The following is a 72,089-nucleotide window of genomic DNA, read 5'->3' as shown; positions in this document are numbered from 1 at the left end:
CTTCAGACAGAGATCCCCATGCAGCTGAGGCCTGATCGCTCTGACATGTTCAGTCCACTAAGCAGGCAAATGAAATCAGTGACTCTAGTCGTTGCTAATGGTAGCTCAGCATATTCCCYGCTGACCTGGCTGAAAGAGTGCTTTTATGAAATACAACTGATTAAAGAAACAAATGATGTAAAATGAAATGTCATCTTGGATACAGGGTTTAGGACTATACAAACAACTGTGGATTGAAATCATTAGACCCTCTCTGCTCTGGAATAGTTCAATATTTTTAGAGGATTAAAATACCTTTTCTACCCTTTGGTCTCCTGTACTTATTTGTATGTCAACATAAGTATTTGTCAGTGTTTTTCATACTTTCCTAAGTCAGAAAATCTGTAAATTCATCATATAAAGGGACTGAACCTTAATTCCTGGGCCTGCTAGTCCTGGATCAAAGGTTTTGATGTATTATTCCTAACTTCTTTTATTTGGAAAAATGTAGCCAATACCTCTAGCAGACAGCATGGACCTGATCCAAAATCCACTGAAGTTATTTAAAATACTCTGATCAAGTTCCATGAGTTTTGGTTCAGATCCTGTGGCTCCAATCCAACACAGCACTTGAGCTCRTATGTAATTGCTCAGGAGCTTAACTTTACATACACGTATTAATGCTTTACCAGATTGACACATTCATATCAGCTGGTACAAGCAGACTGGCTCTGCATAACTGCTCAAATGGTATTCACTGGATAATACAGTCATTCACAAAGTCTGAAATAGGATTTTTCACCGGTGGACTTAGTAAGTAGCCTGCCAGCTAATAAATCCTAGCTGTCATCGACCAGTCAGTTCTACAACAAGTGATGTGACATTGTCACAGCAATATATGACATACTTATAAAGAATGTTTTCCAGTGTGGGCTTACATACTAGAAAAAATTGTGAAATTAAATAGAAAGTAATATAAGAAGGCAAAAAAGTGTTTGTATTAAACTGTTAAAAAGTACTATAACTTCTAGAAGTGAACATAGTACTTATGAACTTCTGTGTGGACAGCAGTAAGATTATATTGTTGTCAACTGGTAACCCTGGCTGAGTTTCTTCTCTCTTACTTTCCCCAGGATACCTTGATCTTGGCTACGAATGGACTGTATTTAAGACCAGAAGGCCCCCTTGGGACTTCCAATAAAAACAGCAATAGCTGCTCTTTCAGTGTAGTGCTCCACTGCAGTATTCTGTTCAGTAAGAAGAAAGGAGATTACAAACTCATGTTGAACATAGCTTATCATCAAAGAGCTATCAGAGATAATTACAATCTACCAGGTGAATAATCCACAGTCACTAATAAACCTGTTACTTCATTACATTTTTCTGTAAGAGATTGTCATCAGACCTGAGAAGGTCATATTTACCTTCATATTTACCTAGGAAGTTCTCCTRCAGTGTAATGCCTGGACTGAGCGCTAGGGATGAATTTGAAACTACAGAATTGCGGTTAATTAGYCTCTCTGGGAGAGCTTTTCAAAACACAAATTACTGGGGAACGTTAGGCATCAGTTTCTCTTTAAAGCTACCTGGGAGAGTCATTTGTGTTTACTGACCAGATTAGTTTATCCTAAAGAGCTTGATGAGGTCCTAACCRAAGTTGTTGACATCGGCACATCTAGATCAGGTGCTAATCTCCAGAACACAATTGCAGCTATGAATCTTTCCGTAAGAGGCATCACTAGCTATTTGCTAGATGCCGGTAAACAAGACTATTTTATTATGAAGAGATTTGCAAAATGACAAGAATTTTAATGAGAATTTCAAGTCGAGGTGTTCTAGAAATTCAAGCTAATATTGAYGGGAAGTGAAGAACATATTCCTCTGTTTCTTCTACTTCTCAGCATAATGATATAAAGGACCAACCTCAATCTTTAGGCAATTTCACTGATTTTAATAAGGTTACTCAAGAGGTGCAGTTGCTGTTGGCAATTTTTAGTTTTAAGCAAACTATTTATGCAGAGATAGAACGTGTAAAAAAAAGGAATAGCAACACTTAATAGTACAATTATTTAATATTATTTTGCATTCTCTGACTTTGCTTAAATGAAACACATCGCATGCTGAAGTAATCTTGTAGAGAGGATTATTCAAACAAGATAAAGTCTATGCCRAATGTAATGTCAGTTCTTTTTATGCATGCTGAGTACCTGCTGTGCTTTGGCAGCTTTAAGGCTGAGCCATATCGTGCTCATACTGGAAGCATGCAAATATCTGAGCTAGCAATATGAAATGTGGCCCAGTAGTTATTACTTCAGGAATGTTAATTATTACTTTTATGTGGATCAGCCCTCTGGAGCTGCATCCACTTAAAATTTAACCACAGACACTACAACACGAGTTTGGTTCAGTCTCAGTCTGATAATTTTTCTTTGTTTATATATTGGTAATGGTACCATGCTGGTGTCAACAGACTAAGACCTTATAAAATGAATGTCGAGATAAATATTATTGTTAAAGAAAGGATGAATCATTTGCAGTCAGGTAAAACTGAAGATTTGTCTAGTTGTAGAAAACTCTGACTTGAGGTGCAGAAGCAAATAGAAATAACATCAAAACATTGAATAAAAGGGAATTAACATTAATGCAAGTGTACAAGTACCGTTGTTAATGAAAGGAAAGACATCACAGAGCCAGAGTACAAAGTTCAAGAAGCAAAAGAACATGTGCCAGATCCCAAACCTGCATGTTTACTTGAAGATGAGTTGCAGTTTCAGTTCCCCAAGGCTTGATCTTGACAGGTGGTTAGCATTTCTGCAGCTCTTGTGGAGTCCAAGAGAAGATTTTCATAACAGAAAGCACTAGTGTTAATGAATCATTATACCCCATATTTTCAAACACTGATATAATCTACGTGATTTAATGAYTCAAGAGAGGCAGATGAAAAATGAAGTCACTTTTTAATAGTTGGATCCAAATCTGCTATCTCATTTTAATATATTATATACTGTGTCTGGATGTGCTTTCAGCATTAGACGTTACTGCTTGTAGTTTACACAAAGCTCTTTCACCAGTTATGATAAAGTTTTGGAAGGCATTAGTGATGACTTACAGTAAGCAAGCAAACTGAGGAGAAAAGAGGAAAAGGAAGCTGAGAAGAAAGAAGACGGTTTAACATACATTGGTGTGGGTCCATGGAAGAGTTTAAGATTGTCTTCTCAGTTTTTGATTTCCACACAAATCTCCAGGTCAGCTGTATGTGTATCCTTCAGAGGAACTGCTTCCCACTTTGCACTGCCATTTATCTAGAAATAAAACCAGAACATTGAAGGAAAGAGTGAGAAGCACAAATTAGTTCTAGTGCAACTGCATTAGGAAGGACCATTCTGAACTCAAACAATAAGTTTGAGTTATTGAGAAATGAGAATGCTACAGAAGCAGAATGTTTTTATTAAATGGTACCTAAAATAATTATAATATTACCAATAGTTGTCCAATGCATTTACTGTATGAAATTAATTCAGAATGGTTCCCGCAAACCAAGTGACTGATTAACTTTTAAGGTTATCTGTGATCTATAATAGAAGTCCAAGTTTTTYAACAAGCTTTTTAATAGCAAACCTATTTCACAGGTAGGTGAGCTGTGAGTGTCTGACACATTCTGCAAAAATGTTGAAGGTGAAATGATAATTCTGTGATACTCCTTGAGACACRGGATTATTTGCAAGATGCAGTAACACTGCACACCTGTGCCCAATTTCACTCCTAATCTAATTTGCACTTTCTATATTAGACTCCAGTGAAGGGAAGCATCTCCTTAGGATAACCCTTATACATGTTTGAAGCTCTGTGAAAATTTAAAACATATGTGATTGTTGTCCACAAAAGATCTGGTATAATAGCCTGAGCTCAGGCCTTTTTTCCACATTGATGGTGTTTGGAACACTTAAGGCAATTCTGTTATACCCATGAGTATTTTTTGCAAATGGTGATTGAGAGATCATGACCCTGTTGGAGCATGGAAGACTGAGTGCACAGGTAGGTCACTGAAAATACATGTAGAGTAAGACCTTACTTAATGTGCTAAAATCAGACCTTTAGCATGAATTTGTGATAGCCCCATACTAAAGAAGGATAAAGACTTTGAATTTTTTACATATACATATGCATATATATATATATATATACACACACATAGATACATACATAAATACATGTGTATTTATATACATATAGATATGTACACAAATACAATATAGGATAATAAAGGAACTTTGTGGGTTTCTTTATTCTCAGAGTGATAATCAAATATTAATCCATTGCTACTTTGCAATATATTTAGAACAATAGATATTAGTACTCTTTTAAGTTTTATCCTTAAAATAAGAACCAGCCCCTGACTGAATGAAAAATGTCTGGTATGAAAATGGGCTCTCTGGACTCCTCATGCTTTACTTTTTCTCAGAGATGCTGGAGTACCCTGCTGAATCCTCTGGGAGWTGGATTCCTCTTGGTTGGGCTTCAATACTTTCCTAGATTTCTTGAGCTTGTTTCCAGCATTTGTTGCAGCAATAAGCTTAGCAGTCACTGTAGGACAGTTGTATTACTCTTCTTTCTTCAATATTTCAATAAATAAATGAAGTATGTTAAACAAATGAAGCATGTAACCACATYAACTTTCAGAAGAGCATTAGCTTCAGTCAACAGAGTAGTTTAAGTATCTTTGGGTTATTGTTTTCAGTTGTCTGCAGATTCAGAGAAATGTCTGTATTTTGCATTTCACGGTCCCAAAGCAGTGCCTGCAAAAATCTATGACAATTAGTGTAGTTTCTCATTTTGTTTCGTTTTTTAATGGAAGCTGAGTTTCAGGAAAACAGGTGGAATTTGGGAGTAATACGATATGTCTCGTAGTCTAATGTAATCCTGTTTTGAGTCCTGAACTGTGCAGATCTGGTCCTGAACCAGTGGATATGCTGAAGGCCATCTAGCAAATCAGTGTCACAGCCTGCACCGGAGCTTAGCAGTTCCTCGCGCAGCTCTCCTTRCAGAGTTCAAACCACCCCAACACCTCTTCAGTGCCTGAGATTAGGATCTGTTCCAGAGACAAAAACATCCTCAAGCTGTTCAGACTGTGACTCAGCTCTCGTATATTATCCTCAGGATGACAGTCCATTTTTGGCTTATTGATGCGATGTATCTCTTTAAGAGTTTTCACTTAAGGATCCCTGAGTCCAAGGGTCTAGCTGGATCAGGGCTGAAATGTAAGTGAACAAACTAGGATAGCCCTTTGCTGGTATTATTGACTCTTGTCTGTCAAATACAGTTAGGCTACACATAGTACATCAATGCATGAACCATCACTGCAATGTCTACATATCTCTGCTGATTTCTATTAAATTTTCTTARAAGAAAAGTAGATATATGATGCAGATATAAAAAGGAGAAGAAAGGGGAGTGTTATCTTCTCATTTGTAGCAACCTGTTTTTATAGTAACCTAATTTAACTATTACAGGGCAAAAGAGATTTGTAAAACAAGCCTTTCATTTGCTCTTTTGCATTATTATGATAAAACATAAATTCCAGGAGAAGGAGGAARGCGTTGTTTTAGCACGGTTTAAAAGAACAGTGGGGATTCTCAGACAGGCATATATGCACATTCACAGGTCAGGAATGCTCTTCTGGAGAGCAACAAGCTGTGAATGTGCAGCTGCAGGCTTCAGTGTCCTGAATAATCTACATTCAGAGACTGCAAAGTCATCAATATTTATGGACTGGCGGGATCATCCCTGGCATGCAGCTACATCTACCAGCTCTCTGCTTACTCCACATCCTCTTCTCTGCAAGTTTCAGGTTCTTATTTCCTGTGACTAGTAGGTTTGCACTTTGAAGCAGAGCTCCTCCAGTGAAACAGAGACCGTGCTTCCTGAATCATACTGAGCAAGCATGTTAGCCATCCGCGYCGCAAAATACCCGCTGGAGCAGATGTTGTGTGAGAAACGGGAGCTGCCACTTGCTACACAGTTTCCCAGACTTAGCCCTGCTCTGGCGGGTGCCGTGTGCTCCTGTTTTGACTTTCTCCAGATTGCTTTAAAGCAAAATAATCCCCCAGCCCSTTTCAGCAGGAACTGCCATTTTGTGTTCCGACAGAGCCTGCCACAGAGGAGAAATGTCCACGTGGAAGTGCTTTCTCTCAAATGTCGTCTACTACACAGGCGGCGTTTGAGTAGATCCTACAGCACCAGCGCAGCTCTTGAAGATGGTCATGGTGACCAAGAGGCCAGTACAGTCTTTTTATGTTGAGTCAGTCTAACTGAAATACGTCTTGATTTTCCAAATAGAGAAAAGGGGGAGGGGGAAATCATTTTCATGTGGCAGACATCAACAAAGTGTGGCTTAATTAGCTGGTTAATGATAACATCAGCTCTTGATATTTTATTTTAAAATAAAGATCTTCAAGAATGACAATGCATTACTGATCTTTATAAATGTAAAAATGCAGCATTTGTGTTCTTGCTTCCCTAAATTTGTATTTTAAAGCAACACAAATGTAAAGTGAATCAGTATCCAAATACTATCCAAATACCACTGAATTAGTATTGGACAACTTTTGCTGCACCAGTCGCCCTAGATGTATAATGAATCTTGCATATTAATCACTCATAAAAGTGCATTTTCAATTAGTTACTGTAAATGTTACTGTAAAAGATCTTATCTACTAAGATTGTTCAGGAAATAAAAGTTGTACCATTTGTCCAAACACAATTCACTAGCTCTGTATACTGTGCTACTGATTTTCTCTGTATGAGAAATGTCACTGAGTGTAATGAACAAAAAAGAAGTCAAATTTTTAACAGAAATTATTCTGTGCAAGTAACTGAAATGGTTTCTAAAAGTCATTTAAATTTCGTTATTCAGGAATTATTAATGAAATTTAAGAACAATGAGGCAGCAGAAGATAAATAATACACCTAAATTTCCACACAGAAATGTGTGTTGTTTTTGATGTGATATTTTTGTTTTGTTTTTATTTTCTTCATTATGCTAAGGAGGAACTTAGTTTATCATTCAGAGGCAGAAAGAATGAAGGAAAGGAGATATCACTGTCTTCCCATTGTCTGAATCTGGAGCAATTGAGAGGGACCCTTGGGAGATGGCAGAAGATCATGGCAGAGAGTAGTTAGGCCCCCCAATTTTTTTTTTTTTTTTTTTTTTTTTTTTTTTGGTCATGCCAAATAGTTTTGGGGGTATTTCCAGGTGCCTAAGCTTTGTTTAGCTTTCCACTTGTTCAAATATCTCCAGTTGTCTGTGAGACCCAGTCCTGTGAAGCAGTCATCACTCCCCCCTCCCCTGGCTGTTATCATCAAGCTACATTGCATACCAGCTCGTGACCTCTTTACTTGTCTTCCTCCTCATCCTCAGCCAAACCCTCTAGAAACGTTATAGTTAACTGTGCATTGCCCCAGGCTTTCATCGACTTTCTTGTGGGAGCAGGAAGAGGGAGAATGCTAGCGTGACAGGTAGCTTCTGCATTTCATGGACAAGACTGTTGAGCAACTCTGTGCTACAGCAGCTACCCTGAAGATATGGCTTATGCATCAGAGTCTCGGCAGGTTCCTCCCTGGAGGCAGGAGGCAGGAGGAAGGGCCTTGGAAGTGCGACCCAGAGTAGGAGGCCTTCGGCAGACAGCTCAACAGGAGAGCAGGATATAGGTGACTGCTGTAGTGCTGGTGAGCTCTACAGATAAAAAAGACGTTTTCCGTTGATGCTCTGAAACAGAATCTCTCGTTAATATTTTAGTTTAAGGATAAACTGAGATGGTTCGTTTTCTCCCCTGCCATACCAAAGGTTTACCTTCAGCGCAGCCAGATCTCCCTCCTCGCTGGTGCATACCCCAGCAATGAGGGTACAGAGGAGCACTGTCACATAACGTAGCTCAGGGAACGTTTACATGTTTTAGACACAGCTGAAAAATATCAAGACGAGCCAGTGAAACCACCTCTCAGAAGAAGCTTTGGCCTGGTGGCTAGGGCTCCTTTTGGTCAATGTGCATGCTATAGGGTCAGACTTTTCTGGTAGAAAATGGAATGGGATTTTTCACAGTTTGAGGATGTGTTCTAGCCTTACCTAAAACTTCACTGAATCTGGCTACAGTTCCTGACTAGCTTTTGAATTTACCAAAGCTGCAATTTTTAAAAAGAAATTTTTAAAGTATTTGCCAAAAGTATAAATAAACCACTGGGCACTATGTCAGATGGGTAAAGCTGGGGTGGGGTGGGACTGAATGCCTGCACAGGAGAGGAATTCTTATTTTAACTGAATCATTCTTTATTAGCTGGGTATTTGTGGTATAAAGAGTGTGGTTTGTTGTCAAACTTATTTTCCCCTTCTACAATCTTCTCAGTATGCCAAGTTTTACCAATTACTGTTTTAAATTTTCTTTCTCTCTTTAAGTAATGACTTATAACTGACACAAGTGTTCAGGCAGAATTCTGTTGAAAATCTCACTGCAATATCCTTGTGTTGTTCATCTTGTCTACTGTGTGGACTCATAGAGGCCTAGAAGATAGTGTTGGTAACTTGCAGGGCAGCAGTACCTGAGAAAGCTAGAAGCATTCACAGCAGCTGCAACAGAGAAGTTTTCCTTGCTCTGTCTATTGGTTTTATTGTTTTTTTAAAAAAAGAAAATTATTGTAATTCAGTATTCTGTAGTTGGAATTCATTTACTTTTTTACAGCAGCATTGAAAGGCTTATTCAACCACACTTTGCATGTAGCTATTGGAGAGCAAGAAAATTTTTTTTGTAGTTACATCAATGATGTAAGAGTTGAGATTCCTGGGTCCCTGATTCCATGTAGTGAAGTTGTGAGGTGAAATTTGTAAGGAAAGAAATGTATTTCTGACAATATAGGAACTCCCTGGGCCTGTCCCCAAAGTGAGTGGGACTACAATTAAATTTCCTCCTTATGTAGAAGAAGCTATGATAGTACAGGCTTTACTCAGAAGTTTGTTCTAATACAAAAGAATAACTTCTAATATTCCTTTCTGGGGTCAGTAGAGATTCAGCAAAGGAAGCTGAAGGCGCATGTGTCAAATCAAAGCCTAACTGCTACGCTTCTGCCCAGTTGCTGGCTAATTTTACAGAATTTCTGGGCTGTCCAGGCATTGTTAGGGCTCAGAAACAGCAAGAGACACAGCGATGTGCCATAGCTTTTGGCTACACTCAGATCAATGTTGGAAAGGTTTGTTTGTTATCATTTCTTTGAGAACATTTCATTTACTCATGAGAGGGATATTTTTTTCATTATTCTACCTACTCATTCTGTCTTGTGGTTTGGTGCCACAGTCAATGGTTTCTCCATTAAATTCTAAATGTATTACAGTGTTTCTGGCTATAAAACCCAACTCTAGAGCCATGAGCTTCTTACTCTTTCTTCGTGAGTCTGCAACCTTTGCTTTTCATCACTTTCCTGCTTTACTTCTATTTCATCCCCTTTTTACTCAAATCTCACAGCAAGCACTGATTTTCATCAGCCCCTCTCTTTACTTGAACACTTTTCATCAGTTTTGCTCTTTGGGTTTGTTCCAGTAATCGTGTCTCTTTGTTTTCATGGTGTCAACTGTCATGCTTTGATCTGCAGCTTTTGTTGTTAGTAAAGTGTGTGCTCTAAAGAGGTTGTAACTGGAAAAGGGAAGATATGTGGAGAACCATATATCACAAGCAGTCCTCATGCACGTTTTTGACATGTTGGAAAGAAAGGGGGAATAGTTATTCCTAGAATTATTTTTTTGTTCTTCACACTCATCTTGTTCAAGATTTGAGGTAAGAATTAGATTGTTTTTCCATGTATATGTACTTAATTGAGACATAGAGATCGTCCACTTGGCTTAAGATGTGCACCTTAAGGCAGTGAGGCAAAACCCCCTGTTGCCTGCCACTGCAGGATATGATTCAATTGTCAACTGTTTTGTATAGATTTTATACAACCAAGGTAGTTAGTTAAATGAGTTTTGTGACTGTTGCATACTTAAAAAAAAAAAAAAAAACAGCAAAAAGCAGCTATACCTAATAATTTTTAGGAAAAGCCTTAAGAAGTCAATGGCAATGCTTTTTCAATGGCTGGGGAGTGAATTGGATGGTTTCCAAAGTAGACCATGGAAAAATGCAGATCATATCAAGCAAGCATTAGCTGTGAGAGTATCCAAGGTTAGAGGGAGACTCATACTTCATTTATCAGCCAGGATTAAAGGCAGTGGAGAATGTTCATTGCAACTGTGCAAACATAAAACATATTAAAGAGCCAAGACTTAGAGAATGTCAACCGCTGCTGTTCTGAGCCTATCCATCACAGTGAGCCGGGAGTCACCGCTGAATCCTGCAGTGAGTCATGAGTGAAGCAAGTGTTACATAAGCTTTTTCTACTCCTGGGGATTTCAATTAACTTTGAATTAGAGATGTATTGTGTTGAATGTCATGGTGATACTGAAGAGATCCACAATGCTGTCACGCCCGTAGACATTTTAAGATTATTTAATCACCCTTATCTGGAAAGAGTTAAGTCAAGGGGATTCTTAAATATGGACAATGTTGCCAAAGATTATGGGCAACCCACTACAAATAGCCTGATGTTCACCGATTATAATCCAGTACAGCATGGTGTGGAGGATGAACTCACACAGAGTTTTGTGGTGATGATAACTTTATCCCTTCTGCAATCAATGTCTTAGCCAGCAGAGTGGTCCTTGCTGGGGGGCCCCAGCTTATGTCATTGGCAACCTGAAATCTCACTCTGTAGTTTTCCCCAAAAGGCTGTATCACTGCACACCAAGGGGTTGTATAGGTTAGAAGGTATTATTCACTCCTCTCTTACATTCCCCTAAGCTGTCTGGGGAGGAGTCGCTTGAGGAGGGCTTAGGAAGGAAATTCTGAGCTGAAGATGATGTAGTGGGCATGAGACACCTTATTTAAAGCAAACATTGAAAGCAACATTGAGAGGGCTGAGATAACTGTTTGGCAGGATACTCATCTACATTGTAATAGAAAACCTCCAATGAGAAGCTTAAGCTTTGACAAGAGTGCCACTTGACAGACAGATGGAGTTTCCCTGATTGATACATTACTTTTATATGAAGCAACCAAGGTGGGTTAGATGTCTTCACCTTGAAGTGAAGTTCAAGCAATCAGGAAGTTCAAGCTCTGCTGCACAGAAGAAAAATTCCTTACACAGCTTTTGGGATAGTGTTGTTCTTATTGTATCAAACCTTAAAAGAGGTCTCTTAACAGCACTCTTGGCCAACAATAATGATGTGGCAGTGTGTTTTCCTTTGTAGTGGAGAAAATAAGGGTTTTGCTCTGCATTGTGAGAAAGATCCCCTCTGCATACCTACTGAAGGCATACAGAAGTCAGGAAAAAGAGGCATTTTTAACCCTTACTGTCAGGCTGGAGTGACATTAGCAGTCACTTTTATTACTGGTATCCTGAATTTTGTCCTTGTATGCTTTCCATATGCTTCTTATCTCTTTTTGTTCTGCTACTGTCCTTCTCATTCCTTCAGTTTGTCCTTCAGTCAGCTATCTTCTTCCTTTTCCTTCTCCACCAGAGGCTGGGGCATGGAGAGAAAGAAGCAAGATTCAGCTGCCAGTGCTGTAAACCAGTAGCTTTCTTGAATGTAAGAGATGACCATAGCAGCACCTTGAGTAGTAGTGAAGAGAAGAAAAAATGGAGATTTTTTTTTTCAGTCTAACAGGCACACAAAGGTGAGAAAGGTCTGTGTTAAAATGGTTGTGAGTGGAGCTCTTTGCAGTGCATAATCTGATCCCTTCTAAAGGTTCATAAGGTACAGGTTTGTAGAGGTCCCCACCGTGTTCAGCAGGAGGCCCACATTTTCCCTAGTCTTCCTTTTGCCACTGACCTATTTGAAGAATCCCTTCTTGTTGTCCTTGACCTCCCTTACCAGATTTAATTCCAGATGGGCCTTAGCCTTTCTCGTCGCATCTCTGCATACTCTGACAACATTCTTATATTTCCCCAAAGTAGTCTGTCCGCTCTTTCGCAGTCTGTATATTTTCTTCTTCTATCTGAGTCTTGCCAGGAGCTCCTTGCTCATCCATGCAGGTCTCCTGCCCCCTTTGCTGGACTTATTTCTCCTTGGATGCCCCACTCTTGAGCTTGGAGGAAGCGATGCTTGAATACTAGCCAGCTCTCCCGGACCCCCCCTTCCTTCTAAGGCCTTAACCAATGGGATTCCTCCAAGAAGGTCCCTGAAGAGGCCCAAGTTTTCTCTCCTGAAGTCCTCCTTTGCAATCCTACTTATTGCCTTGCTGCCTCCACTCAGGATCCTGAACTCTATCGTCTCATGGTCACTGCAGTCCAGGCGACCCCCAACCTTCACATCTCCAACCAGTCCTTCTTTGTTGATTAGTACAATGTTCAGCAGGACACCCTTCCTTGTATACTCATACTCCTTATAAACACCAATGTAGCTGAAAGAATCCCAACCTCTTGATTTTTAAAATAGATTTTTTGACTCCTCGTCTTGCAGGCAAGTTCTCTTTGTCTTATTCTCACAAATAGACAGCTGATGTTTTGCACAAAATGATTTTGTGGGTAAAAAGGTAATTTAAGATGCTAAGATGTATAGTAATCTCTTGTTGAGCATTTTCTGTGTCCTATGGTGCAAGTTCCTCTGACCTTCAGGAGCATATGGATAGATAGAAAACACTCACTCCCTATTACAGGGAAAAAAACTTATTTTTTACGTGTTCAACATCTTTTATAATGAAATGCCTGTAAGCAGAATGTTGAAATTGAGCATGGAACTGCAATGGCTTGCAGGCACATTCTAGCACTATGTGGCAATTGATTTTGGTTTGACAGTGCCATTAAACAGTGAAGATTCTTCTTTATATTTTTGCAAGGCAGAAGAAATAAACACTGCAGGATTCTTTATTAGTTGAGAAGTAACAGTGGGAAAATTTGGGGTATTTTTTCCATGTTAGGATCTCCCGAATGCTAGTATAAAACAGTACCGAATATGCTTGTAATAGGGATTTTGTAAGATAAAAACCAAAATTCACTTTAAAATTTTCTCAAATTTCCTCATCTTCTTCAATTCCAGTTTGAATTTTGTACAAATTTTTTTAAAAAAATCCCTCCAGTACAGTGAGGAAATCTTGTAGGTTTGAACTCACTGTCCTAGCTCCCTGAGAAAACTGCCTACTGCAGAAAAAGTGGCAAGAGATTTATCTTTTGGCTTCCTAGAGAACATGTTAAACTGTCTGGACTGCTGAAGTCTATACAATTGCAATGAGACTCAGAATCGGGCTTAATTCTTGTCTATAGCAATATATTGGAAAATACCTTCCACCTGCAAGTTTCAATAACAGGAAAAAAAATCTTTAAAACCATTTATAGAGAAACAAATTATCCTTTAGGGCTCTATCTACAATACAAGTCCATACAGCTTATTTAATCTCTGTGCTACTTTTGTTCATTTCTGTTGTAGCCACTGGTGTCAGTGGTTAGACTAATGGAAAACTGGATTTTGCAGTATTCAAAAAAGGAGGGGAATGATTATCCTCAAGAGCAGGGAAATTATACCACGCACTTAAATTTGAAGGCAAAATAGAGGGTTAGACTCTTCCAATTCATCATTGGARTGTAAGAATATAAAATTTATGACTCCCTCTATAGCAGCTCCCTCTATATTCCAGAACAAATAATGAAACCAGTCAAGGGTGTGTAAACTAGAGCTATTACAATATAAGCATTTTCATTTTTTCCAGAAGACCATCTCATCCTTGTGTGATAGGTGACTGTCAGACAGAGACAGGCAACATGTGTGTCTCCCACTGTGACAGGCAGAACTCTTTGTTTTACAGGATAAAAAGAGATTTAAAAGATGTTATCCCTTTTGAGACTATGTTATTGAATTGTCACTTTAAAGAATTGGGTTGCATTGCTTAAAGAAAACAAAACAGAAAAACCCTTTTAAAGATTTGTATTTTCCCTGAACAAAATGTGGTTGGCTGAGAGTTCTGTCTTCTCAGGACCTCTGTTTAGTAGCCGCAAGAAAACTCTTTGTGGGCAGAGACTTAGAAAACAAATACTGTGTATCCAGTATCTGATCTGTCTAGGTTTCCACAGCACACCTAGCACTGTGTTATCTCAGCACTTGTATGTTATTAAAAAAAAAAAAAAAAAAAATCTTTGTTTATATGAACCTGAGGGATTTTATAAGATAATTCGTTAGAAATACATTATTTTCCTTTTTGGTTCAAGTGTTTCAAAGAAGAAAGCTTTTTTCCCCTCCTGCTGAACAGAAGCCTGCACAAAGCACAGCCTGTTAATGATAGAGAAAGCCAAAATTCAGCTCAGGTGAGCTCCTCCCATCTGCACACTGGGTGACTTGTTTTGCTCTCCAGTGAGGGAAAGCTTTCCTGCAGGGCAGTGAGAACTGCCTGGTTGCTTGTCTTTAAAACCAGCTGCGAGCTCAGTAGATTGCTGCTCTTACATTGCCGTGACAGCGCTGCTCCTTGACATAAAGGAAAGCTTAAGTAATAAACACGTTTGCCCTCCATTCGTAGAGGTAACTGCCTCTGCAGTCCACGTCCTCCTCTTTGCAGGATGCCCGAAGGGCGTTCTCAGGGCACGAACGGGCTGCGGAGGGGCTTGTTGGGGCTGCTCGCGAGGCAGCTTCGTCCATGGGGACAGGCAGGACAGGAAACGCATCTTCACAGCTACTTCCAAGATGGTTTTTGAGAATAGCGTGGATGTAGCTGTTGAGTCCTTTAACAAAAACAAACAAACCCCCCAAAAAGGAACATCCCCAAGTCTTTTAAAAAATCTGAAGATACCTTTGTCATGAGAGGAACTCTTTCTGATCTATTTAATTACCCAGAAGGATAGGATCTGCAGTCCTAGACAAGGGAAAAGGCTATATTGTCTGGTATGTCTACCACGTGAATCCAAACAGACTTGCAGGTCTATGCTTTTGAAGATTTTGACTAGTGGTTTACAAAGAGCAGACAGCCTAGTACACTCAAATAGCTGTTCCTTTTATCAATATGAACAAAGTATTTGGGAAAAAAATATTTTTAGAGTCTGTACAGAAGTGCATTGACTTCCTAAAGTTGTGTTATCTTCTCCCAATGATTTGTGCAGCCTGACTTTTCTTGACACCCCCAAGAGGCCTCTCTTGAACTGTTCTTCTCTTCCCTTATAGGAGAAGATTCTCTTAGCCAAAATGATATATTCAGACAGCAAACATCCCAATAACAAATAAAATCAAGAAATCATTATGGACCTAAGACTGTTTCATTGCAAGTGTTACGACAATGAAGTCTGACATCTTGCAACTCTGTGGAACTTTGTCAGGTGTCCAGCAAAGCACATAAAACTCTAATCTAACTGTAGAAAAGACTGTAATAGCTAACATTTACCTTCTGACCTTTTTATGTACATTAAAATCTGTTCTAGATCATTGTTAAAAGTTTTTATGTTTTCTTTGGATCTCATACAGTTAGTTAGATTCTTGATATTTAAGGCTTTACAGAAAGAAATATAAACAAATAAAAATCAATTTTCTCTTTTCCTTAGAGTATTACAAATAATTTTTCCACTGCTTATGTGAAAAATATTCCACTGCACTTACTGCTGTGCTGTAAAGAAGTCACCTCATCCATTTGGAAGGGCCATCACATCATTTTTTGCTCATTCATAGTAGTGGCCAATTTTAGGATAAGTTTTAGTTTATCAGACTAGTTTATCCCATCACACCATCTTAGAATTCTCTCTTATGTCTGCACATTTTGTATATGTGCAGATAGGTGAACACATACATGCATGTATATATACTTGCATACATGTATGTATACATGTACGTGTCTGTATGTGTTTGTCTGTGTATTTTAAATAGAAATACATGGAAGCTGTGTGGATTAAAAAATGACCATCCTGTCCATCTTCAGTTGATCACACTAAATTTATAGTGCCTGTGGGAAAAGGGCTGCCAGGTACAGTGCTGGCAAAATCTTTTTTGTGTGTGTGTGTGTGTGATTTCTTTCCCCTGGCTACCAAACTTGTCATGTTCAAGCTTTGCTGAGTAAGGTATGTGAGAATTCAAGAGAACATAGGCCTTTAAGTGTAGCAAATTGCTGTGTCAGGGCTGTGCTGACAGCCTGTGAGACAAGCCCAGTGAAATCTTCAGCTAGACAGCACATTTTGTAAGCATCCACTAAGTTCAAAAACCAGGAACCACCCAAAGGTTACCACTGACATCTACACTTGCTCTCTGAAAACCCAAGTGCGCTAACACAAAATAATATGAGTTATAGGCTCTAAAGGATAAAATTGTTTGTTTTATTGGCAATGCTACACCTTGGGATAGAAATGAGCATGGGTGTTAGTGAGACAGAAAATCGATGTCAAGAAAAGATGCTTCACTTTTGTGCTGCATGCGTATAAGTACCTGAAGGGAGGGTGTCAAGGGGATGGGGACAAACTCTTTTCAGTTGTCCCGTGTGACAGGACAAGAGGCAATGGGCAGAAATTGAAGCACAGGAAGTTCTGCCTGAGCGTGAGGGGGAATTTCTTCCCTGTGAGAGTGACGGAGCAGTGGCACAGGTTGCCCAGAGAGGTTGTGGAGTCTCCTTCTCTGGAGATATTCAAGGCCCGCCTGGATGCAACCCTGTCTAACATGCTCTGGGTGACCCTGCTGAGCGGGGAGGTTGGACTAGATGATCTCCAGAGGTCCCTTCCAACCTTACCGATTCCATGATTCTGTGATAATATGCCACAAGACCAACCCGTACCAAGAGGTGCACAAAGAGCTACTAGTCGCAACTTGCCAGTATGAGAACGTGCGCTGGTCAGTACAAGTGTATTTTGCAGAAGACCCTTCCAGCCCAGCAGCCGGGGACCGCAGCCTCGCGGTGTCGCCTGCGGGAAGCGCAGCCGAGCTGCCTGCTGTGGCCCCTCCAGCAGCAGCCAGCCTGCTGCATCAGCCCTCGGGAGGCAGCTGTCCTGCTGGGTTACATGACTATCCCGACATCAAACTGCAAAATTTGCTGTCCACAAGGTAAAAGCAGGAAAACAGCCAAACTAAGGGGCACTGGGATCACATGAGTTGCATGGAAATCTGCACCAGTGAGTTACAGCAATTCACACCCATGATTTTAAAACTTAGTGGCAAAGGGGGACTTGGTCCTAACTCTTTGGAAAGTTTGTTAATTTAAAATTGTTTGGTAGGCTGGTGAGAAAATGTAGCGGGTGACTGCAGTAGACTCCACTTCATGCACCTCCTGATAACTCAGGTCAGCAAGAATGCTTTTATTTGTCAAAGAACTTATTCAGCACACTTAAGCCATGGGTAAACAGCACACCTACTGTATTTGTGAAGAGAGTGTTTAAATGGGACCCCCAGCGTGTCAGCAGGCTTATTCACAGAACTTAATGAGTGTAAATTGGTGTTTGCTAGTGTAAAAAATACTTTACCTTATACGCAGAGAAAGAACTGATCTCTTAATTGATCTTTGAGCTACGTGATAATTGACAGTCTTGAGATGCCAGTGTGCGAAGTTAATTAACTTGTCAAATATATTTTAAGAAGCTGTTTTTGCTTGAAGATTCTTGTCATTTACAAGTTTGAGAGAGGCACTGCAAAGTCATGGATGATGCTAGTGTAAACATGGGATGAAAAAGAAGCTTAACAAAAGTTACCTCTGTCAGAATTTTCTCTCTTGCAGGTGAAGAGCATCTTATTCTTTCACAAAATCTCTGTGCAACGCCAGAACCAAAGCCTATTTGAAGTCTATAAAGTCTAAAAAATAATAAAACTGCGAGACAGTGTTGGTGAGTGAGAAAATGAATGGAAAAATTTTTGTACAATAGTGCAATTTCTCACATATGTTTAGCAAATAAAAATGGAAACCAAGGAAATTAAAAACAAAAAAGAACACAACTTACATTTATACACTACCTAGTTTTTTGGAACTAGGTCCCTAAACATGCACTTTTTGAGCATTTTCAGCCTCTGCTTCCCTCTGCTATGCTTAAATGTTGAAGAGAATGAAATTTGGTTGACTTTATTCAATGACAACAATTATTTGAAGAACACCTTCCAAAATAGTCCTAGTATTATATCAATTTTAATTCTGTGTATCTGTGAGACAGTGGAATATACGGGTGTGCCATGTGTGAACAGCATCTTTCACTTCGTGTAAGAATTGCTGTTTGTTTATGGTTGGATACAGTTTTCTTCAAGGAAGAGTCTCTCTCTTTGATGGGTACAATAAGTATTCTCAGTGGTTCTTTTGTCCTCTCTATAAAAAGATCATTTGGGCTGAATGAATGAGAAAAATACTTCTCCTTGGAAAAACACAATAGCAGGAACAATGTGTCGGCCCTGCAAATCCTTCCTCATGTACAAACTCCTTCCAGCTAACCAGAGTCTAATGAAGAATACTTAAAAGATTCCTAAAAAGACAGTACAAGTGAATCAGCAACAAGGGAAGTAATGTAATTTATTTGCAAATCTTTTTGTAGAGAAAGTTAAATGCTGGCAAAATGTATGGAATATTATAGAAAGTCAGAAAGTACTGTAAAATGACAGTATAAAAAGGGAAAATCAATGTTCTACATAGTTGCTTTCCGGTGGTGCTAATAATGAATGACAACTTCATTCCCAAAATTTCTCAGCAAATGTTACATCTTTGTGATGGGAATATGTTTGGTTTTTTTTTTCATAGACATAACGGTGCTGGAAAGATGTCAGTTCTGGTCCCAGAGTTCTGAATGGCTGATTGTAGAAAAGCATTGAGGTAATTCCCAACAGAATAAGTCAAAAAATTGGGAGAATATTTTTTTTCCTGCTTAATAAAGAGCCACCCCATCATGACAACGAAAGAGAGAAAGCTGTGACATTTTATTTCCTGCATATTAGCAGGTCTATACAGTTACATGTCTCAGTGAATACAAATTATGAAGGATAATTGAAACATAATCTTTGCACAACTTCCCTTGGATATGATTTTAACACATTCACAGATAACACAAGTCCCTTGAGCTCCAGGAGCTCAATAAATTCTTGTAGGTGGAGGCTGCTGGTGATGCACAGCAGGAGCTGTTTCCCAGCTGTATCACTGATTAGCAGGAATCTCACCTTGCCAAGACTTTAAAGCCCTGCAGAAAATGCACCAATTAAGTGCTCAAATCCTTCAGCCTTAAGCCATATGTTGGGGAAAATAATTCACTGGCACCGGGCTTTGGGTCAAGCTTCTTAGCCCAGCAGTTGATGTGATAATGCTCTAGCATTGTACTGCTTGCCCACCCAGGAGGAAGGAGAAAGAGACCTGGCTATAGTTTCTCTCTAAAGCAGAGCTCTGAGGAATAAGAATGTGTGATTTATTAATAATTTCAACTTTGAGAAAGGCGGGATGATGGAGAAAGAGGATTTAAAGTATTCTTGGCTCAGTAAGTACTCCCTGAAAAAGTGCTGCTTTGCTATGCTTCACAACTGTGCCTGCAGTTCAGAGTTCTTGTTTGCTATCTCCCTCTCCTTGTACCAAATAAGCAGTTTTATGAGTAGACTTTGGGGAATGAGCAAGGAAATCAGATTTATTTATGGAAGGGAAAGGTTGATTGCTTAAGGATTGGCAGAGAGCATATAAGAGTCTACTGGCAATAGCCACATATTTAGCCCAAGGCTGACTTACGACACAGTGATTAGAAGTCCATGAAAAGCTCCTCAGATGCTGAATTGCAGGGTAAGACCAGCAGCCTCTGCCCGAATTGCACTGTCTTTAGAACAAGGTCATCAACCTTCAAGGATGTTAAGAAAAGCCTGAAATCATGCCTGAAAACTCCCACTGACTAAAAAGGATTTCCTGCTGTATCTCAAATGTGTGAGAGGGGCCCCACTCTTCTGAACTGTAAAACTTGTTGCCCTTCCTGGCAGAGAAGGGGCTAGGACCTAGTTGCACACAGTCATGTGGAGCGTTGCCACCCAGAGCGTCCCGAGTGAGCCCCAGGATCTGGGTTGTCCCAAGACCCATCCTGGCAGTGAGGATGCCACAGCCTCAACTCCCAGGAGCAAGAAGAACCTCGAAGACTTCATTAAAAAGGGAACACCGGAAATATTGCACACAACTTCCCACAGTAAAACAGTTGCTTCTGCACTGAGGTGAATACTGGATGAATGAGGTGAATACAGATGTTCAAATAGACCATCTCTTCCCCTCCTGGACCCGTACTTGTTGCAAGATAACTTGCTGGCAGAGTTTAAGTAAGGTGAGATTCATAATTTGTGGCTACTTAGCTGAAGTTTTAATACTTGATTCTCCTGGTTCTGGATTCGTGTACCCCCACTGAGGTCTCACGTGTCACCAGTGATGTGGTTCAGCTTAGCAAGGAGGCTGTAGTAGGATGGAGAATGAAAGGTGGGAGATCCTGGGGCTTAGGCCTACAACCTAATTGATAAACGAACCTCTCCCAGACCTCAGATTTGTCCCAGGAACAAATTTTTGTAGCAGTCCTGGGTCCAAGAAGAGCTAGTTCTGAAATCTGTGTGTGGGGAAGGGAAAAAAAGAAAAGAAAATGTAAAGTAGCTACAGAGACAGAATACAGAGATTAGATAGCGTGAACAAACAGTGGACATGAGTTTGTTTTAAAGTGAGTTTCCCCACCTGCCTATAGTTGTCTCAAATAAGACCATAATACTGGGCACAGTTTTGCTTTTACAAGGTTTCTGCATAAATGTTTATGTGCTGTGAATTAAATCATGCACTTAAACAGGGAAGAGGATGAAATGGAAAACTTACTAACCATAATGATGGATGAATTGCTCATTAGTCATACTAACGGATGGCAAGCCCAGGCAGGAAGTTTCCATCCCGTAAATGTATCTCTGAAAATTTGCCAGGTGGAGGTAAAGAAAAACATTACTTTTGCCATTTTGAATTACTTCTTGAAGGGTTCTGGACTCTTTCTGCAGAGGGAATAAATAAGAACCTATGAGACTAATAAGTATTGAATAACCTACACAATTTGAGATCAATAAACTTAGTTTTGCTGTTTGCATTTCCCTCTAGCCTGTTTTGCCTCGTGTTCTGTCTGTGAGAAGTATTGTGTAATGTGCATGCCTCTCTTCCTTCCTTAAATCAAACATTATCGATTAGCAGCTAAGGCAAAAGCTTTCTAAACCTCTCAGCTGAAAATGGGAGTAAGGCAAGATGGCCAGTTTTGCAGTCTGTCAAATATTCAAATTGTTTCAATATTTTGGAAGATGAATGAGAGCTGTATCTTCAGCCAGCCCCCTTGTTAAGCTACCGTCAGCACTGCTAGACGGCTGCATTAAAATAACGATTTAGATCTTGGAAGTTAAACCAGTATTTTATCTGTTGAAGTGAATCTTCCGAAACACATCATTTGGATATTTTTAAAAACAGTGTGAAATGACCCACAAACCATAAATATCTTTTGACTTAATTGTTTTTAAAGAAACCTACAGCAGTTTTCATTTATGTTTGCATGAATATTTACACAGCATCTACAGATCAAGTACTCGCAGGTACAAATAAATGTACCCTGCTCTTTCTTGCATTAGACATCTTTTTGTTATATACTTGTACAGGGGGAGCCTGTTCTGTGAGTYGCTTTTTAGGAGAGAAGGGCTTGGTGGGATGGGTCCAGGTTTCACACCTCATTAAATTCTTTTAATAAATTGATAAAGCTCCACCCTACAAGAAGCTGACCCAGACTACTTCTACTGGAAGATTATGGCAGAACTAGAGTTCCCATATGTCTGTTTTTCCACAGACATTTCCTGTTTTTCTACCTGATTTTTTTTTTTTTCTGGGACAAATTTGCAGATTTCTTTTTGATGTTTGTTCAGGATTTGGGGATCTGGCAGCAGACTGGCTCTGGCAGTCTGAACAGAGCACTGCTCATTTTTACACATTTTCGGGTATTTCTGCAAAACCTGCGTCAGTCAGCTACATAGCCTTGGTACCGTAAGTAATTTAACAATGATAAAAATAACCATCAGCCTGATGGTTATTTTAACTCCTTTTAACTACAGACCTCRAATGCTCGATTAATACAGGGCCTTGAACCACAGTGCCTCGGAAGGGTTGTCARGGAAAGGGTTATATGGCAATCGTATCAACTGCTAAGGCACAGGGAGCCTTAGGAGATGTCCCATGCAAGTCCTGTGAAATTTGAATGGAGAGGGAWGCATACTGCCATATTTCTCCGGCTTTACTCTTTCTTTGAAGACTTAAGCTGAGAGGATATGTTGCTTAAATCTCTGCAAATGTCTGTTTTCTGAAACTCTCAGGCCTCTCTCCCGAGTGYTTAGGGTTAGTACGGGAGACTTTCACAACCTAGTCTCTGGGGTTCCCCCCTGCTGCGCAGCCCGCCTCGGCAARGGGCTCGGGTAACGCCAGCTCCTCGGCTCAGGGCGCGAGCGTGCGCAGCGCGGAGCGGGGGCCGGCTCCGTGAAGCTGTCCGGAGGGCATCGGTTTGGCTCTGAAATGCTGGCAAGGTGTCTGCGCAGGTTTGCAGATGCTCCCACTCAGCTTATGTCTTATCTGGACATTTTACCTTTTCGTCTGCCTCTGACAAAACGCAGAATGTTTATAAACGTACTCCGGAGTCCCTCTTGTTTGCGTTTGATCAGCTACGTTGCTAATGAGATGGCATATTTGGTTTGACTGTGACTTGATTGCAAAGAGTTTTAGGCATGTATTAAGATGCCTTACATTACATGCTGACCTTTCAGTTGATCTTTTCTTAATCGTACATAAATTTTGTTTCCCAGTTGACAAGGTCCAATATATACAAAAACACACATCTATCTGTGTTTGTATAAACCCAAAAGACAGTTGGGGAAGCCTCTGTTACATGATTTATAGGGCAAATTGCTCAGGCTGTGGCATCAGCAAAATAATAGCTAAGAAGTTTTTTTAAACATGATGAAAAAATGTATTGTGGTAAGGTAGGTTTTAGTTCTACGGTCATTAACGCTGAATCTGTGTACTGTGTTCTAGCAGTGATCTAGCAGTGAAATTTGGATCTAAATCATGCATGGGCGCAGGGTTACTTTTTTGTCAAATTTACTAGAGCACCTGAGGTTTTCCTGACAGTTTTGTGCTGGAAGTGGGGCCAAAACTGATACTTGATTAAGCCTGAAGCCTGTTTTTGCAAAGTTAACCCATCAGGAACTGCATCCATGAAGTGAGTTCTCACCAGACCACTGTTAGAAGTCCAAGGCTGGACTCCTGTATCATTGAACCATGGCCTGAGGCTGCTGAGTTCTTGCCTTTGCCATCTTATCTGCATGTGAATCAACAACACTAGTGAAATAGCTATTGCCTCTGTGGAGTACCTAGCACTTTTTCCTTTTTTGGGTCACAGCTCAACCTATGCTTGGAGCCTTTCTGAGAAGGCAGATGAAAGAGTTTGAAACTTGAAGCAACGAGTGCTTCTGACAGAAAAAGTATTTTCCAGGAGCAGGTCTCCTTTTGTTTTCTGAAGATGGTCAGATGCTGCATTCACCTGATGTTTGCTGAAAGATTTGTCCAGTTCTGGATTGCCTCAAACAAAAATGCTTTGCCCTAGGTTTCATAGGCTTTGCTCGGGACCTTGCTGCTTTGCGGCGGTGGCAGGGCTTCATTTAGCAGAGGCCTTAAACTGGCATCAGGAGTTACCTGAAGCTGAAAGAAGGACTTGAGCACTGGTCTGAGGTGATTGCAATGATCTAAGGCAGGCATAAGCATTAGGCAGACAGCGTCCTTCCATAGCATCTGGAGCCAGCACGTTGTCTTACGTTCAGCTTCAGAAGCAGGAGGCTGTAATAAGGCAGCCGTCGGGTAACAAATGTGTAGGATATTGTGGCCTCAGTGGGAGAAAGGGATGAAATTTCCCATAAAGCTAAAGATGTGAGAAGGTATTTTTGGGATGCTGCCCAGCCATCCAGGCTCAGTGAGGAGTCAGATAAGAATCCAAGTCTTCAAACAACCTTAACAAAAAAATCTTTGCAGGCCTTTAATGGGACACAGCCAGCTTTACTTCCAACAGCACCACTTCAGCCATGCRTAGGTTCAGACTGAACGCTGTATTTGATTAAACTGGCAGGCAGGGGGAATTTCATGTTTCATTTTTGTAGCCAAAATTTCTGTTGCGCTTTCAGAAAATCTTAAGTAGTGGTAATAGAAACAACTTAAGGAATATTTTTTAAAAAGTAATCCTTTTTTCTTTCTAAGACATTCATTGCCTGAGGCTTCATTTGCCATCAAAATTCACYTTTTTGAGGCACAGCTTCAATTTAATTTTCCTCCTCACAAATGCATATGTAGTCATTATGACTGTGTAGCCACAGTGGCAAATGAGGTAGTCAAAGGTTTTCTAAGGCTTCTTTATATAAAGATTTTGGTCCTTATTCCCTCACTGTCTTAAGGAATATCCCATCCAYTACAAAATATTCCAAATAAATTATAGGCACGGGCCTCAAAGCACCTGTCACGTATGTCTTAAAGAGTTTTAATCCTGGATTCCTACATTTTCAGAACTTAATCCCTGCTTTCTCCCTGCTGCTAGCTTCCAGTACTTCTAAGTGAACAATTTATAATCCTAACTGCAAAATGCATTGTCCATAGTGCATAGCTATTAAGATAAATAGATTGTACATGTGTACTGACACAGATATGYACATTCATTTTAAATCCAGGTTTTGTGCTTTCTTACAAATCCCAGTTGTGATGTTGATTTCAACTGGTAAGACATACAATTTAGTACACCATGTACTGTAAAATTTGAGTTCTTATATCCTTTGTATGTAACAAAATCAGGATTAGTCTTTTGAGATCTCTGCTGTTTCTTGTGTYCCTCAGCTCAGGCTCCTGTTCCTCAGTTATTCTTGCTCTTCTTTCTTAGGAGGAGGAGAACAGACTTGCCACACGATCAGTTAAAAACCAAATTCAGATCTCAGGGTAAAACATTACAGAAATTTGAAAAATGGAGTTRACCTAATTCCTGTAGTATTTGCAGTGGCCATGAAAACATCTGTAGTCTTGTCTCAGAATATGAACCTGAATTTTAAAAAAAACAGAACAAATCCCACGAGTACTGCAGTGGATGGCTGCTGCTGAACTCATTCTCCCTCTTTCCAGAGGCGAAGGAAACACGTTGCAGACTTTGCCCAGGTGCGAGCGGGGCACTGAGGTCCCACTGAGAAATCAAAGTTTTGGGGACATGCCGGGAGGGTGCACCTGATCGTTGCCCCGAAGCTCTTCCTGGGATGGGGAGATGGGGGCTACCAGAGGTTCCTGCTGCCCTGCGCGCAGGGCTTTGCTCCTGCCCGTTGCTGGGCTGGAGCCAGCAGCGCTGCCGTGTTGCAGGGCAGCACCCAACGGCCCCAGGCCCAGCKCAGGTGGAGCCGGAGCTGGGGGAGGCATTAGCTCCTTGTGATAAAGATGAAGAGGTCTGGACTATAAAAATACACTGATAAAAAGCATAAGCTTTTGCTCAGATTCAGGAATTCTTCATTGAAGTGAAATTACGACATTTCATATTCACTTTCACTTTAAACAGCTATACCGATTTCTCTAGGTTTTGTTTATGCCTGATCCTTATTGAATAGGTAGTTGTTCTGATAAATAGTGAGCCTATGTTTGGACAGCATAAGAAATATTTTTGTAAACTCTGAAATCCTGATAACTAGCACAGTAATCTCATATTAAGTATGCTTTCCAACTGTGGAAAAATTTCTTCGAATACTGGGTGACCTGTGGCTTTGAATTTACAAATGAAGCTGTTTATGCAGCCGTATGCATAGATTTTGGTAGCTGTAGAGAACACTACTTTGGGAAAGCAATTCTAATAATTGCTCTATCAAAATTGTATTTACTGTTTCCCACTGAATACTTACTACATTTACTTACTTTTCAAGTGAAATATATGTTTTACAACCTGCAAACTCCCCAAGCTCTCCGTGAGCTCTTTTTGTTTCATTCATTGTCACCGATAATAAAGATAATGCAGGCCAAATTATGCCGTTTGCTCTATCTCTGTAACATCAGCTGCGATTAGGACATGCCTTCAGCAACATCTGAAAAACCACACTGGTTTGCAGTTTGCTTCTTTGGCGCATGAAATGGCAAGAACTGACTTGACTGCCATGTCTCTGTGGATTTGCAACTAAAAACCATCTGTTTGTCAAGTGAGCGAAATATATAGTGAAAAGAATGAGACTTCATGAACCTGCACTATGAATTCTGTACCTGCTCAGGAAATTTTGGCAGTTAAACTTCTCTCCAACTTTGGGTTTCATAGCAGCTGATATTAAATGCATGACATGTACTTCGGTCTTTTTTTTTTTAGGATTAGAAGCAAATAGTTTAGAGATTTTCATAATTTTAATACATTTAATACAGGAGTATAACAAAAATGTTCTCATAAATACTTTCAGAATGTTTATTTTCACGTTCTCTCTCTCTTATTTCTCTTACAAGTTTTCTTTAAAAGCCACCACATTTTGCTTTTTAGGTTCTTTTTATATGCCATTCAATCAATGAATATATAGTTCATTTAACTCACATGAGAACTAATTCAAATTTCAAGTCAGGTAGTATCAATCCAGTCAGCCAGAGCTGCACATCATGATCTAAAGGGCCCTAACAGATTTTCTTTTTGTGAGTTTCTGCTTCTTCAAAACACTTGGCAGCACATTAAACCAAAGATTTTCACTTTTAGTCCCAGATAGTCTTTGGATGTTATTCCAGGATTTCCTGTGTGCACTAAATGGCAAGAGATCAAGTCTATAAATTGCATCCAATTAAACAGATCATCTAGATCAGATCATGAGGAGGATGGGATACATTTGTACAGCAATCACTGTCCTAGTCCATATCAAAATTTCACTGTTCATTTAGGAATAAACTGACAAGAAACCAGAATCGTGATTTATTTAGCATCCCCAAAATTAGAAAGAAAGTACCAACCAAGAGAAAATCACTGAATTTTGTTCTGGAGGTGACAGACTTTGTTATCAAAAGTGCAGTCGTTACTCTGGCATCTTGCATGGAAACACTGTCAGGGTCAGGCTTAAACAACGGGAAACCTGGTTATAAAGACTGACCATGGTGGTATTTTCCTTTACAGCAAGATGTGAACAACTGCAAATGGGTGACTTGTAAGTTGTTTGTCAGGGCAATAACTCTTGTTGACAAACGAGAGAGTTGGATGGCGAGAAAAGACGAGGAAGTTCCCTGATCTTTTTTGTCTCAATACAGTGTGCTAGATTTAATAGAGACTAGAAAGATTGAAGAATGCTGCTGATATTTTGCTGGTAATTTATTTCCAACAGAATTAAGCCAAAATAAGATATAATATTTCTTCTCTTTTTTTTTTATGGTCCAAGTTTGGACCATAGAACTGATAGCATTATTTTCTACTTGCGCTGATGCTATTGCACTGTCCTTTTGGAATTCTACCTCTTGTCTGCTGAGTGGAACTAAGTTAGAATGCTTTTCTGCTGATTTGGAAAGATTAAGAAATAAATTAAAATACCCTGACTGCCTAGAAGTCTTGTTTTACCAGCTGCTTGCAAAAATCTACTAATGATTACATTTTAAGTCCTTTTAGCACTTTGGGTTCAGCAGGTTAAGCCTACTGGACCTAGTGGCATGGGAGTCATGTGTCTCCTGTATCTGAGAGATCAATGTTTTATAGTAGGTTGGCTTAGCAATAAACAGTGAAAAAAGAACCATCACTTTACACCTAGTTCTATTAAACATACAGTACTACCTAGCTGATGTATCTAAAGGCTAAAAGTAGTCTCTCTGGCAGGCATGGTCACGTCTCACTGAGTTAGAGCTGTCATGTGAACTCATATAAATCTGTTCCATTTATGGAAAATGAAAAACTCAAGAACCATGAGAACATAAAATATAATTAGGAAGTCATTTCACCATCCATAAGGGGTTACTTCATTAAATTTAAACATATCTCTGCACACGTTTCACTTAAAATCAATGAAAGGATATGATGGTTTAAAAAGGTAGTAAAGAAAATAAAGCAAATATGCTGAATAGAGATTCTTAGAAGTATTTCTCTCCATTATTTTGCCAGGGGCTCCGTTTAGGTTGGATCATTACCTTACTTGTGTGCAGCACCTCAAATAGGCTGCACTATTCAAGTACAGTAGAGGTAGTAGGTGTTCTGTTCACAGAGAATCGAATTTAGAAACAAGACAATCAATTTTACTGGAATTTGAAAAATTATGTGGAAAAATATTCTCTGCAACTAAACAAATTTGCTGTGACTTTACTCAGTTCTAGCCCTCTTAATCACCTTTATCCAAGTTCAAAGTCTATGGCTTCAGTGATTCAATGCTTAGGTTTTTCAAATTCTTAAATTTTTATAATTGATTATGACTGAGCAATTTACAAGTAGTTTGCACTAGAAAATCTATTTTATTTCAAAGCAGTTTTATCAAAATTAATCAGGAACCACAGTATCTTTCCCTTCTGAAACTTGACTCTGAAAAGGATATGCRCGATTTGTGTGGATCTCTTACATATCTGATTTTCAGAAACAGGATCAGTTAGGATAATTTGGGAAAACTGAGTGACATTTGCCAAAAGCATTTCCTGGTGGTTTAACCTTTCCAAAAATGTTAAGCATCCTTTTAGGTTTTAAGACACCCCATGGCTTACTGAAGCCTGCACTGATGATTATCAGTTGAATGGGCCCTGTCATGAGAGATTTTGACCCGCGAAAACAAGGACTTCCCAGCAAAGAGATAACAAAAATCAAAGGTTCGTCCCACCACCTCCATGCCTGTAGCTTACRGTAAACAAAGCGGTAAGTAGGCTGGTTGCTTAGTACCTCTTTCTTCTCTTGTTCCCCATCTGAASTGTGGAGAGGTGGGCTGGTGGGTCCCTGCACGGACACAGAGTGTGTTTTCARACACATCAGTCTAGATCGGCCGTGAGATGTCTTAACAGCGCCAGCCATGATTACGTGGTGGCCATTCCTGCTGGTGGCTTTCTACAAGTGCAGTGATGGTTTGTTATGAGAGATTTACTGACATGGGACCTACTAACGCATAGGTTTCCCTTCACTTTACCTTCACTGCACGCTTCACTTCTGATCAAAATACACAAGGCCTAAAATAGGTCACATATCACGACTAAAAGTACCAACAATCTAGTTTGCTTCTTCAGGTTTTATATGTAGTTTCATCATTGATTTAAGAGCATTCCCTACAAAATACTGGGCTAGCTGATTACCACAGTGGCTTTCTATAACAGCCTTCAATTACTGCAGCCCCATACCGCACTAGTCCAGCACACATCAAGTAATGATGGTTGCCTGGTAATACTTTCGGAAAACCTCTTTATTAATAACCGTGAACTTGGGTTTCTTACAGATGACTTGTAAGAAACCCAATCAGGATGCTATATTAAAAGAAACCCAAACCATTCACTGTAGATCTCAGCCAGAAAGTTTGCATCTGCAGAAAAGAGATGTCTGGATCTGAATTGGCCCAATGTAAGAAGCAAAAGATATTAAACTATTCGGACCTGAATGTTGTCCATGTGTGGTTCCAAATCTCAAGCTTGCTGCAATTGCCTTATATAGTGTTAATAATGAGTTTTTCTACTAGAAGATGAAGTTGTTTGTATAATCCAGTATAAAATAAACCAATCCCAGTACTCACTCTGGCGTATGGTCTTCCTCCAAATGTGAATAAAGCTAATAGTTTCATATCCTTCTGCATTCAATACTTGGACTTCTTTAAAAATCTTAAATCCATTTTGCATTTTCACATCATTTCCAAATGTGTTAATCCTGTGAGCTTTTCTCCTGTAAATAGGCAAAATGAACTCTTTTTGGTTATGCCTAAGAGTACTGCTGGGATTTCTATAAGATTCTTTTTAAAATATGATTAAAATAAATAYGATGGTGTTGAGAAAAATATTTCCTGTAGCAGCAGGATATGCCTTTTTTTCAACACAAGTCCCAAGCTGGGCTGGAGTCTGTGAAAATCAAAGGCATTTTTTTAAAAGATAGAAGACCATATAGATTTGGCATGCTGACAAAATCTCACTTATGGAAGCCATTCAGTGTCTTAGCCACAAAAATTGCAGAAAGAATACCAATAAGATTTTTAGCTTTCAGAATACTGTATTTCTTCCTCTCTTCTCCCTTTTCTATACTCATTTCCTTAATATTTGCTCATTAAAGAAAGGAATTTTTTTTAGGAGTAAATAATTATCCGTTCCTGAAATTCCATCTYAGGGGTTGTCTCACCATCTTTGACAGACCCACAGTACCAAAATTTCACCTGAAGATGTATCTAATTCCATAAGTTTGATTTTGTTACATAAGGTATATGTCTGAAACATAACTCTCTCTTTGTTCACATAACAGATTAATTTTTACATTGTCATTTTAAAACACGTATTTTAGGTAGCTTAATCTTTTTTTAGAAGATTTATAGGGTCAACCTGGGATTACACTGAGTGATGAATAAACAAACGGAAAGAAAGTCTCCAAATGCTCTCACTTGGCTACATTTTAGAGAGGTTTTAGTGGAGGAAACAGACCACAGAAACATTCTAAGGATAAGAAAAGGAAAACAAAGACCTGAAGACCCTTTTCAGTCAGTATATTTTGCTTATTTATTAACTTACTCTTTCAGATTTTGTGTTTATAGCCAGGCAGTTTCAAATCATGTGATTTTTCTGTTCTCAGCTGAAACCACTGAGGGATCTGTAAATATTAATCGCCTCCAGTTCCACAAGCTTTTGAAGCCAATARAAGTGGGGCTGCCACCCTGTCCCCGTCCCCAGCTGCCCCTGTGCCACWTCCCTCCTTCTCTTGATGGGCGCTGACAACGCTGCTTCCCTTTGGGGCAGGGCCACCTCTCGCCAGTTTAAAAGGTCTGCGGAGTAAGGGCAGTGATCAGAGGGGTCCCACATTAATGTTTCTTTGTCCTAGGTGCTGCACAGAAACGTKCATGGATGTACACAGCCATCGCACAGTTTGCTTTCACTTGCAGCGGAGCAACTGAGTGCAATAAGGCAGAAACCTGGAGGGGTGGGGTGAGAGGAGGATAACTGTAATCAGATCTCAGCAGCAGTTGCTCCAAATTATGCAAGAAGCTGTTCTGGAACCTAACAAATGTCAATTATTTTCTGGGGTCAGCTTATTCCTTTCCCYCTCAGCCTGGCTGATGGATAACTCTAGATGGCTAAGGAGACTAATCAAATGGAAACTATTCTGAAGCGGGTCACAAGAACCTGTGTGGGAGGCAATTGTTGAGCCTTTAATGGCTCAAAGTTTCTTTTAAATTGTGTGGGTTTTCATCTTTAGAACTTAATTTCCAAAGTATTACACTAGGCAGTGGACTACAGTGACAAAGGACAATGCTGTGCAGAAGGGCTTGGGGTCCTCCAAGGTCCTTGACTGTAGAACGGTATTGTTTTGAGTATTGCTATGGAAGGTCTACACAGAAAACTGAGTCTATAAACAAGTAGTAGCTCTGAGAGCACTGGGACCAAAGAAGCCTGATTTCCTGTAAATTCTCGTGTTAAGTTTTATAGACCTTTGTCCTCTAGCTGAAGTTTTTCAGATGGCTGGAGCATGTATCTGGGCTCTCTTCCATGTGGCCTCTCTGGTGTCTAACAACATGTGAGCTCGTGTTACCTTCTTTCCCTCACCTGTGGCGTTAATAAGGTTTCTCTCCTCTGCCCACTGTACGTTTTCAAAAACTGACTGGAATCTGAGACTCTGAAACCCCTGTAAATGTGGTTGAAACTCTACTTGCTAACACAAGGTTTGAATTTGTCCACAAATACGGAGCAGCTTTAACTGAGCAAGGGACCTATAATTCCACTGGCTTCAATGAGGTTGCTGAAGTGGGCAGGAGACAAAAATTTTCACATATGAAARATCTCTGGATTTTAGAAAATGTTCCTCCCAAATTGCAGTGATAGGCAAAACCATCAAAACTATTTCATAGAAGTGAGAATCTGTAATATTTCTTTTCAAAACACAAATATCAAAAAAAACGAAAAGGATCAGCTCACCAGGTGCTTGAAGGCACCCTGCCCCTGAAGCTCTTTGGTGGGAGAACTGGGATCAAACTGGGCATCTGAAGGCCCTGAAAATCCTGCTATASTGACCAGGGAAGCTGACAGAAATATGGTAGATATATGTGTTACAAGTCCATGGAGTTTACATTTTTCAGCAGAGAAGGTTTTCACCAAAAAATAAGTTGCTGGGTCTAGCAGTTGCTCCCAATTCACACACTTGAGCTGTGAGTACTATCAGGCCCCAAACAGTGCCAGACCCTGTTGGCATCTCACACGATAACTTAGCAAACAGGAAAAAGATGATGATAACAGAATACTAATATTAACTTTGTAGGAGAGAAAAAAGATCTGCTGCACGTTGATCTCATTAAGTAAATGATTTACTGGAATTTCCTCTTCCGTTGCAACTTGCTTAAGAACATATTCGATCTCAGCTATCTAAGGCCTGGATAATTTCATCTGGTTCACTGCCAGTTATGACACAATCATTTAATACTGTCACTTTTCTTGGCCACCTCCATTCAGTGTTTGCTGTTGGCTTCTGTTTCTGAAGTAACCGGACAGTATTTTTCTAAGATGCCAGACATGTCCTACAGACACCAGGAAGCTCTCATCTGGATGTGTTAATGTGCTTAAAGCTGACTAATCATTGAAAATTTAGTCTGAGGTTGCCAAGGATAGTGCTATCTTTCTATTCTCCTTATAAGAAAAGTTTTACTTTAATATATGCCAGGGATTAGGAAAAAAAGATATTAGGAGACATAACAGAAAATGCATAATTGCGGATTGATCAGACTTGATTAAGTTTCTCTGGTTATCCTAATCCCTCTCTCCAATTGGTCAGCCACAAGAAGTTAAGCCCTGTTAGCAGTTTGCAATTCAGAGCTATTAGCAATAAAATGAAGTAAAAAAGTAGGATGAAAGAAAATCCTCAAGAAACTGACTTAGCACAAAAAATAATTAACTAGCTTAATGATAAATTTGAGATTCTGCTGACTAACACTTCATATTCTTATGTCTTATTCCCATGAATATAAATTAATGGACATTTAACATTGTTAATGGTATAATAAGGATCACAGGTCTGTGGGGAGGGATATGCACAAGATGGAGAGGTGATTTTGATATTGCGACTTCAATTTCAATCCAACTCATTAATTTCTAAGATTAAAGATAAAATGAAGGCATAGTCAACATCCATAAGAGCCATTTCTGAGTGTCAGACCATGAAGCTACTGGACACCAAGAATTAAACAAATTGCCTAACATCTATAAACTCGTCACTTACACATGTTATCGGATTAAAAATAGAAACAGATCTGAGCGCTGATTTAAGAATCAATAATAGTTTTTAAAATAGGTGAGAAACTACATTAGTACCTCCCTGCTTATCTTGTTAATGACATTGGCTAAAATTAGTTGCTGATAATGGAGGGAGCCTGACAGTCCAGTGTTTGGGAAGATTTCTCTGTCTGCTTTTGCTAGTTAAAAAATAAAGAGTACTATGTGAAACATTTTTATCACCAAAAAGAGATTTTTATTACTTGCAAATATTGTATGTTGGGCAGAGGACACATCTTAACTGACAAATGTATTTAAACAGTAAAAACATCTAATTAGGTTTTATAGTACCTGTATTTGTCTAACAGAGAGGGTTGATTACAGGAAGATCAATATGCAGGACCAAAAGGTGCAGCAATGCAAGCGCTCGTTTGGTTGCTGGGGGGGTGGAATTAGCAAGGAATGTACCTCAAAGCCAACTCCCTTGCCCGTGGAGCTTGTTGTCTCACATCTAGCATTAACTGAAGAGCTGTCTAGATATTAGCTATCATATTATTGATTACAAGCCAAGAACTCAGAGGTAAGCCCAGTGTTTAAAATGATCAGCCTTACAAGGGACTAGTTAGGGCTGCACCTGTGATGACATTGCAATAGCACAGGCAAGTCGACCAGCCCCGTAAAAAGAGGTGGATGTGGGAACACGCRGTCCCTGTGGGCCCCTGAGGAATTATCCTTGCTCTGACCTAGGTCTTCTCCAGCACTGCTTGGGGAGGCTGYTCAGATGGACATGCAAGGAGAATTGACCAAGGCTGCACTGGCATGCCAGGGGGAGGTGATCTCTTGCTCTGTCCATTGAAAGGGTGAGGTCTGCCTCTCTTGACCCTTCTTCTCCATGCACTTTGGGCTTGCTATCCTTGTCAACAACCCTACAGACTCCAGGTCTTTCCGCTGAAAGAGCTTAAAGTCTTTCCTTCTGTCCTTTTTTAGCACCTTTATACACCAGGTATAATTAGCTTGAGTATGTTGATTCCAGAAATTAAAATCTATGATCTATATGTTTCAAAGTAAAAGAATTTTTTTTTTACAGACTTTACTGTTGCTGCTTCAGGTGGCCCCCAGTCAAACACACTGTCTTCCACTGTATCATTCCAGCCTAAAACATTAAAGTGATCCACTTATAACTTCTTATCAGTGCAGCATGAAGACAGAAAGAAAAAATCACTTTTAAGAAACAGCATGTCTTTTAAAATAATCAGCTCAGACTTCTGGTTCAGATTAAGCACAATAAAGCTTGGGTTGCACCCGTAGTATATCCTTTGGGGAAGAAAACACCACAGAGGCGTTGTTCATAAGAATGGATTAGGCTTGCAAAGATCAGTAACAAATATAATCTGGAACCTCAATTCAAATGCTTTGGTTTTAAAAACAGAGTTCACTGGGGCCAATGTATGCCAGATGTAACAACCCTAGCAAGCAAAACTACTTATTTCTATACAGAAATTCCATTGCAAACACAAACGTTGCCTGAAATGGTGTGAGTTTATATTCTGAGCATATGAAAGGGCTCTGCAACTGCTAACATCCCTGGGAGCAGTCTGACCAGCAGAGCCAGCACTCCTTTGTGGAAAAGCAGGAGCCCTGTGACTCTTTTATTAGTTGGATCGTGCTTTTCTCTATTCATGGTCAACAGTACTAGGAGCCATGAAGGTGGGAGGGCAGGAGAAGTTCATCATCAACTTATTAAGCTACACGTATTACACAGAAAGATGTTTTTYCCCATTAAAATGTAGGTTACAGTGTAAATAAAGTATTCCCTTTCTCCACAAACCTTTTCAAATGTTCAAGTTAGTTGTGCATATCAGCACATGCATGCATGCACACACAGGACATGCAAGCATAGACCTACTAAGGGAAGAACAATGTGGAGTTTAATACTCTTTCATGAACTCTGGTTCCCATTCCCATGCCATACAATAGGATTGTAGGTAATAAAATCCCTACTTCCTTTTCTCTGCCTTTATATCACGGCTATTCCTGAATGAAGAAGTACATAACTTTTTCTTCTTGACTTTCGACCATGCACTCTACAGTATTTATGTGCAAAGTTCACTTTCAGAACAGGTATTAATATGAGCTTTAAAAAGTTTGACTAAAATTGCATTTGGAATCCAAATCCTTTATATTATTGAGTGCTTATGATGTGAAATTCTGACTAAACTTTACTAACAGAGATCTAGATACATGAGTTGAAGTTAGCAGCGCATAGAGTTAGGCCCTTGGACCCATCCTAGCCCAACAATTTAGGCTTGGTTCAGGACACCTGAACTTGTTACAGTCAGTTGTGTGCCAGATTTTTCCTAATTTGTTTTCTCAGCTGTATTTCGCACTGAGGTAGGGCTCTAAAAGCACCAGGAACAGGAATGGGGGGGGGGAGGGTTGCTCTTAGATACTTATTTTCAAATGTGAAGAAAAGTTACAAAGAACATCAGAAAATAGGGTCTGGAATTTCGGGGTTCTTTTAATTCTTTGATAAAATCTATGGTTTCGTAACACTGCAATACTGAAGAGAGGATTCAAGATCCACCAGTGTGCAGCTGTGTAAGTCATTTTCTCTGCATTACCTCCATAATGGTTTACAAGTGAGAGCTTCTGTTTAGTCCTGTTGACAGACATATGCAACAGAAGAGATGCTACATACATGGCCAGAATATAAATAAGAAAAACAGATTCCTGCCCTGTTGTCACTTCCCTCAAACACATTTGGACAGTTGCTAAAAGTGTTCTTATCTTATTTACAGGATATTTCCCCTTAAAACAACAAAACAAAGTTACAATATTAAGAAATTCTTTATTGATCTGTGAATAAAATTATTTCTGCCCTGTGAATTCTTACTTAGTCCTTGAATGGAAGTTTCATTTCTATTAACTACCATTTAGTTTAACATTTTACCAGACTRGCAACTTTTTATCACCATCAGGTCTACTAAGTCAGTACACACCTTGCAGAGCACATTGCTGTTCCCAGACGGAATGGTCAACCTGAAAGCAGCACCGCAGGGTGTACTGATATACCTTTAATGGCAGCAAATCATAAACGAACTAAAGTGGTTACACCAGTGGAAGAATGATGAATAGCTCTCAGAATAACCCTGTTACCTCCCTTTCGAAATGATGATGAGAGGTCAACACAAGGAGTATTTTGTTTGYGTTCTTCTCTTGACCCACCATGACCCAGCTGAGACACTGACAGAAAATTCATAAAAAGGCTGAAGGTAGCAATAATAATCAGAAACCCTATAAGAAGGACTTGTTCGGGGAAGAATATTCTGAAATTCAGCTCAAAGTTGCAGGCTGGAAAAATAGCCCCACTCAACATCTGACATGTTGCCCAAACTAGACAGGAATCTAGTTCAGCTGAATTTAAAACTTTTGGCACTTTCAGATTATTGAATTAGATTTTTCTTGTTATTTGTTTACAGTAAAGGTGAGATTTAACTTGGAGTTGAGATTTAATTCATGTCCAGGAAAAAAAAAAAAAAAAAGATTTGGGTCGCAGTGAAAAAATGGCTGGTCATGGTTTCTCTCAAGGAACACCCTTCTGCATGATCTCATTCCTTGGAGTAAAAAGAACATTCTGCACTTACGTGATTTTTATGAAATAAGGTTGCTTTACATGTTGCACCTTATCTTTCTAAGTTTTGTCAGCCAGAGAGATGAACAAATATTCCGGGCACTGAGCAGATCGCGACTGAGAGTACAGAGAGGATCTCCTCCTGTAACGACTCTTCCACCTTGCCAGTTTGTGTTCCTTTTCCAACAGGTGAAACACCACTCAAAAACCCTTTGGCTCATCCTGGGAGAGTATGAAAAAAATGGAGCTCCTGCTTCCATGAGAGTGAGTACGCTGACAAGCAACAAGTGTACAAAAACTACTGTGAAATTATGGCAGATTCTGTATGGATTAAGTATATAAKTTTGCAAAGTATTCCAACTGTATATGCTTTGCCTCAGCCTGAATAACTCAACCGAAGGATTTCAGGGCATGCAGAGCTAATTAATTTGGGAAAATTTAGGAGTCATTTTAATCCAATCATATTAAATAGATAAAGATTGGAAAGTAATTCTCTTCACTTCCCTCTTTTTTCCATTTAGGCCCTTATTTTACTCCTGCTGATATATTTATTTCTGAAGAATTTGCATGCATAGCTTTCACATGCTGATAGACTTTTCATCCATGAACTTTCAGGGCAGCACTTTGTAATTCCACAGATGCTACAGTCCAAATCTCTTCAAAGTACTTCATATGTGCAATAAGGATCTAGTTAATCTTTATTAAAATAACAGTAGAATATGATAAAACTATTGGATGCACTAAGTTAATCAAAACAGTTTTTAATGCTGACTTTTAATACGCTGTCATGTTCCAAAGATGAAAGATTTATACCAGTACCTAGTAGCCAGTGTTTCTTCTATAGCACACTTTCAGATATAAAATATTTTGCATGTTTTCCTTGAAAAGGCTGAATCTAGTTCTCCTCTCACTTCCACCATCTATCTCCAGTTTGAACATACTTCTCTCACAGTACTAGTCCTGGTTAAATTAGTACAGCTGATAGGAAAGTCAGGTCCTCAGTCTTTGTGTGGACTTAACTTTTTTGTTTCTCACAAAGAAGGATGCCAATGAAAGATTGAAATCTGCACTTCTCGGATTAAAAACCTATAGGCACTTCCATCAGAAGCTTGGGGAAAACAGTCCTTTCCTAACTAAGGGATAACTGCCAAGCCTAAACCTGATAAAATCCCCTATTTACAAGGATGGAGTTCTAGCCACTACCATTCTCAAAGAAATCTCTATTCTTCGTTCTTATCTCAGCACATCCATCACCCCTGGGCTGCTGCCTTCAAAGCCCAGAGGACTTTCCCATCAAATGTGCTTAGCATGCTCCAAAATATGGTCTCCCTTAATAAACCACTAGAAACCATTCACTAGTTGGAGAGTTCTAGCCAGTATTTTTCCAAGCACTCGCTGCATGTCTTCAGGCACAAAAGTGGGATCYAGGGAAGCACAACTAAGCAGATGTGTTCTCCAAAGACATCTATCGCTACAGCTCAGGTGACCTGAAAACTGCTTTTACTGGGATACTCAGTTAAAGCTGTGATAACTTTACAAGTGTTACAGACTAGAAAAGTGTGAGCCTTTATTTGTAAGGACAGTGGTTACTGAAAGAAGCCAGAAGGTATCACCCCTGTTAAATTTCTAATTGGCATGTTCAAAAGGGTTTTGCCTAAACTGGAGAAAGTGCATCACCTGGTTTAGTCATTAATAAATAATTCAAGGCCAGATCCAAAGTCTGTTAAAATTTATGGAAAAACCTCCCACTGATTTCAGTAAGCTTTGGATAAAGAGCTATGCAACTGTATTTCTTCCTCAAGGCATTTTTAGTCTGGGGGTATCGTATCATTGTCATTATTTTAGTGCATCGTAAAAGTATATCATTGTCACAGGAATTTTTAGCAGCTGAAGGTAAGAATAGGAGAGCTCCTTTGTGCAGTATAAGAGCAGAAAAAATGAAATGATCCAACCAGACTCACTGTAAAGCCCAAACATGCTCTCTTACCACTGGAATGATACTGTCAGGTTAACATTATAATTGCTGATAGGATTTATGCCAGCAGTTGACCCAGCTAGCAAGTTGGTCATCAACTTAAATGGGGATGTAAATCCTAATAAGAATTGAAAGAACAGAACTGCTGTGGCGAATTCCCCACAGAGCCCTTGAACAGTAGACAGTGTTATCTTTGCAGCTGTGCGTAGGAAGAAAGCATAGACATCCAAAGTCCTTCAGGCTTCAGCATGCACACAATGGTGTGTTTCAGATGAATGCGTTTTTCTGTTATGGGCAACCACTAACATGGATCCATCCTTACATCTGGTGCATCTGCCTTTTTTATTTTTTATAGCTAATGGGAAGCCTATTCAGTAAGGAAGATGTTTTCTTTGATTTTTTTTTTCCTTTACAGGAACAGTACAGTCATGTCTTCATACACATACAAAGAGCAAATGCTTAGTGGGTGGTTTTTTTACACTCATCTTCTGAAACGGCTGTTAAGTATGCTATTTCAATGAACAGTGCCATCTAAAAGGCTTTTTCAGGCACAGGTTGTATTCTCTTTTCAAGTATTTCTCCAGTACCTACACTGATACGTAAATTGATAGTCTCCAGCACTTTATAAAATTTTAAAGGTTTGAAGCTCACTATAAATTAAAATTTTTAGATATCAAAATATGATGATTACGGTGTATTGTAGAGCACATAAAATGCCTTAGTGAGAGCCAATTGGWTATTTTTGATTAATAAGAGACTGAGAACCAGATACAGCCTGGCTATTTTCCACCGCAGCAGCAGTACAAAGAAGTCATAAACTGAGGTTAACCAACCAGTTAAAATAGTTTGTAGCTGTTCTGTGTCACTAGAGCCRCATGAAGAAGCCAACATACATTATTGAACAGAGTTCAAAATCTTTACATAATAATATTTTCAAAAAAAARTTTAAAAACTGATACCAACATATTTTCATTAACATGCACCTTTGCTAACATGAGTATTGGTTTTACTTCATTCGWTTTGCTATTACTGAGTTTAAAGTTGAAATCTTTTGACACTAGTCTCAATTTCGCTTTGTGTTTAGTGGTATATGAAAGGCAATATCTATATTCCTATTTTTCTTTAAAAAATATGGATCACCATATAGATACAATAGCAAATATAATGAAATAGCTAAATAATCTGAAAAAAAAAAGAAAAAGAAAAAATGAAATATATCAGCCARGTTGGTATCTCACAGCTGAAGTCCTTGGATATCGTGGGTACTTTTTGGGCAGTATATGTCGAATCACCACTTTGCTGTGGGAAAATACTATAGGTTGTCTGTGCGGTGTCCAGCACAACTCAGAGGCGTAGGAGGAACAGCCCAGCTATCTTTATATGTCCCCCTTTCTGATTAGGACCTCTAGTCAGTTCTACCCTAACAATAAATTAGAACAGTTTCAGAGCTGCTTTATCTCATAAAGTCCCTTAAGGGGCTGTTGCGCTAGTCAAAATTCACCAGAGCTCCAAATCCTACTTATCTCCATGAAGACGAGGGTGGGCTGATAGGAAGCCAGCTACACCATCTTCCTGTGAACTGAAGATTTCCTCCGTCTGTTAGCACAAGGAAGAAAAGACTGCGCTGAGATGCGATAAACAGCATTCACGGATGTGAAAGGTTGTTGTGAAGAGAAAGGGAATAAGCTAATCCCCACGTGCAAGGCACATAGATAGGACAAAAAATGGTGTGTTTAAGTAGAAGAAAGGCTGCAGTAAGAAAGATTAAAGAAATATTTTCTGAGTAACATGTTCACTGAGGAAAGTCAAGTGTAAGAAAAGCTTGCCTGAAGGGAATGTGGGGTCCCTTCATGAAGCTCTTTAAAAATAGGAAAACAAAAAATTTGTCAGGAGTGAGATGAGCATGGTTTACCCCACCTCAATGTTCCTGTCAGGACTRTTTTGTGAAAATCCCATCGCACTAGAGGAGCTGTGTACACTTCCTGCTAGAGATCAATGACCCTGCCTACTGGCCTTTCAAAGAGTAAGTCATCAGAATTAATTTACCTAAGCCTGGATTTGAAATTACACGGGGCTGCAAGAGGGTGGATTACAGTCTATGGACAAAAGAATYTATTTCTGTTAACAAATTCAACCACAACTTGTTCCCATTTTGATAGATRTACTATATCAGCAGTTTAGTCTGTCCTCCATAAACACCTTTACAACAAAACCATATTGAAAAAAGCAATGTACATATGATTCTATTAGAAATATAATCATATTTGTTTAAATATTTTCACATAGATGATGAAAATGATGATCAGAGAGAGATGTGGGGGGATTGGGGGTAGGAGATTGCTCTCTGAGRCTAGAGTCTGAATGGAAAGGCTTAATTTTGGAAGGCCTTACSTTGCTGGTCTTCCAGGGAGTTTTGAAAAGCTTTCAGTCCTCAGCAGAACCTGGGTGGTAGTGGTAAGTGAAAGGGATAATGAGAACCCAACCTGTGTTATTTTTCCCTCCTAGAGCTATAAACTAAAAATCTGAGGGGACCACGGAAAAACTTGGGTATTCAATGGATTCCTCCTTACGGCTGGCAGAACATCAGCTGGGATGGAGAACTGGAGGTCCTTGTGCTTACAGGAAGGGTTTTGACCATTTACTTTCCTAGTCAGCATTACCTGGACTYCATTTTCCTCAGATAGTTGAAATTTGGCTTCATGTTTTAGTAATGTTCAAGTCCAAATATGAACAACTTCTGATAATGTAAATTTTGGATAAACTTCTGGTTTTGGGTGTGTGTACAGCTGAACCTGAATATGACATGAATTTCTCTTACTCATAGGCTCCCTAGAAAATAACAAAATAAAATAAATAATTGAAATGTAGGTAACAGTTCAGGATCGTGGAAGTCACAACAAAAAGCTACCTCGGGTGTCAGCTATGTGAGCATAGCTGTTTTACACTTAATGAAGCAACTGCAACCAGAGAGAAAGTGAACTCGCTCTTTCCCTAAGGCAGACATTCAGGTTACTGAATCAGGCCAAGTGAGGTTGTGGGATTTCTTCTAACCAAATGCTCAGCCTGCATCATCATTTTTTCCTTCTCACCACCCACTTAGTCTAGCTTTCCATACAGCATGTYCTCCAGCTGCCAGCTACCGCAGCTAACCTTCCCAGAAGCAGAGTCCCTCCCTTAGTGGTTGCTGTCCATCATCAGCTTTGGAGCAAGTGTACCAAGCTTGCTCCCAGATAGAGGTCCCCTGCACGGTACATAGCGTATTGTGCTACTAGGCAAGATACTGGCGTGGCCTTGTTTAGCTACCTGTTGGACCAGTGAACTCATTCCTCTGCCTTGATAACGATTCCCACAGGCTTTCATGATGCCTAGCAGGAAGGCAGAACTGAACAAGTGCAGACCTCCCCGCTGCTGAACTCGGACAATAGGCTGCTCATAATACCAGCAGATGTTTTTGCTTTTTAGGCCATACGGGGCAAATTTATTTTCCTCTCAGGAGCAAATGCAAGCATAGCCAAGCCTAAGAAATTCAGAGCTAGCTTCCGGAAACCCGCTATTGACCTATGCCGCAAAGCGTTACTTACACTTAAGGCCCATCAATAATGAGGGTCTTCTGGTTAGTCCACTCAACTGCCAGCTCAGCAAAAAGTGGTGTGCCTTAATCAACTAAATTGAGCTTAGTTTCAYAGTTTGCTGTGGTTAAACGCTGTGTACCAGACCACTTCTCTGCTTTCTCTATTGTATTTGTAGTGGCAAAGAGTTCTTCGCTAGAAGGCATTGAGGTGTGAAAGTTGTAGCACTCTGATATCCCCATTAACATTATATGTACCCAGCTAACCTATATTGATTTTTCCCATTTATTAAAAATACACATTTTTTTAATGAGCCATTTTTTGTCTTTCTTGTTCTTCTCTGTGTTTATGAGAGCTCTAAAATTAAATCAGAAAGACAGGGGGAAACACATAAAACACTTTAAACTTTTCAGTTCACAGAACTTTTAACTGGATTTCTTGTTTGGATTCAAAGAGGCAAAACACAGGACTTTGATGTTCTTCATGTGCCTGTTAAACAGAGAGAAAGAGACCCACCAATAGGAAGAAGCTGGCATAAAGCCCTTTTTGACACAGCAAGCACAATGTAAAGGATTAAAGGTTTAATCTAGAAGATATATTGCACACTAAACAGCGGAACCATTTAGGAGAACATTAAATGGCACTTAAGCTAAACAGTTGTCCTTGGGAACTGCAGTTTATATAGGACTGCTCTAATATCCATTTTAAGCTTGCTGGGCTTTAAAAACAAGATGTCATTGTTTTATGCAAACATACACATTTAATCTTCCCTTGTGAGGTTGTTCTTGAAATATCTGGCTGCTGGACTGGCAAAACATTTCAGAGGAAACAAATGGGGCTGGTGTCAAAACTAGTACTGTTGCACTTTATTTCTAAAGTTATTTGCATGTGCTCCGTTGAATTTTTTTGATCCAAATAAGCAAACCACAAACTTTTTCAATGATAAAAGCCCCATTTAATTTTTTTAACAGTATTCCCACTGTTCTATAAGCAAATAATAATAATACAGTTTAAGTAACGTGAGAACACCAAGAAAGYGGTCAGTTCTACATTCACTTGTGTTCTGAGTTCTTCATAAATTAATATTTATGGAACTATTAGGAGGCTTCAGCCAAAAATAAAGACCACCCAGAGCAAGGGTTTCAATTTTAGTATTTTAGGCACAGTTCATTTTTTTAAAAAAAAATCTTACAAAAAAGCCTTCTTATGCACCACGTACAGTGCATGGATTTTCATGTATATCACTCAGTAGGCGTGTGAAGCATATTCCATTCCTAACAAATTACAATACCTGCTTTTACAATTCATTTACTGCTTTTCGTCAGGGAGAGTCATCATMTCCACCAAGCAGGCCAGAAGTAGCATAGGAAAAAAGGTAGTAGGGGGAAGATTCTCTCTTTCAGGAATATACAGTCCAGGTCAAAATCTTCCAACATTTGAACTGATGACCTAAAAAATTAAAAGAACAGAAGATATTATTTAAAAATTTTAACAACGTATCAGATACCTTCCACCTTGTTACTTGTACCAATAATGACATTAATTCTTGACATGGTGGCTAATCAAACCAGGACATCCCCAGGATCAAGCCACCATCCCCCAAAACCATCTGAAAAGACTAAGTTTTGTGATGGTCCTTAGTTTGGTCAAATGAGCCAGCAGTCTCCAAGCAGCAGACAGGCAGTCCCAACGGGGCGCCTGGCTAGCGACCCCAGAAGAGAGTCCCAAGGCAAGCTCAGTGAGGAGAACGACCACCTCTAGCAGCGCCCTGGTGGCCCAGGGTCACAGGTAGCTCAGGATGGAGCAGCGCTTACCAGTCATTGCAGGGAAGATTAAATAGTGCCACAGCCGTGCAGCAAACAAACAGAAACCCTCCGTCTCTAAGGATGGGTGCAARTCTGTTCCTGACTGCTGAACCTACTAGAAAAAAAGTTAACAGTTATTTTTAAAATAACCCCACCAGGCTCCTTGGTCGCTGGGGCAGTCATGCTTATCGTCGTTGTTAGCATGTGATTAACTGCTGGGGTATCTGTGAAGCTGTTCCTGTCAGGCGGCAGAGGAATCCACTTAACTGTTTTTTTTTTAATTAAAAGCAGCAGCTGATACCTCATGGAAAACATTCTTTGTACAGACAATATAGACTCTGTCTGTGCTACATGTTTGCCATAGTTCTCTGTCCCCATTTGACATCATTAGCTATATTTGCCTGAACCCAGTGTTGAGATATGCAAAGAGCAACAGCTATTCTGAGGCAAGCTAAGCACTCAGACTTTGTCTAGACCACAAACAAAATGATGTCCAGGAATGATTTAAAGGCTTCAGTGGAACAGAGTTTTGTTAGACTTTAAGCTTGAAAGGTTCAGGTATGAATTGTGGCAGCAGTAATAAACAGATCATTGTCCAGTTGTGGGCAGGATGGTATGGAGCTCAGGACATGGAGCACATCAGCTGTCCTCCCTGTTGATAACTTCTCTCACGATAGTCTRTCCTTTTCAGACCTTCTAGTTGTCCACAACTTCAGAACCTGAAGCCATAACTTTCCTCTCAACTAAGACCATCCTAGCCAACACAACACGAAGTCTCTGCCCTGACTGTTTTCTGTCTCGGTCACACTCCACCCAGACATCGTCTCCAGGGGAAACTTCAGCTCCAAGGAGGCCCTGTGTTGGATCCAGCTGCACATCGTGAAGACAGCTTGGAGAGAGAGAGAGAGAAAGAGAGAGAGAGAGAGAGAGAGAGACATGTCCTCACAACAGTAAGTCTCCTGCCTGTATAAAAGTAGGAAATAACTGAGAGTAGAAATAGTATCGTTGATTAGAACAACTAATATAATTAGAAAAAAATGCCAAACTTCAGGCACGTAGCCCTTTTTCAGGTCTGAAACAGAAACAGAAAATTTCAAAGCAAGGTCCAAGTAGAGAGCTATTTCTCTGATACATTATGAAATCTTAATCTGTAGGACATCTGAGAGAAAATTAGGCTTCATCTTGCCCACAGCCAGTTTCCTGCTTTCTATGCTGCCTTTAGTAGATTCTTTTCTTTGCTTTAATGTCTGACTGARAGTCTTAGTTGTTACACTAAGTGTCAGCACATACATGTCCTTTGTGTGTAAGGCAACACAGGCTTTACTTAGCAACTATTTTCATGGTTAGAAAATGCCAAATAGTTGGGATTTCTGCCCTTTTGCACAAGTCCTGCCTCAGAGTGAGCCCTGTCTCCTGATCAATGATTGCATCAAAGGTTCTGGCAAGGACTTAGATATAAAGGCTAAATATAAGGCCTTCATCAGCACGAGGTGTTAGGAGGAGGAGAGGGTGGAGAACTTGAGGAAAAAATAGTTGGCCTTGGTAGAAAATTCAGAGAAAATGAGTTATTCATTGTGGGCTACATAACTTTGGACACTGAAATTTAAAAAATTGGACAATCTCAGAATTTTTCAGAGTCAGAATCTAGTAAATGCTAGAGATAAAATGTTTGTGGTCAGCAGAAAATTGTCCCAACTGYAGCTGACTGCTTCCATTCTGTAACTATGCATACCCACAAATACCAAGTAACCAAAACACTTTCCRTTTCTTAATAGACTGTCTGTTGTTAATTATTTTAGTTGCTTGCAGGGAACAATGGAGGTGGATTGTAAATGATGGCTCAGAAATGATGAGAAATAAATAATAACTATTTTTAATGCTTTGGATTTTACTAGTATATAGTGCCTCTCATTAGAASATCTCAAAGCACTTAGGGATAACTAATACTATTGCACTCAATTTACAAGCTAGTAGAGAGGGGTTAGGGAGTTAGGATGGTATTTAAATTTGAACAGGGTGCTGGGATGGCTTTTGCTGCAGCTATTTATAGAGGATTTACACGACTGTAGTGTTTATTGTGTCTTTCAATAAAAAGCAGCTGCAGAAACACACAGCTGGCAAGCTTCAGTACCTGTGAGATACAAAAGATATTATCCAGAAAGCTGATGCACAGGTACAGGRAGATTCACATGCTTTCTGCAACAATTTAAGTATTGCTTTTCTAACAAAAGTCTGAACTGATTTTAAATGTTTATGTTGTTTATGTTCAAAATTCTCTCTCTGCCTGTTCCTCAGCCAGATCCTCATCCTAATATAAATCAGTCGACCACATCACTTAGCTACAGAATCAAATTCTTCAGCTAGGCCTTTACTGCCAAGTTATCCTAGGCTCTGGTACAGGTATTGTCCCTAGAGACRCTCTCATCCACAAACAGAAACCTTCCCTCAAGGTTAGCAGCGTTACTGACCCAGATTTGCTTGCAGATTCGCCAAACATGTGGGCTGTGTACTGATTGCACTCTTGCTGACATTGGACCTACTTTCCCATGAGAAAACAGTACAAAAATGGATTCTRTAGCCTCCTTCGATCCTTTTACAGTCCCATCTTTCTACAAGACCATGATTCCCCTCACTTTTGCACACTAGCAAGACGCTAGACAGCTCTACGCTGTCTCCGTACACACATCAYACAAGGGAGATGAAAGGATCAAAGATGTGACCATAAGTTGAACATCTGCATCTGCCCATGATCTATTTGCTTTGACGTTTTCTTATCTCACATGCCTTTCATAAACTCCAGAACTTTCAAACCAAATCCTGCTGTCTTCCACTGTATTATCCTAACTTGTGCTGGAAGAATGAATGCAGTTTATACATATCCAGTGATTAAGAGACCATGGAGAGGTTGTAAAGGGGGTGTGACCATCATTAAAGCAAAAGGGCTAAAACAACATTTTGTTGAGCCACCCACATAAGAAGACTGAGTAAGTTTTCTGTGTCTAGCATAGATTGTTAATATTTTTTTTACTTTTGTTTCTGCAGGAGATGAGTTGGGGCTTAAAGCTTTGTTCTTTCAGGGAGTCTCTTGTGAGAGGCCACGTGAAGGTCAGCAGAACTCACCTTATTAAGACAGAATAAAGAGAAAAAAGATTAAAAGAGCACTGGAGATGCTCTGACCCCCCAAAAAAGCACGTTAAATTGCAAAAGTCCAGCATGTCTTGCCCAAACTGCATCATGTCTTTTCATCCAGTAAGTCAGCAGCTTCTGCACTCATTGACTCTATTTTATGGTCCTACTCCTAAGATTTCATAGTGGGGCTCATTAAAATCTGTGGACTTTGGATTAGACTCTGTCCACGCTTATCCAATTAAAAACGTCATTCAGTCCCTTGAGATCATCTTCCTTTAAACTTCTTGTAAAAACAGTTAGAGTTTCTCAGGACAATACAAGATGCACTCTCCACATCACTAAAAGAGCAATGGATACATAAAAAACACATTGGCACCAAACAGCTAATACATCACATTTTGCCATAACTTCACACTCTGTTCAATCTTACAGATGTCAGTTCTTTGCCACGTTTGGCCCTAGATTTTCCCACAAAGGGATCCCATTCTTGCATGAGACTGTCTTGGACAAATTGGTATGTCACATGCATTCAGAGGGCCATGATAAACCCTCCCTCTTTGCAGAGGGCTCCCAATTGCATGAAAGGAAGTTCTGCGAGGGTAGAATAAAGTTAAATTATACCATTTAAGCATTTATTATACCATTTAGGCATGGGCTAAAATGAGAGGCTGAATCATGYCAGGGAGCACATCCACAGCACTGTGAAAATGCAATTCTTTATAGTACAAGTGTTTGGGACAAATGGGAAGTAATTTGTGACGTGCCTTCTCAGGGAGCAAGCTATCTCCTTTCCCACCTGCCGTGCAGCCCCGCTGGAATATAGAGAAAGAGGAGAATTTCATGATTTAATGTGCTATTTAACCTCTYTTTTCACACTTGCTGTAGTGAAAGACTTCTGGGCCTGCCCCCTGAGTCCTACACTTGAGCAAACTACAAGGACTGTGAAAGACAGGGATGCTCTTGCTCTGTCTTCCCCATTCCACTGTGCATGCACTTCTGAGATGGACAGTTTACCTTATAAGAAAAAAAACAAAGTTGTTGTAGTCATGAACACTGATGAGCTATGTAAGCATGGGAATGAAGTTCATTGTGTATGTATGTAGGTAGGTTTCTTGCACATCTAGGTCTGACTGTGAATGTACAGGTGAAATATTATCTCTAATAATCTAAAAGAATAATTTAAACAAAAGCAGATAACAKAACACGCTTTCTAAATCAGAGTAAATTTTGAAATGCAACTTCATCTGGGAATATTACAAAAATACACCTGAAAAGGAGATTACATGGGGCCCAATATTTGCTGCCATCGTTCACAAACCATGTGTAAATAAAAGTAAAGGCAAAGGGGTACAATCACCTCCCCTTTTCTATTTTTATTTGCTTCTGCCTTAAACACTCTGCCTAGATGCCAGTAGTAAGTATCTCAAGAATTTATTTGTGGTAGCGCTATAAATAGTGGTTAGGAGCTGCTACACTTCCATCAAATTGCATTTTCTGCAGTTAGGAAAAGGATCACTAGATCTGGCCAGATTTTCGTGACAGCTCAGTTTGCTCATTGCTACCCACAGAGCTGTCAAAAAATACAGTGGCCTGGAAGATTTGAGGTGGAAGATTCTAAATTGTGTTATGGGAGGATTTCACAGGAGGATTCAGTGGAGTCCAGTAATTTATGATTGCGTCTGACCTTAAATGGGGTATCCCAAGGTCATACGTATAAAAAGCTATGCCTCTCTCCACGAGTTTGGTTTTATTAAAAACTCCTTGTATCTTTCATGACAGTTTTAACTTTTCACAAGACACTCACAAATTAGAATCATCTTCCTTGTGGGCCTGCTAATGGAAATCCCCTCATACAGTTATTAGTCACTGTCTTACAATAGCTTCTTGTCTCTAAGTACTTTGATGTTGTACATAAGAGCCATGGATCAATTACATTCATTTTTCCCATTACCGGGCAAATATTTGGACATTTTCTGCTGAGTTGATTCAAGGCAGAGCTAAACCAAAGGAGCTRCATACTGTGCAGGCATTTCTAACCTTCAGAAGCTGAAGGTTTTGTGACCTGGGTGAATTAATAGATGTTTATTCTAGTAGGATAAATGGAAAAACACCATTTCTATTCTAGGCAGATAAATGAAAAGCAAGGAAGATGAGGTTTGTTATGACAAAAATTGTTCACAAGTGGCATGTTGAAATGAGGAAAAGCAGGTATATATTTATATTACAATCCTAACAGAATGTTTGTCAAGAGAGATTCAAGTGGTAAAAAGCATTAGCAATTGTTGTGTTTCCTCACTTACTGAAACAGATATTTCTGCTATAACTAGTCTGCTGAAGTTGACTCAATTGTAAGGATTCAAAATATCCAAATTCATATCTTCTGGAGTGAAAACCCAGAACTTTTTCATTAAGATATGATTTCTTCAAACAAGAACACATTGCTATTTTTTCTTGTCTGTTTCAAACAATAGCTGCAAGTCTTCCACCACTGTGTCATAAACCCATTTTGAAATATTTCACTTGCCAAGATTCTTCTGCAGAACAGAAGAAGGAAGGCAAGCCAGCTGGCATATCGAGCAGTGGCAATCTCAAGTGCTTACCAAATTCAGGAATGTTATAAAATAAGAATAAATGGATGCCATTCTACAAAAAAATAGTGCTGCAGTTATTCCTCAGATGGTCCTGGTCTTCTAAACTTAAAGTTCACTGCTAACCTTTATGGGAATTTTGGCTTGAATAAGGATTTTGAGAAGAGTTTGATTTGGTCATTTTTTAGCAGACAAAACGGATTCTCTGAAACCACTTTTTTGATAATCCAGAGAGGAGTTTCTGTGACTGTGGTATAAACAAACGCTCTGTTAATTCAGCTGCATTATTGCTCTGTTACTAGGGATCAGATCAGGCCTGCCATGCAGAAAGTCAGAACTTCAGCTTTTATGGGCCTCTCTTTCTTCTTTCAGAAATCAGGAACTTCTGAATAATAGGGATGGTGACTCCCTAGTAGTAATCCTAAAAGATAATTCTTCTCCGGGACAGCTATGTGATAGTCATAACTGGGTGAAACAGGAAAAGACATTTCTTTTTGTTAAAAGGCTTAGGAAATTCAGACGAGGAGGCTATTGTCAACATTGTTAATCTAAATAGATAATGGGTTTAGAGAAATTCAATAAATGATAGATGAACAGGTGACTAGATAGTGAATTTCATGATCATGGCAAAATCAYGCTTGTGTTTTTTTCAGTGGTGTTTTAAGGCTATCTTTATCTAAATCTTTATGAATCTTTACTGAGCTCTTTATTGAGTATTTCCATTTACTAAAAAGTCTGATATTCAGCCAGAAAGTTCAGCCAGCTTCTTTGATAAATAACAATATTTCAATCAATCTGTAAATTATTGGAAAACAAGTTCAGTCTGAACCTTGAAAAAGTGAACAGTTTAAAAAAAGTGTAATTTATTTTCAAATCTTTAAAATAAATTTGTGAACCTTGGTACAAAGTTGTCCTATCTGTCATTTCCAAGATAATCTCTTATATCACAAACTTGACTTGACACAAGAGAAGGTATAATCTAACACTTTTATCTGCAGTGACTGTCTGAAAGAGCATAAATTATTATTTAGCTGAAGACTTGATGCTTTCCATTTATGTAAATCTGAGTCAGGAAAAACACCATTGTAATCAATGGACTGTGCAATTGTACAGATAGCAGCAAAAGGGTGMCCCAGTTACACTATTTTTTGCACATTTTATCTTTCTTTACCCATTTCCCAGGCTTCACATCCACTTCTTTATTCCTTAAAACGAAAGACATTGCAAAAAGCTTGGAGCTGGAATAGCCTTATCATTGGGAACAACCCTCAAATCAATGTGGCTTTTATTAAGCATTGTCTTGAAACTCCCTGCCAGGACTTGAACTGAGGACAACAGAAGTTGGTGTATTATTACATTAAGAATATTGTGATTTGTAGCTTAAAATGCTTTATTTCATTTTCACTAAAAATAGTTTTGAAGCATATGCAATTTCAAATAAAATAGGATGAAATTTACTGCCTCCTTCCATTTATGGCTCAAGCAGTTTGTTGGAGACATCATCATTCATCACAATGTCATCTTGTGATGATTATTTTGCCTGCTGGGTAGAGGCATTTTAGTTAAAAGTGAAAGTACCAATTGTGCTAACTATAATTTTGCTTGCAGTATATTGAATAAAGTAAATGTGGCATGGGAGTTAAAAGCACAAATTCTGCGAGGCGCTGAGAACGTCCCCCTAGATGCTGTGCGACCTCAGTTCCCATCCAAGTTGATGGGAAGCTAACGTGTCTCATCTTTTTCAGGGTCAGACCACTGACGATTAAACAATTCTAGCAAATATGATCTCATTCTTATTTGTCTGGGACATTATGAAACACAACATGAAGGAAGTTCAGATGTGGTAGCAGAATACAAAGTACTAACACACCCAGCATGGTGCATGAAATGTGTTTCTTTATAATCCTATATTTCCCAGACAAACACTTGTAAACATTGAAGTAAAACAAAACACATTTCCTTTTTATGAAAAAAATGCCTTAAAAACCACAGGATTAACAACATCAGGGAAGGACAATCCCCTGAAGGGCCTAAATATTGTTTCCAAAACTTGGGCTAAGTTAACTGTATYCAAGCTGGAATTTTTGATGATAGAATATGGAAAAATGTTTTTTAGAAAGATTTGTCCCAGCAAAATACACGCTGAATAGATTTTGAAATAATACCTCATGTTTTGAACAGCCTTATTGGTGACAGAAGAYGTTCCAGTGGTCGGGGTAGGAAATGGGATTCAGAAATCCTGGATTTGGTTTCTATCTTTGCTGCAGGTTTCCCACATTCACAAGAGCAAGCCACTTGATCTGTCCTGTGTCTTGGTCCCACGAATAAAGAAAAGACATTCTGTTTTCTTCAAGTCAGCAGTAATATAGGTGGAACTTACCTGCCATACAGACAGCCAAATATATGCTGAGGCAGTAAGAGTTGATAATACTAAACTATTTATATAGTAAAACACAAAGCAYTGTGGAAAAATACACTGAGGTGAGCTGTTGCTGAATCATATCTATGTAAGTAGACAGAAAATCATGAAATTGTTTGATAGATTTTTATTCAAAGGTAGCAAAAAGTTCCTCCTTTAGGCATCTTTCTTTTTTTCCTGCTCAAGCTGTTTCTAATCATTCATTCAGAATAGGAAAGGTATCACATAAGTAAGCATCCCTGCAAATGAGGAGAATTAAATAGACAAAAAGAATAGTTCACAGTGTGAAAGCACAAGCAATATAATACAGGCCTGGACCAATATCTCTCTGTTAGAGTGTTTTGTCTCTGGCAGCAGCTGGGAGGTTTGATCAGGGGAGGCCTCAATCCGYGTTCTCCTTCTGAGCGTCTGCCCGCTTCCCATCTTGCAGCAGTTACCAGTGCAAGGACTTCTGAGCCAAAGGCTGCATATAGGCTACGAATTTTTAATAGTTAATAACAAAGCATCTCATCTCCATGAATTTGTCTAATRCAGTGATTTGGGAATTTTTTTTCACCAGTTTGTCTTTCACAGAATCCATTCTTTGGTAAAGAGTTCAATAATTTAATCACATTTTGAATTTAAAAAGTACTTCCTTTTTTATTTTTAACCTGTTATCTAATAAAGTGGCCCATAGTTCCTATATTGTTGCAAAATTTTTTTATTGTCATGATTTTAGAAATCTGTACCATACTACCCTTTTGGTCATTCCTTTTGCAAGGGGAGGGTATTATCTATTTATAGATAATTCTCCTTTATAGAAACCTTCTCTGATGCTCTTGTTCCCATTCTCTATGTCTTTCATATTATCCTAACACATCACAGCTGATTGATAGCCAATTTTATATTTGAATTCTTTTGAATCTCTTGTGTGAACACCACCTATTGCTACTGATTTGTCATTGTACTGACTTGTGCCAAAATCTCTGCCACTAATATTTTTGGCTTGCTTTGCTGTGGTTTAACATTTATTTTGCTGGAGATCATATTCTTCCTCTGTTTTCTTTCTCTGTACACAGCTTTCATATTTTGGAAGATGTCTTTCTACTTTGAATGGTTTCTATTACACTACTGTTAAACTATCTTCTTCTTATGGATGTGGTTCTTTCAGAATATGTTTTTGTTGAGGCTAGTGATGTACATTGACTGACATATATTTCTCCTTTAAAAAGTATGCTTACTACTCTTTTAATTGCTGCTTTCAACTCTCCCTTAAAGAGCTTTCTCATCTTTATTTAATTTCCCAACTAAGTACTCTTCAAAAATACTTTGGTGATGACTTATATTTTACTCATGAAACCCAAAATCTCAGAACTGGTTTCTAAATGTTGACTAACCAAAAAAATTAGGAACTAAAGCAAAATAATGAAAGAATCTAATGAAAGTTATCATCATCTGATGATGGAAACATCAATTTGGCTGCATATATTTCACCTTAGTCAGCAAGATGAAGTATGTTAAATGTCCTTTTGGCAAATCTGTCTGTGAAAAGCCAAAGACTACGAATTAAACCACAGTAAGTTCTACCTGCAGCTTTATATACAGCCTTTGTGTACAGAAAATGACCCAGAGTTTTCACACTTCCTCCCTTAGCAATTATGTATGGATCTTCTTAAAGAAATAAACAGAAATGGTTGGGTAGCTCACACAACTGGAATCCTGTGATGGATGGATATAGACTCTAAATTTAGGAAGGACAGGCTGGGACAGCAAGGAGGGGCACTGCCCTTTTGGTGAGAAAGCAGAGGGAATGCACAGAGCTCTGTCTAGAGACAGGTGAGGGGCGAGTTGAGAGCTTTTGGGTCAGGATTAGGGGGCAGTCCAGCATGGGCAATGTTGCATCAATGTTTATAAATACCTAACGGGAGGGAATAAGGAGGATGGGACCAGACTCTTCTCAAGGGTGCCCAGTGACAGGACAAGAAGCAACAGGCACAAACTGAAATACAGGAAATTCCGCTTGAACACAAGAAAACATTTCCTTACTGCAGGGGTGGTTGAACACAGCAGCAGATTGATCAGAGTTGTGGAGTCTTCAGCACTGGAGATAATCAAAACTGCCCAGCATAGTTCTGGGCGATGTGCTCTAGGAGATCCTGCTTAAGCCAGAAGGGTTGGGCCAGGTGATCTCCAGAGGTGTCTTCCAACCTCAACTATTCTGTAATTCTGTGAAGTATAATACAATGTAAATATAAGGGATATCCACTATTACTGCAGCTACTAAAAAGAAGAATGTAACACAAAGAACACCACATTTACATAAAACTCGGACTTCGCTACTAAGTCTTTATGTATCCCCCGATCTTTTTGCAGGAATATGAAGGCACTGTGCCATGTCAATTTGTTTTTAATATTTATAAATATAGTAAAGTAGTTATGAACCTACTGGTCTGTATTACTATTTGCTTTAAATAAAAACTGATTATGTCTTTTTAGAGCACAATTCACCAGTAGGAGAAATTATGTAGATAACATGTACCACAAACATACATATTGTATGTGTATACAAACATATTTATGGTTGTTTATGCATATATATTCTATATGTATAAAGGTGAAAAAGAGATGTTGGAGGGAGGCGCTTTTCCAAGTGTGTAGGGTTTTTTCAAGAGTGTAGGATTGCTGTATTTCTGCCAGTGGGAAAGAGCTGAATTAGTTCTTTATTTTCCACTTTGAGATTTGAATCCTGTAAGAAAGCCAGTAATTTTTGAATAATGGAAGAAACAAGATGGGAAGACTGGAAAAACAGATGTCACTGTAAATGACAAATAAGAATACAATCCTCTTCAACAGAAATTTCTATCCTGCAATTTTCCAATCTGATTTTTTTATATGAAAGTTTTAATGCAGTGTAAAAATAAGTAAATCTCACAAACACATATTTATGTATTATGTACCTATTTTGAATTAGTTTTTRATTTTTGATAATTAAAAACTGTTTAGAAGAGGAAAAGGAGCATGCATAAAGGAGGGATTTTATCATGGATTTTATTATAAGCACAGYTCTAAACTCCATGAAGCAAAGCGCATAGCTCACAGCAGCTGACCTAGAAATCASTGCTCTGAAATGATCTGTGGAAAGGCTGAAGTTCTTCCGTATGTGTCAGAGATACTGGGCTTTCCAGCTGATCAAATAGTTGTTTTAAACCATCCAGTATAATTTTGCTTTTTGTTTCTCACAATAATACCAAACCAGCTTTTTGCTACCACAGAACGAGTCAAATGCACGGAAATAGTAAAAAATAAAAAGACTACTATGTTTAGCCAGAACCATGTTTTGTCATTTTATCATACAAACTATGTCAGCCGGCGGCTGCRTGAGTAATCTAAGCTTCAAACAATATCATTCTGTAGATAAATCAATGGATAGAGACAGAAACAAGCTAGGTCTATTTTAGACATCCTAATGATCAGTAGGTTTTTTTCTAATAGCTTGTTAGACTTCAACCTGTCAAGACTGAAGATTTAGGGACACTGATTCACTTGAGATTTCCTGATTGCATTCCCGCTGGGCTATCTACGAATCACAATAGAAGACTCCTAGGAAAAAGGGAAAAAATGGATAGCTTTCAGGCCTTTATGAGGCACAGGCTATTGTCATGCCCCGACTAAATCCTAATTACTCTGACTAACAATGCAAGCCTGTCACTGCTCGTGCATAATAGTGAGAAAGTTTGCAGTAATTACTATGAAATTCTGCCACTTCTGCTAAGGCCTTCACACGTGCCTTACTGGGACATTGTCTCCCCTGCATGCCATTCATCCAGCTGTTGTTTCCAAAATAATGTTTCCAGGGTGAATCTCATTTGCAATTCAGACCAGACTTGAACATACTCAGTGGGATCAACTGACTCACACGATGGGCTGCAGGATTTAAACAATATTGAGAAGTTACTGACTCAGGGTATCAGATTTCTTGATTCTTCTTTGTATTAACTTCCCTTTTAAAATCAGTGGTTCATGGTAGGTTATTATTCAGCTTTAATGTCACCTTTTTTATTTCTTCTTCTTTTTCTTTATAGCTTATCCATTTCAGAGCTTTATCACTGTTTTAGCTGTTAAATACCTCTAAGCATAATGAAAATAATATTGCACATAGGTGTCTGCAACAGCATATACGCATCTACTTAGAAGGTCACGTCCAACAGTTTAGTGAGAGGCATAGCATTGCTTTCACTGGAGGAAAAAAAGGAAAAGCTTGTAAAACAGAGGCATGGCTTTATTTATGAGTAAAAAAAAGTATTTTGAGATGTTTATACTAGAATAGGAGACTCCAGTCATCTATACTGCTTGATCTCTGATTTCCCAAAACACTTTCCTTCTCATCTTCTATTAACTCTATTGTCTAATCCTGTTGTCATTAAAACTAACCGCAAAATTCTCTGATGAAATCCTGATTCCACAGGAATTAGTAGCAAAGTTGCCATTAGCATCAACAGCTGAGTCCAGAGCCATGCGATGGGTGGCCTCCTTCACACTCCCTGCAGCCTGGAGTCCAGGGGACACAGGCAGGACATGGCAGAGACGAGGGAGAAAAGGTCACGTGCCATCACAAAATTCAGGTGCAGTCAGGGCCTGAACTCAGTGGACACATACACAGCAAGAGGGGATTTCACCTTTATCGATTTAAAGTGCAAGTGTATTCCTCCGTTTCTGATAGATAAAGTCTGGCTCCTAAAGTCTGGCTCCTGCTAGCTTCCAAGCGCTCTCACCTGAACTGAATCAAACCTCTCAGTGCTCAGCACCTTGCAGGATTAGCCCATGGCAGTTCCAAGCTTGCATAACATACCTAGTCACTGCCTTGTATGAAACAGAAAGTGTTCCGCGATGAAGCTTATATAGTTAAATTGTCAGTTATGCGCCACTAAAAATAAATAAATAAATAAAAAGGTCACGATTAAAATTCTTACTCTTTTCCTATTTTACAGGACTTATCCTGGGGAATGCTGAGAGCTTTCTGCCACATCCTCCAGTTGAGAGCACGCTACTCTGAAAGGGGGAGGAGGGTTGACCTAAAAGAATGGAATACTGCTGCTTCCTTTGCACATGTGTGCACAATCTTCAGCTCTCCCTTGCATTCACTCAGTGTATCTTTGGAGCCTGTCYGGCTTGGAATTTATCAGGTGATCGGCTGAAAAGGAAGGGACATTTTTATTTGGCTTGTATAAAATAAAATTTCAAATTAAATCATTTAGAAGCAAGCAAAAAACCTGTAATGATCTGCTTTGAAAATACAAATCCGTTTGCCTGTCAGAAACGCATRTTGATTTCATTAAACTTCCTATGGCAACTGCCCTGACAGCCTGGCCAGCCGGCAGTCCTCTCCCCGATCACACTGGTGCTCAGTGCCCAGGCAGGCAGAGGAACAGGCCAGCAGGAAGGCAGGCACTGACACAGATTGTTCCATTTTGCCAGGTATTTGGTAATGTTGATGTTTCATTCCGGCACAGAACAAAATGAAATGTTGACAACCTGGAATTTCCCACAAAACAGACGTTTCCTTTTCCGGCCAGCTCTAACATACACACACAYGCGCACACACACTTGCAGAATTATTAACTGCTATGTAATGACACCAGACTATATGCCCACTTCCAACGTGTGGTATGGAGGGAATCCAGCCCTCAAAAATCCTGCATTAAAACAGTCACTGGAGAGCTGTGGAGTTTGGAAAGCTGTTAGGTTGCATAGCTCTTCCTTCATGGAGCAACCTGGAGCTTTGTGTAATTTAACTGTGCAAACCATCGGCCCTGGAGGAAGGAGAGCTCGTCTTTGTCTAGAAGCCCGGGAAGCGACTCAACACAGTACCTTTAGTAACCTTCTGTGTTACTTACAGAACAAAGTGCAAGAAGGCAATCACTGTTTGGATCAGCAGCAACTCCTTCTCCATTCTCTGAGTCCTTCCCCCCCCCACCCCAAGAGCAGTTGCAAAGTGCCAAAAGCTATCAGAAAGTCTGCTTTGCATCAAGCAAACTAACGCTACTGACCCTCTGAGCTAGCCCACAGGGAAGAACACCAGGAGGGAGATTGCAGCTGAAGATAGGACTGCTTAAGTGGCAATTCATTGTGAACCACTTTTCTAAGCTGTTGATAGAAGCATTAAGTGTGAGAGAGGAAGGGGACTTATCTTTCTGCTCAAGCAGAACCCTAATGACTCCATAATGACTGCTAAATAATGTTGTCAATAATCTCTATTTAATTATACAGCTCCTGTATGCCCTAAAAAGGAAAGAAAACACAAAAGTAGTCTGCAGTCCTAACTTTCCCAGAAGTCCCTTAGTCTAGTTCTGTAACATGTGTGTGCATATCTAGGATTAGTTACTATGGGGAACATAATTCACTTTCCATCCTTCATCTCATCTGAAACATCTACTCATGTGAAATAAATTTGTCCTACTCTTGAAGCAACCATCAGCAAATGCTGTATCTGCTATAGCTTGTTAGCAGGCAGGTAAGCTCTTTCCAAGATAAAAATTCATGTATTTTCACAACTCTGCTTTGGAAGGTTCTTCAGAAAGGTTTTATCTTTGAGCAGAACTGACTACAAAAACAGGGTGTTTAATGAACACAGCACCACTGTGTGTGAAAGTCTGAGGAATATTTTCAGACAGATGCCTATTGTAGGAGCTGGTGACTTACACAGTGGCCTTTTTAAAAGCCTAAAAAATATGAATTCCTTCTTTATCATTATTTACTTTTTTACCAATTCTGAAAGTCTCAGAATAGGCCCAGCTTTGAAATAACAGCTTATTATTATACTATGCATGCAATAGGCTAAGGAGGATATTTTATTTAAGCACAAAAATCTATTTTTGGCTTAGTATTCCAAAGCTTTCTTAATGCTCAATTTACTAAAATATGTCTTCAGGCACAGGCCAGATTTCGGCCAATAAAAACACTGGTTTCATCTGAAATATTAAACAAGCTAAYTGATAAAAAACATGGCATAATAGGTGAACGGTCTGTCATTTGACTTCTACCACCAGTTCAGGAGAGTTATTGTTATTATAAATAATAAAAATTAGGGAAACATAAGAAACCAGATTTCCACTTACTGTGTGGACAGGGAGCCAAATTCTGAATTTTTTGATTAAACTTATAATATGCAAGACTGAAGCAGGAATGGAGAATATCTTCAGAACTGTACTTTGATGAAAAAAATTCAACCGAAAGGGAGTGCATGATTAGTTTCAACCATATGTGTTAAATATTTTGCTGCAGTTAAAGCTGATGAATTCTGCTAGTGCTTTTTTGCAAATTTGCAGTGTATCACCTGCGCTCTCCCTAATGTGTATACAGCAGGAGAAGTAGAAGTGAATGTGTAAATATCTACAGATCAGTGTATTACCTTAAATCAGGCATGAATTAGATTAATAAGAGGGGGAGCGAGACGATGAACTGCCTTTTATCAGCATCTCATAGACCTGATAATAAGTGTCTCTTCCAAAACAGGGAAGGCAGATGCCAAAGGCCAGTGCAAAGAGTGAACGGGGGCAGAAGCAAGTCAGAGTCAGATCATGACCAACTCGGCCATAGGCAACCTCTTTTCTTAAGCCATTTTGAGAGTCTTACCCTGGGCAAAGAGCTGCCTTCTCATGCCTCCAGGGAGGAGTGCCAGACACTGGGGTTAATTACAATATAATTACAATTATAATATAAAGCCACTAGCTTTACGGAGGAAGCAGTAAAAGAAGCACAATGACATCTCCTCATCTCATTGCCAGTGTCACAGTAAGGACATATAGACAAAAAAATTGAGGGAGAGCCAGTCACAGCTAATGATAATCTCATGCATCTAGGGAGTCAGCCACTTGGCTTCTCCAAGTGAGGTCCCTTGGAGACACGCAGGCAGGGAGGGGTCCAGAGGCAGGCTCCTTTATAGCAGTAAGTGGCTCCTTTCCCTGTGAAACAGAGACAGGGAAGAAAAACAAAAGAGAGCAGGAGAAGAAGATGCCAAGAGAATAAGCTGAGTTCAGTGCATAATACAAGTCCCAAAAGGCAGTGGGAAATGAGGAAAGGCTCTATATTCCTCCAGTGGAAAATATTAGAGCATGCACATGGTCTGAAATGCCCTTATTAGTCAGGCAGCAGCCATTTCTCTTTTGCTTGCCTCATTTTTTTTCCATTAAAAAATAAAAGAAAATTGGCCAGTTGATGTGATTCAGCTCCTGAACTGGCTTTTCTAGAGGTAACACTTCCTGTCTGAGGTACTGTTTCTGGCAGGATGGATTTCCTGGCTGAGATTTTCAAAGTCACCTAGGGAACCTGTGTATTCACACACATACCATGTATTTAAGCAGGAACTGTCATCTAAATCCCATGAGCAGATGTGAAATACTCTCTTTCTATCCTCTCTTTTCACTTACTCATTCCTTGCTGCATCTTTTATCTTCCTGTTTTCTGTTTCGTACTTTCTTCTCACAATCTTTCTTTCCATTAAGCTTCCTCACATTTCACTTCTTATTGATTTTTTCTCTCTTATTTTTTTCCAGTAACTGCCAGCTTTTTCTATGCCTTTGACTTTCCTTTCTCTCCAGGTGCTGTTTCCCTCTCCACTCCCACTCCTTTGTATCATCAGCCTGCCCTGTCTGGCCAGTTGCCCCTTATATAAGAGCTGAACTAGCTCTTTTTCCAATGTTACCTTTAAAATGGGAATTAATTGCAATGCATCCTTCCCAGCAGTGAGGCTTTGTAGGCCATCCAAACTCCATCATGTGATACGCAGAAACACCTTCCACACAGTTCCTTGGGATCATGGGGACCAGTGAGAGAAAGACTAAGTGAAGAGAAACAGGTATATGTCTCCTTTTCTTAGCTACAAATAACTACCTAAATAATATTCAAATGGTTCTGAATGCTGACATATGCACCAGGTTTTCTACCTATGCACCAAATTTTCCACTGACTTCTCTAATACGCTGCAAAGATAAAGCTGTGCTGATTTGGCTGGTTCAGACACCTGCCTGCCTATGACTTCCTGTGAGTGCTCTTTATACCTAATGCCCTACTTCATACCTAACGTATGCAAATATCAACATTTGCAACCAGTCTGAACCACTGATTTAGAGCTTTCTCTCCTATAACTAGATTGTTGGTGTGATAAAATGAGACTGTACAACAATCCCAAGAGTGCAACTGTCTTTAATGCTGTTCCTACTTTGGAAAACAAGCATCCTGATAACAATCAAAATARCATATCTGAATGCACTTCACCTTTGTTTTTCAGAATAAAACCTGTCCTGATGTCGATCCATGCAGTATGTATGATCCATGCAAGATCCATACACTTAGCCACATGGGCACAAAAAAACCACTTAATTAAGAAATGTATAAAGAGTGATAATTGTAGATTAATTTTAAACATTTCTTTATGAAAAATAGAAAAACTTTATGAGTCTTGCTGCATATCTAAGAGATTTAATATTTTAATTTTATATTTTATACTAAAACTCAAACCATTACACATTTTTTTACCTTAAAATATTTAGGTCGTTTGAGGTCAGAGCTTCTTTTTGTAGTACTTAGTTACCCAAAGCTGTTAGAGTCTGCCAACTCTATAGCACAGAATTTATAGCACTGGGTCAAAGACAGTTCCTGGAGGTATTCAGCAGCCCTTTGTAGTAAATCAGCAGTCATGTCTTTGATAAATGTCTCCTGAGTCCAGCAGTAACTATTCCTCAGTGCTGAGAGATAAAACAGTAGTGAAAGACAAACAGCAACAAGGAACTAGTAAATAACTTCTAAGGAAGTTATGGTTAACCCAGTGCTCGTGAATACTGAACTTAACAGTTCTTGAAAACAACATGGAAGCCTATCTGGGCACTTGAATTCCAATGTGCTGCTCACGTATAAAATGTGCAGCACCCTGGAGGATAATAAGGCAATCATTATAACACAAATGAGGGATATAAAGCTTTTTCAGGTTGATAAGAACCTCTCTAGACCTTTCTATTTCATCTGCATCATGAACTTCCACATTCAGCCTGTTACTTGATAATTCTATTAAAATGTGGACCTACAAGCAATGAACACAGGGTTCATCCAGGCTCCATGTTAATGCTCTAGGATCTGGTCCTGCAGCTGCAACTGATATAAGCAATCATTGCTTACATGAGCACTATACACACAAAGCTCTTTTGGCCTCTCATCTTCAGATCTACTCTACCAATCAGCAGTATTTAAGTCAGTGGCGATATTTTCATGGCCTTAAGTACGCCCATAAAGAGATGCCATGGAGTAAAGAGATACAGAAGGACTACTGGCTGGCTTGGTCATAGCTGGAGGGTGACCTTTCTAGGTCAGCTTTCACCAAGCCGAAGCACTGCTCCCCTGTGAGATGTCATAGCAGCTCGGCATTTCAACACTCGGAGAGGACAGGCCATGTTGGAAGYCATAGCCTTGTTTGCACCCTGTCAATGCCTCATCGCTTCAGCCTCAGGGAGTGTGAGAGCTGATTAAGTCAAACACTTCCATGCGTAATCAGGGTTCAGGTACCTTCAGCCCTTGGGCAGGGTAAGGTTTTGAATAACTGGAGTCCTTTGTCGCTGCATGGTTTCATAAGTTTCTACCATCAGAATATTATAGTAGAGGAAGCCAGTGACTAAGGCAAAAAGAAAATGAATAGGTTGTACAATTCTTTCGGCTGAGATTTATGGGCCCATCTCATCTAGAGTGAATAGGCAGCAGTTTAATTCGGCAGCATGAAAATTTGTCCACTGCTAGCAAACAAATCTCTTTTTCTATTTAAAAAGTCAGTGTCGTTAAAAACCTGAATTAACTCCCATCCAAGCCATCAGATAATCATCCRGGTACTGGAACGACGCTAGGAAAAATATTATTTCATATTCTTTTCTTCTCAACTCAGTATCTGGCATCTTTCCACCAGGAGAGAGAAGACTTGGCTCTAAGAGGAATGGCATCAGACTGCAGCAATTCTCTTGCACTGTTTTGAGATCACTTTTTTAATTCCTTTTTTTGTGTGTGTGTGWGAGAGAGAGATTTCATGTAATTATCTCAGGAGCAAAAGCCCAACCAGTCTCATTCATTAAAGATTTTCTTAAATGCTCTGGGATCTCTGATAACAGTCATCTGTATCTACTAATGAAGGAGACGTGCCTCTACAATGGGAAACAGAGCACATGATTATTTCTGAAACTATTTTTGAAACTATGCTCTTATAGTTAAGCCAAAATTACTTACATACAAGCACTGAATTCTGGATAAAAGTCACTGTATTCAGAGCTGGGCATTTACACAAGGAAATTCCTCCAGAACGATAAATTATACCAGAAGAGAGATAGAGGAATCATTATTTCTGGAGCAGCAATCTTTAATAGTTCTCTCTGTGGATTCACACTTAATACACATGATATAGGAGGAAGCTATTTTGAGGTCTGGAGAAGGAAAAGATTTAAATTAGGATTAAGTGCCAGGACTAATGAGGCAGTGAGATCTGTAGTGTCTCTTGCCTCTTTAGATCTAGCATRTATTAGTAAATACAGTAAAATAAAAGTTCGTGCTAAGGGACTAATGAATAAAGACATAAAATGTATCATTGTGATATACTCTAAGGCCRTTTTAAAGTTCTGTTTGTAGATGCAAAATAATATAGGCTACCCAGGACTTATAACTGGTTAAACAGACTAAATGGATGAATGTAATACAGATGAATCTAAGGTTTATAGGAAGAGATCTGATGATCTCTACTATGTTGGTGTAGATGAGAAAGAGACCTGGTTATTAAGTGTAACTTTGGATTCCAGCTTTGGTGAGGGAGATCTTAAGTTTGCTGTTTTAGTGCACATTAACTACTAAAATATTACTTCCCTCCACCTCCCAATTCCCACAAAAGTCGAGGAAGTATGGATCTCTTTAGTCCCAGACAAAATACTGAATGCACTATTCTGTTTAGTCCCAAGGCCCATTGCCTCACCATGTTCTGTAAGCTGTGCTCAGTGGTGTGGAGGAGTCAGACTGGGTTCCTTCAAAAAATCCCTGCCTGTGAGCTGTTGAATTTTCCTTGGATGCAGTAGTCCCTCGTATCATCCCTGCACATCTGCATTCAAACATTTCACAATCTAACCCCAAATATGAAAGACAAAGCAGAATAAAATTTTATTTTAAGATTTACCAAAAGTAAACTGGCCAGGACTCAGATCTGCTGGTTTATGGAGACACTGGACTGTCTCAGAGCAATACAGTCTGCTTCCATAAAAATTCACTGCAGTCCAGAAGATTTATCACTAAATCTTCTCTGTCAAGTAACAGTCTTACTCCTTAGGCTTCTAACACATTCTCATACCTAGGTTCCCATCAAAATGAAACATGCTTTAAAAACTAGTCTAAAACTTTAGCAATTACATTTTTAACCATGACCTAAGAAGACATCTGTGCTTCTCTGCCTAACACAGCTGACAAAGCTGTGTGAGGGGCAGTGTTCCCAGTCAAAGGCATTGGCTTGGCTGTGGACACATTTCCAAAGAACAGAGCACTCTTACAGCCTTTTTGGCTAATATTTTATCTGTGAAGAAAAAATAAATACACAAAATATATATGACTCTATAAATTGGAAAATATGAACAAAAGTTCCAGAAAGACCATTATGGACCTTTGTATGCATACCTAATTAGCCTGTATAGTACTCTGACACTACTGTGTTTGGGGATATTAAAAAAGAAACCCTCAAGCAGATTAGGTATATGGGTCAGTATCTTCTGCGGGGGAGTGGATATTATACAGAAGCATCACTGGAGTGCCCTAACAACACACATGACTATTATTCTCTTCAGGGAGAGAGCTGTGCCCACAATTAAGCTTTTCTCACTATCCTCRTGAAGACAGGCAAGAAGCAATGATAGTTCTAGTAGGAGATTCTCTATCAGGCATTTTTCATACCCAGTGTTCGGACAGAAAGCAATGGTAAAACGTATGTCATAACAGATTCTGTCTCTGTTTATGCCCCTAGCATCTAACTCCCATCTGTGGCCTGGTACACAGGCAGCCTGTCGTACAAGGGAGGCTTCAGACAGCTTGGGTGTATTTTAACTTTTGTATTTAAATGCCAGTACATTTGGTAGCTGAATTTTGACCATCTGCCCCTTGCAGGGAAGCAGCCCTTGGAGGCAAACACAAGGGAAGACCCTTCACCTCTTTTCCTTGCAGTCCCCCCTGAGTTGGCTGGAGCCATCTGAAGYCTGACTCCAGTCTGCGGTGTATCTTACATTCACACATTTCTTTCATGAAACTGGTAGCAGAGGGCGTGAAAGAACAGCTGGATAAAGAAGGGATAAAAGGGCACTGGATCCTTGGCATCCACAGTTTCAGAAGGTTGTTTCACGTGCTACTGTTCCTCCCTTCTTTTCCTTTACTCCATCAGCATTACCCCCCTTCAATTTCCATGGGTTTACAGTCACATTTGTCTACCTTTTAACATACCTTTCTCTACCCTGTTKCTGTGTGAAAGACTCCCATGGACTACAAGATAAACTAATTTAGGGCAAGATTTTCTGAAGTGCTGAGTTCCCACTTAGGTCTCCAAATACCCACCAGGTTTTCAGAAGTGTCTGTTTTGTTGGGTATTTTTTGGAAAAAAAAAAGACCTTTGTTTACATGCATAAATGGGATATGAGCTTTGTCAAGACGCTTATTCCATTCTGGGGTCCTGGGTTCCCTTGACTAGAATGGACTACCCACAAGGAGCGGGAAAGGGAAGCACTTGAAAAAGGCCAACAAAGCAATTGGCTAGCTTGTGTAGAAAAAYGTTTTTTCTTCTGAAATCTTTTGCAAATCGTAAGAGACTTGCAAGCTATTTGTAACAGAACTAAGTCAGAATGAACTAGGCAGAGACACGACTGTTGTCTCTATCTTGCTAGTAACTTTAACTCTGTGAACGATCTGCCCTTTGGTTTGCAGCAGTTGTTTAGTTCTGCTGATTCCAAAGTGCCCCACCAGCATCTTTTCTTTATGCAAAACACTAAAAAAGGAGGATGTGGCCTTCAGCAGCATTGTCTTTCGAATCAATGTATGTCGTAACAGTCATCGCAACTCTCACATGCAAAAAACTCTCACGTGTCCCCAAAATACGAGATTTTAAAAATAGTAACCATTGACTTATTATTTGTCTCCTGTCTTCGGTGTTGTTTGGGTTCACATTATCAGGAACTTGCCACTTGTAAGGCTAGACATACTAAAAACAAACCTGGGATTACCAGGTAATCGTTTGAGCCCAGGAACTGAGCATTTACATGTGAGACTCTCGATAAAATCATGAGAGCTGGCAACAATACAATTGTTACTGTAGTTAATGAGAATTTCAGGAACTTTCATACAAAAGAACAGTTGCTCTGTGTGTAAAATATTTTTTCTCATAAAACTACTGTACAACTGAGCTTTATATGTAGCTGCCAATATGAATTCATCAAGAACAGTTCATGTAAATCCTACCTTATTTTCCGCTGTAGTAAGGTAAGAGATTTTGTGAGTAGAAGAGCAGCATAAGATGTCATATCTTGACTTCAGAAGGTTTTTGACATTGTCTAAGGTGACACTACCATAAGCAAACTAGGGAAACAAAATTGTAATTGATCCAAGGCAAATGCCCATGGGATTCAAAACTACTGTACAGAAYTGGTTGAAAAATCATACTGAAAAAGAAATTATCAGTGGCTCCCTGTCAGACGGAAGGCTATAGGTAGGTACATTTCCTACATATCTGTCCTGGGCCAGGTTAGTATTTTCGTTAATAAAAATGCTTGGTACAGTTTCAAGCAATGAAAAAGTTTAGAGGTGTTGTAGGCACATTGAAGGAAAGGATTAAACTTCCAAATGTCTTAGAGGGAATGGTAAAGTGGTCCAAAAAACAGAGCAGGATATATTATAATACAGACAATGGCAAGGTTCTAAACAGAGGCAGAAATAACCATTTGCACGAATTCAGAACACGGCACGATCAGTTCTGGAGAAAAGGTTTCAGGGATAAAAGTGGTTTACGAGCTAGATATGTTATTCATAAAATCATACTGCATTGCATAAAAACAGTTGTAGGGAATATGTAACAATCCTTTTCTCTGACCAGCTCTGTCAAAACTGTAAATGAAGTTCCATTCCCAGTTTTAAGCACTGCATCTCAAGGAAAAGACAAACCAGCTGGAGAGAATCCACGGAATAGAGAGAACTGAATGAAATGAAATGATAATAATCTTCAAATAAACACAAGGCAGCAGTAAAGAGAAGATCTTGCAATGAATAGGACAAGAAATAATGGGCCTACGTAACACCAATGGAGATTTAGGTTGTTTTTTAGAACAAATTTATGTGAAGATAAATACATTAATTTTAATAAGGGCAATAGTAAGACAACTAAAAAAAAGAAAGTACTATCTATGTTTAACTATAAAATATAACAATTTCATCTTGCTGTATACTGTTCCTGCTGAAGTTCAGTCAAATGAGTATGTTCATGCTGCATTATAGGCAAACTATTCCAGGAGGCTACTGATATTGCAGTCAAACAAAAATTAACAATTAAAAATGATGCAGAGGTTCGTATTCATTCTTCCAGGTAATCTTCATTACTCTCTGACTGAAATTAACTGCATGGTTATTTGTGGAACTGGAATCAGAGACAGTAACTAAATTGATGTAGGTCAACTGATAGGGAGAATTTAATTTTTATCTATACTATTACATAATTTGTCCTTTTTTTGTGGTGGGGGTTGAATATCTTTTCAATTTAAATGTCCCCAAAGGTACACATTTTAAATTTTAGCTCACCAACCAAAGGATCAGAAAAAGAAATTCAACTGACACTCGCTAAGTCTTCCAGGAAAACACTTAAAGACCAATCTAGATAYTCTTTACACTTTCTCAGGTAACAAGTAAGCAAACAAATGTTTGAATAAATGAATAAATCGAGTCTTCTATAGTAGTAAAAGGTCCATAATACCCTTTCTCCATTTTACAGATTACCTTTGGGTGTATAAGGGCTACAGTTTCAAAATGATGAGAATTTCACTGAACTTGTGGTTAGCATGCCCTATTTTTGAGAAATCTAAAAATTTGACAAGGAAATTAAGAAGTTAATTGAAACTGCTTGGTCTAACAACAGCCAAAGGCAAAGAAGATACACTGATGTTAGACAATAAAGTTTCATTTCTTTCCTGTCCTGAAAGACGATATGTGTTAGAACTAATGCCCCTTGGCATGAGAGTTTGCTGGAATGTAATGCTTTAGCATGGATCAGTGATCTTAAAGCTTTCCAAAGTGGGTGCAAGTGTCAGTCCATTGAGTAATGAGCACCAGGCAGGATTGTTCCCTACAGGATCTGTCTAAATATATACAAAACTACTAGTTGTCAACCTGAAAATAGGCTAAAAGGCTATTTTTCATCTGATTGCTTATTTGTCAAGAGTACAAAATAACATATAAAAAATAAGGACATGAGGAAATACTGACTAGCTTATGGCAGAGATTTATAAGACAGGTTGAAGAGTGTGTAGAATTATTCCTAGTCATGTGAAAGTCATGAAAATTAATTTCTTTCCCTGGAAAAAAACATTGTGTAACTGCATTGTGAATATGTATTTGCACCAGTTTTTGAATCAGAAGTATTTTGAAAGAAAGCTCAAAATTTTGAGGTCAGTTTAAGAARCAAAGCCTGTGTAACTGAAATCGCTCATGAATAGTGACTCTATGACAATGACTTTTTTATCATGTGGTCTGCAGAGCTGTAGAAGTCCACAAACTACTTTTACTCTGTGAGTCTATGAAAGGTAATCAAGAACACAAGAAGTTGTCCATAGGCTTAACTACAGAGTATCATAGCTTCCCCAGAAGAATGTTGAAGGCCCAGAAGTTGAAAATAATCGAAAACCACTGTACAAAGAAGTAATCAAAGCAAATGGTTTGCAAATAATCCAGAGCTGGAGATACATATTCACCTAGGAGCCAGGCCCATTTACTGCCTTCAGTGAAAGACAGATCTCTCCCTCATTCAAAGCCCACTGAAACCAATGTGAGTCATTCCAAGACTTCAGTGGTCACTGGACATGGCTGTACTTAAATAATAAAGTCATTTTGTAAAATTTAAACTCATTTGCAAATAATTCATATGCCGGAGAGGAATAAAATTCATGAAATAATTATTTTGCTGTAAATAATTTGCCCTAAATCCAGTGCTTAACTAATTTCCGTCAAAGCGTTTGTATAATATCTGCAAATCTAAACTGTAAACTAAGCGGAGTAAAACTGAATTTCAGCATTCCACTGAGTTCTTTTTGAAGGTTTTATGTGCTATATATACACTATATTCATATTTAAAACAGCTGTTTAACATATGAGCATTTTACTACTTAGTTTACTTCTACCATTTTTCCGTTAATAAATTCACCATATATGCAGGCTTATGAACAGACTAAAACAGGCCCAAATGTTCTAAATGCACAGTCAGTTCATTAACAAATGATAATAAAGAGGAAGAAAAAAGTACAATTTTTTTATTCATGATTGCTGAAAAGATACAGGGGAAATGGACTCTCATCCAATCTCACACACCACAGGAATAAAAACCTGTAAGCCGTCATCTAGCAAAAAAACACCCCATATGTTTAAAAAAAGTTTGAAGAAAATTCCAGAGGAAAATAATTGGAGACACATCTTTTCCTCGTTCTGCTCTTGCTCTGTTCTCAGCATCAGGTAGTACAGGTATATTTCCTAACACAAAAGCACCCCCTAAGATTTTCAAATGTACCTAGCGATCATCCTGGCTCTACGGAAACCAGCTGCAAGGTATCTCAGTTCAAAYATACAAAAACTAAAGCAACCAAATGCTACTACTCTTTAAGAAACTCTAGGTCATAAAAAATGGCTGCTTTCTGATCCATTGTTAATATTGAGCCTAACAACCGAACTTTACACAGTTCAGAGCCTGTGAGCCTCTGCCGCCGGCACAGACACACTCACCCTTTCTACTTAGAATCAATGGCAAACTGTGCTGCAGGTCTGCTCACAGTGGAGATGGCAAACAGATGAGTTCCCACACTTGTATTCACTTGGGTTCTTTTCGGCAATTTTAGATGAATTCAGAGGTCACTGGAAAGTGAACCCTGACAGGACGGAATGCTTAAATTACAAGGAAAAAAGCAAACAAACTTGACCCCTACTCTTCATGATGGCTCTGACAATTGTGAAATGAAAAAAAGAAAAAAGGAAAAAAAAAAAAGGAAATTACAGAAGGTTTGATAGGAAAAAAACATCTTGTTGTGCAACATAGTATTAAATGCAATCTGTGCATCAGGGAGATTAAAACGCACTCTCTCTCTCAGGTTTATGAATTCTCTTCTCCCTTTAAAAATTCATGGACTCCAGACAAGCGTGGTGCACACTAAGTATTCCAATTGCTTGTGAAAGGAGMGTTTTGCTAGTGGAAAATGTGTTGTCTCTTTGATTGCAAATGTAGTTGATTGTGGGGCGAATGAAAGGGTGACCTGTGACACGACCCGCTGGCGCAGCAAGGTCATTTTTTTTCCCTCCTCACACAAAAGATAAGAGGCTGACTGCTTACAAAGTGTTCCGGCAAATGGACAAATTAGGACTGCCTGGACTCCCGCTCCGATCAGGCAAGTTATTCTAAGTGAAGATAAGTGAAAGTTTGAAATGTTTTTAGGAGGAGGCAGACTCCAAGCTTTCATTCCTTCCTGAAATGGATGGATTGCAAAGTAATAGAGCTGCGCAAAAATGGCTTGCCCAGGAGTTTGATGTTTCAGACCCGAAGTTCGTATAACTGAGCGGAAGAGAGGAGTAGGACAGGAGGGCCGCGTGGGTGTAATGTCAGACTGGGACTCAGGACAGCAAGCCTCAGTTTGACTCCCAGCTTGATCATTTGTTTCCAGTGACACCACGCAAGAATATACAGGCAAGCAAAATCCTCCTCTGAGATGCCTAAGCACAAGCCAGATCCTGGGTAAAATTCATATAGCCACATTACCATAGCATTACATTTGAATAACACCTGCCTGTTCAGGACAACTCTGGCACCATGAAAATTGAACTTTATGGCTCTCAGATCCAAATTTGCATCTGTTCTGCCAGGTCAGAGTGTGGGCAATTTTAAGTCCACATGCATCTACATGTAGAAACATACTCTTGCTCTACTCTCACACTAGCATTTTAATCTCTGTAGGAGTCAGGGAGAATATTTTCATACCTTGGTGATGTGTTACGAGATAAAATTATCTCAGGGTAAGAAGCGCCCAGATAGGACTGTGCTGTTCATTTAAACACATAGCTAGAAAACTGAGAGTTTTTTAGCAAAACTAGGGTAAGGTTTTAATTGAGCCCTCAGTCAGGCTACGGTTTAGGTGAAAGTTCCCTAGTTTCAGCACACAACCAATGTAAAGTTCAATCATAGCACAGAATTGCTTTTGAGATTTGGGTTTTGAACCCTAACCCTCAGAGCAGAATTCCTGAGTATGAACTCATTCAAACCAAAGCCAAAACAAAGGTTTTCATGAAACCCAGGAAGCCTGAAACACCAACTTTCTTAGTAGTGCTACAAAGCAAGTTCCAAAAAACCGCAGAAAA

The 72,089-nt window shown here is 39.2% G+C and overlaps 3 long non-coding RNA genes across 4 annotated transcripts; 1 reads left to right on the top strand and 2 right to left on the bottom strand.

Moving 5' to 3' along the window:
- Positions 1-18,879: 18,879 nt before the first annotated feature.
- LOC146589665 (uncharacterized) lies at positions 18,880-29,837 on the bottom strand. Of its 2 annotated transcripts, XR_014897124.1 has the most exons (3): positions 29,696-29,837; positions 28,861-28,914; positions 18,880-20,959 (listed from the first exon to the last, which is right to left on the bottom strand). It is a non-coding gene; the product is annotated as an uncharacterized LOC146589665 (long non-coding RNA). The 2 variants fall into 2 exon arrangements; XR_014897123.1 differs by having other exon boundaries at positions 28,861-29,837.
- A 13,100-nt stretch (positions 29,838-42,937) lies between these two features.
- LOC146589664 (uncharacterized) lies at positions 42,938-44,540 on the bottom strand. Its single transcript, XR_014897122.1, has 3 exons — positions 44,346-44,540; positions 43,823-43,980; positions 42,938-43,020 (listed from the first exon to the last, which is right to left on the bottom strand). It is a non-coding gene; the product is annotated as an uncharacterized LOC146589664 (long non-coding RNA).
- Positions 44,541-44,665: 125 nt separating this feature from the next.
- On the top strand, positions 44,666-57,768 carry LOC146589663 (uncharacterized). The gene is made up of 2 exons (XR_014897121.1): positions 44,666-45,286; positions 57,440-57,768. It is a non-coding gene; the product is annotated as an uncharacterized LOC146589663 (long non-coding RNA).
- The last annotated feature ends 14,321 nt before the right edge of the window (positions 57,769-72,089 follow it).

The sequence above is a fragment of the Rhea americana genome, unplaced genomic scaffold (assembly GCF_003343005.1).
Source record: "Rhea americana isolate MKP2758 unplaced genomic scaffold, rheAme1 scaffold_44, whole genome shotgun sequence".
Lineage (NCBI taxonomy): Eukaryota > Metazoa > Chordata > Aves > Rheiformes > Rheidae > Rhea > Rhea americana.
This window is presented reverse-complemented; position numbering and strand designations above follow the sequence as displayed.